Raw genomic sequence first — 68,441 nt, 5'->3', positions numbered from 1 at the left:
TGCCTGTGTCCTCTGACATAATCTCTCAGGGATGACATAGCAAAAAAAAGGTAAAAATCAGGGGTCAATCACTCAATCCGGTAAAGCTAAAAGTTAAGAACCAAGCAGCAATTCATTAAAGGATCACGAACCCGCACATTTGACCCCTTCATTTTGTCAAGTGAATAAGTAAACTCAAATGATCATGCTTCTCTCTTCATGCATAAAGTGTCTGTTCAATCCTTAAAAATCATAACTGAACTACTATACCTGACGACTTTGCAAACTGAGGCAGTAAACTATGTTGAAATCTTTCAGGTAAATCAAAATGATCTCCCCATTTCAACACCATCAACAGTGCGGCTCCACTGCATAAAAGCAATGCTAGAAAAGATGAGAGGATGACAATGGCTATTAAGCTGCCGTTGGCTTTTCTTTTTGGCTTCCTCACATCAACCCCAAGAGGCTTCATGGCCCTTGCATTTCTGTTATTACCAAATTGCCCATCTTCGACGTTAACATTTGCCGGTGCCTTAGGTGGAGAAGAAGGAAGCCCTGCATAAATTAGCAAACAGAAGAAGAGTAAGCAAACTAGAATGATTTAGAAAATTACTATACACCAAGAAAGCAAACATTGAATTAAAGCGCTATTTCATCGGTAGCCTGTAAAATGATTCATATATGAAGAGATTCCTGCAATGTTATTTCTTAACACACTTAAAACCATTTAGGCGTTTTGTGGCCTAAGTTCACCGAGAATCTAAGACAGGTACTCCTTCGTAAGCTCCAGTTGGGTCAAACAGATCCCAAATTGATGGTTCATATAATCAACTTGTGATACAAAAAGGTGTGCTCCAAAATTTAAACTGCATTCAACAGTATACTGAAAGGAAATAAAATCAACCACAAGCAAATGATGCAAGCATTCCAAACCTGGATAAAGAACGTATAAAACTTCGTAGTCCCCAAAAAGTGAAGCTTTTATTGCCACTTGTTTATGCCAGAACTTTTCAAAGGTTTGAAATGCTGTAGAGTTATCAAACTTCTCTTCAAGTGGTACAAGATCCACAAGAATGGCTGTTTTCTCAGGCTGTTCGCTAGCAACATTTGCCCCCATAACACGAACCTGCCTTTGCTTCATATCAACTCCCAATGCAATCTCTTCGGCAAAGTCAGAGACCAACGGAAAGAATGAGTATAATGCAACACTTAAACGAAGTCCAATTTTAATCGGTAGTACACAGACGCAAGGCGATCCTATAGGTGGATCGGTTAAAGGCTCTGTGCAGGATAATGAGTTGCAATCTGCAAAGAAATTATAGAATGGATAAAAATATGGTAATGTTTGAAAATGAAGAGCCCACTAGAAGGACGAAAGTAAGCACTTAGTTTATACCTAAATTAGGAGGTGGAGGTGGTAATGTCCAAACCGGTTGAGCCACTGGTGCCCTTGGCACTGTAGAGAGAGGCCCTGAAGGAGAAATGCTAGGATGATGATTGGATCCTGTTTTAAAAAAAAAAAGAAAAAAAGAAAAAAAAAAAAAGAGCATATTGAGAATAGGTTGAGATTGGAGGGGGAAAAAAAAGAAAGAAAGGCCCTGAGAACTACCTTTATTTGGGCTAGAAGGAATTGGTGACGACACAGAAGAAGATGGAGATTGAATGGGAGATTCAGAAGGGCCTGCAAAAGTATAACAATATCAAGTTGAGCAGTAAAATGAATCCTAACTCCAACTTGTGCCAAATTTATTACCTTGATACGATGGTGGAGGAGCATGATGTCTTGGCCTATTAGTTGAAACAACTTTCGGAGGTGGAGAGACTACTGGACCTTCAATCCAAACCATACAAAGGAATTTCAGCAATTGATGTAAAGTAGTAATTTTACTCAAAGGAGTTTGTTAATCCAACCTGGAATATATGGTGGTGGATAAGACGGAGCAAATACATGTTTCGGTACTCTTTTTCTATGCATGTGTCTGCGGGTCAGAACAGCAGGAGCTGATGCAGGACTAAGAGATATTACTACTTTAGGAGTTTGGGCATGTGAATTCAATGGAGCATTCTTCGTATTCAAGGGCGGTGCAGCTTTATGTGGAACTGGGCTTATCAAAGGGGAAGACCCTGAGAAATATATTAGTTGTTAAGTTACATCTTAGTTTCCAGTTGAGATAGTTGGGGAAAGAAAAACAACCTAAGTTACCTTTTAAAGGTGAATGAATTATTGGGGATATGTTAGTGTTTGTCGCTACTGGGGGAGGAGCAATTGGAATGTCATGACTCTTCCCATGATTAACAGGGGATATACTTGATGGGGAGATCGCGTGTCCTAAACATTATATGTAAAAGATAAAGAGCATTATAGCGCAAATAGAATAGAAGTTGAGCAAGATATGTTTTAAAAGATAATATGAAGCATGAAATAATCTTACGATTACCATGGAAATCTCCAGTACTTCCAGCAGGTGCAGCTGATGAAGTAATTCTCTCAGTATTTGGTGCGCTGGGTGGATTGACAGGTAAAATTCTTGGAGGAGCTGACATAGAAGTGAAAATATTAAAAGAGAAGTGCATTAGCCTATACAACTATTTACATAAACTATATAAGTAATCCAATTTCCCATTAACCATGTACCTGGAGTTTGCGGCAGTATGACTGGCGAATTGCTTATAGGTACACTTGAACTAACATCACTTTTTGGTGGAGGAGACACATAAGACGGAGAAAGATCATGCCCTGTGTTGGGGTCAAAACAGAAGTATCTGGTTAAAAAAAATGTGGGATATATTGCTCTCAGTTATTAATATGACAATATTAATGTGGTCTAATTGGGCTTTTTGCTGGACTATCTGTGGAGGGAGATATCACACTTGGCGAATTATGTCCGATTGCTGAATGAGCGGATGGAGCTGGAGGCTTCACTGTTGGTATCAATGGATTTATAGTGGGGCTGGTGGCCAGGAAGGAAGGCGGCGATGCAACTGGTGCATGCGAATCAGATCCTACAATATAGGCGAATTAAGGTGTTTAAAGAGTTTGAAAATATCAATTTGATAACCTATGGCTGTATTACAGCTACCTTTTGGAGGAGTTATTGGAGCAGGTGCATATGCAGTTTGTGATTTTGGAAGATCAGCAGGACTAGATGCTATCTCTCTTACGTGTGGAGGATCAGCAGATAAAGCAGGATAGGGAGCTACATCGAGCCCTGCAACAGAGTAAAGGACTAAGAACTATTGAAAGTAGACATAAGGAATAAATTGAATTATTCAGCCAACTGCCACCGAGTGAAGAAGTGCTAGGGAGTTAGTTTCTGCAATTAAAAGAATTTCAACTTCTGCAGAAGCTGTCGCTCAGCTAAGGGCCCTACTTGGACTGGCTGGGGTTTTTGCAGAAGTGCTGTTTGTGTATAGCTATCTATATTTTATATATAAAGAAGTAGCAGAGTTTCTATTGGAATCCCCCCAACATGTTATTTTCCGAATGCCTGGCTATTCCTTCTTAGTGTAGACAATTTGTCTTAGCAATCAAGTCAAGTAGGCAATAAGTCCTTTTCTTCCATTCTAGTGTGATCTTGAGTAGAGTTGTGAACAACGTCTATTTCCTCCGAAAAGAGTCCCCTGATAGGATTCTGAAACTTCCTGCAGTAAATTCTCTACCTAGTTTTATTGTTTACTCACCAAATCATTATTACCATTGTTGTAGCATCCATAGAATTTACTATTCTAAGCTATTTGATTGTAATGTAGGAAAATTTTCATGCGGCATAAGGTGAAGGTGAAATTAGAGAGGGCAACGAAGAACATAAATGTAGCTTAAATTGATTAATGAGATCACATGGAAACCGGTCAAGGAGCTATAATGCTGGAGAAAGTAATTACAGCTCATAAAAATAATAATATAGAGTAATGCCTTGTAATCGAAGGACGAAGCCTAATAAGCAACTACTGGACCCAAACTAGAACGAGTGCATCCGGCATGGCCTCGGGTACTAATTAGTAACTACGGTGCCTTGCAAAATCTTTTAAATGGGCATAAATGCAAAATTTCCTAAATTTCATGATCTTTCAGGCTTTGCATTCACAAAATGCAAAAAATGTGAATCAGATTTAGTAACCGGAAAAGGTGCAACACTAGAAAAGCCTGTAAGATCAACATAGGGCAAATAATTTGGAGGCAGTGAAATGATACTCTAATCAGTACACAATGATGAAAACAAACAACATAATGCAAGACTCTGAACACTCTTATGCAAACCATTAAAGCAATTATGTCTAAAGAGATCTGCAATAGAAACCATATGCAACAGCAGCTGTGAAGTACACCAAGATACAGAAGAGCAAAATTGCCCAGATTTTAATACCTCTACATCCATGAACAACAAAAAGAAGAACAATGAAGCAATGAACCAACTCTGGAATGATCTTCTCTTGCCAACCCATTTTGCTCCTCCTTCATAAGCAGAAATCTGAGATCTAAAAGCTTTAGAGAACACTAGCATCTTCCCTCACACACCAAAACCCTCACTCCACATAACATTCCAAAAGAGCAAGAGAACCAAAGAAGGAAGGGCAAAACAGGGCTACCCATTTTGGAATAAGAGGTGGGTGGAGCCAAAGGAGACAAAGTTAAGCAAACCCATGTTGTGAGACTATGATTCCTGCACCATAAAACACCATGAGAGAGAGAGAGGGGGGGAGTAGGTAGAGAGCAAAGGATTATTAAATTTTAGGACAAAGGCTCAAAATGGGTCCTTTTTAATTTGAGGATAGAATCTAGCTTCTGGACAGAAATTGCAATTAGAATGATGGTTTTTTTCCTATCACTAAGGATTAAGTGAATGAGATGGGCAAAGAAAGCTCTCATTCAATGCAGAGAGAGAGAGAGAGAGAGAGAGAGAGAGAGAGAGAGAGAGAGAGCAGTGAGTTGAAGAGGCACAGAGGTAGTACATAAAGATTAATAATAAATTGGTCTACTGAGAGGTTGGAGAGCAACAATTAATTAACAAAGCTCCTCAGATTCTTTGTTTGCATCTGTAGGAGACTACTGTCCCTGGGAACTGAGTAAAAGAGGAGGTGTATTATACTATCATTATAAACTCATAATAGCTCCTCCTTTTTTTTTACCTTGGGGGGGTGGGGAGGGATTTGACAGACAGGCCATGAGAGGCCAATCTGCATATTACTGTAATTGTTAGGAATTGTTTGGCTGGGTTCACTTTGTTGGGGCCTTGTGGGAAACACATCAGCACCTCAGTTGGACCATCTGGTGCTGATTTGTTCGCTTACATTTGTTTCTTTCTGAATTGTTTGATCTCAGATATTTAAGAACCTGCTTAGTTTATTTGAAAACTTTTATTCAAGCAGAATACAAAAATAAGATTTCGAGTCTCAAAACTAGAAACTGCTATGGTTAGTACAGTGAAAACTCAAAGTTGTGGAGTCGCTATCGCATTAATATTCACTGATAACTGTGAGGCTTAACCCTCAGACTTAACATCAACTATATTTGGCTTGGGACAGATCAAGCAAGTATTAATTAGCAATTAGCAAAGTATGATGAGTTTTCCTCATGCCTTTGAAAGCCAGGTGTTTCAACTTGATTGGCTGGTGAGAAGTGTAGGATTTCCTAATTCAGAAGTAATGAATACAGTGATGGGCAGAGTGAAATCAAAGGCAAAGATGGAAAAGAGAATAGATTTTCCACCTATCAAGCTTGCATGATTAAATTTCCCTAAACTATGAGCCTCTTGGTCCCCCCCCACAAAGAGCAACTGAGTAGAGGGCAAGGGATCTACATAGTTTGCTTGATGTGCAATGTTGCTGCTGACATATGAATGCCTTGAATTTTCATCCACTACCCCCTCATGATGACGCAGACTAAGGGTATAGTACTGTTCGATAAAATGCTATTTAGAAAATACTTAAGAGAATCTCCGAATCGAAACTGAACCTTCTTATTTTGGATCGTAGAATCATATTTCTACTTTCTGTCGTAGTCGAAGCTATAAACTTTTAGATATGACAAAGTTTTAGCTAAAGATACTAAGGACTTACTAGGTATGATTGGAGCTATTCAGTGAATTACCGCAATAATAACTTTACGCTAAATAAAATCTTGTCAATACCTTTACAACGCGACTAAATTAAAACTTCAAATCAGATTTTCTATTTTAGCACACTAGAGAATTACATATTCAACTCTCTGCTACAGTAAAAGCAGTAACACTATGCACCAATCGCTACTTGACCCAGAGTACTAATTAGTCCTCAAACAGTTTCCTCTCAGTGCTTAGTATGCTAATAATGATTAACGAGTCATTTTCCGTGACTTGATAACGTGACAATGCAAGTAATCTCTCGCCTTGCGCATTTGGGCACGTTTTTGGAACGTGTGTTCTAATTACCCACGCATGCATGCATGCACGAATCTTAACTCCACATAGCTGTCATCTTTGATGCTTCGATTCGATCTCACCGACTGAGGGAAGTAAATGTTTTAAGACCTGGTCAACGTACTGCATTAATTTCACTTCACCAAGTGTTTAGTGCCATGATCATTTGCCATTTAAGCACATCATCACTTTCCCAATTTATCCAAATTTTATTTCCTTTTTACCATTTTCACTGAATTAAAATTACTATAACTAGCTAGGAAAAGCCATATATAGAAGTCTTAAATTGCATTTAGAATATCTATTTCAACAAGCCGCAAGTAGAAAAGTTTAAATTACAAATTCTACCACTTTTAGAGTCCGGAAGCTCATCTCAGTAAAAATCTCGAGTCTTTTACTTCTCATATAGAGAAAAGGGCTGTAAACGTGGTTCAATTTTTCACCACCCACTCCCCTAACACATATATATCTATATGCCCAAGTGGAAGTGGTTTAATATATCCATAGCTTTAGCATGTGTCTTTGGGAATGAGATGCCCTAGTTGAGAAATATGACATACACCAACTGCATGGTTAGAATCTCCAGTGTTTTAGCTGATTCTTTTTGGGTCTCAAAGCATGGTAGTCCTCTGCTGTACTACCATAAAGTTAAAAGAGCCCCATTGCCATGTGGTGTGACCCATTTCTCATTGCATTAATAATACACACTATCTTTACCAACTCAATGGCTTCTTCTATCCCTTTATTTTCAACAGCATTGTTTAATATTTATACAAATAAATGTACTTGATTTAACTGCTTTATTAGCTAGCAAAAGGCCAGTAGATTCTAAGGTTCATGCAGTTAAAGGAGCAACTGGACCACCTAAAGGGGAACTCTTTGCAACCTGGCAACCATGTGCATGTCCATCTCTTTGGTTTAATCCATTACACCAAAGCAAAATTCTTCTCTACCTTTAATTTGCCCCCACTAAGAAGTTAAAACAAAAAAAAAAAAGAAAAGAAAAGAAAAAAAAGAAGAGATCCTCATGTGCTTTTGCCTCCTAAATTCTAATACAATTAAGACCAAACAAATGGCTACAATTTACACGAAACAAATGGCTAATTAGTTATTTTGAACTTGTGATTGATTGCACTATTCTAACCACTATATATATATATATATATATATCTAAATCAATGGCTTCTTAATTGAGGGTATTAATGAATGAATGGCCCCTTTCAGGAAAGGGAAGTGAAGAAAACAAACAACAAAATTTAAAGGGAGAGGACACACTCATCATTTAACCTTTCTTTCAGTGACAGTGAGGGTGAAAAGACCTTGTGTCTTGATCCTATGTGTTAGGATTTAGTTAGATGTTTTTCTGCAACAGTATGAGATGTTTTTTTCTTTTTGCAAATTTATGGTAAAGAGGAGTGATTAAAACTTTCACTTTGTACTGAAACTACAATGCATGGAATTTTGAGCAAAAAGCAAAAAGCAAAAAGAAGCATTAATTGGACTATGTTGGTCCAGGTCCACTTGGTTCATTATCCAGATATATTGGTCATTTATTAACTAAATTAACCAAACTGGTCCGGTACCTTGGGTTGCAATGTGAAGGACCACGCCAACTATTAGGGCCATTTTGGATGGTGAAGTTTAGTTATCCAGTGGTACCTTATGCGCTATAAAATTCTTCTCTCATAATAGCAACCCAAGAACTAGATTTTAGTCCATTACACGGCTGCTATTTACAAATTTTCAATCACGAAGACACCGAAAAAGATCCCGAAGGTGGCTCGTTCGTAGAAAGATTCAAAATCTAACTTATGATTAGACGATAAATCTCTCAAATGTTATACTAGGTAATAGTTTTTGCTCGTGTCGAACTTGATTTTTAACCGAATTATTACTGCGTCAATCCAAACAAACTCGCAGACAAGTTCAACACCTGGGCTGAAATAAAACTGCTGGGCCTAGCAATGTGATCCATGGGCTGGAGCCCAATCCCTCGACCGTTCCCCTCGGGCTTTTTTTAAAACTCGGCATTTTTCATGAAACATTTTTCCTACTTAAGGAGCATTCCATTTATCATATTCGAGTTGCCGAAACACCTGCTGACACGCCCTAAACCTAGTCATTCAGGTTCAAAGTGTAACAACTGACCACGTATTTGAGGGATGTATAGAACCCTCGAAACACGAAAGATCTCGAAGTCAAATATCGCATACTCACATTACACTTACTTTTTTTTCTTTTCCTTTAGTTACTGTTTTTTCTTAAATAATTGCTAATTCGTTTTAGCTCATGATTAACTTCCAAATTATAACTCCGCTGTTAGGAATTGTTTATTAGTAATTGTTCCTTACGTGTACGAAGTTACTTTCGCGAGACTATCACTTCCCTTTTTGGCAAATAAGATCTTCCACATAAAATACTAGATGAGTTTTAACGTGGCAAAGTTCTAAGTAAAACAAAGGTCTTGTTGAAACGAAAGTTCCAATTCGGATTCTTATCTTATTTTCATTTTATTAAGAAATGATAGGTATTGGTAAAGTGTCTGATAAAAGAGAAATTGAAATTAATTGTTAGAATAATCTTTATGTTGTGAAAATAAAGAAAAATTAAAGTTAAATCATAGGAAAATGCTAGTTATTGTAAATCCGAAAAAATAGTGTACATCTTACACTTCTAATCCTAAAATTTAATAATTTATTTAAAATAAAATTTTAACTATGAGATCTTGGATGGATGAATATAAAATTTGTTACTTTTGAAGTGTGCAGCTAGTATTAGTGTATAAAAAAATATAATTAGATACAACATGTTTGTTTTACTTATACTGTTACACATAAATAATATTCTAAATCATAAAGAATTATTTAATAAATTATTTTTTTTTTATTTTAGTCCCAGTTCTTCTACAATAGTTTTGACCATGCGCACGTGCACGTGTAAATCACTTCGCCACAATGTCGACATCACCAACACATTGTACGCCGCGTGGCACACGGTAACGGGTCGGAAATCAGGCCATAACGCGTAACGCACCAGCCCGACCCTAGAATGAACGCCGGTTCGTCAATCTCAAAGCACTTACGCCTCCCTTCGACCGTCCGATCCTGCACAGTGATACTGTTCCCGAGCCCTATTGGGCCACGTTGGGCTGGGCTTTAGTCTCGTCAATTCGATGTCCTCATCTTCTTCGAACTATACGACATGCCACCGCCACCAACCCCTTTTCTCTCTCCCCCCCCCCCCCCCCCCCCCNTTTCTCTCTCCCCCCCCATTAATTCCCCCATCTCTTTCCCCTGAATTCAGTAATGAGAGAAGTAGGGTTTCGAGCTTCGTACGATTGTGGACATATAATAATTTTAATCTAGGGTTTTTCCTGAGATCCTGCATGGAGGTATATATAATGATCATGATCATAAGCCACAGATTTTTTTTAAATTTTTTTTTTTCTTCAATTATTCTTGTCCTAAAACGTAGTATATCGCTATTCATTTATCAGGAATTCGACTCGCTATTCCTCTTCACCCGCCTCCGCGATCATCTGCGTCTTTTCTCCGGTAATTATTCTTTTTCTTAAAAAATAAATCCAATTTGATTTACTTTGTACCATTCGCGCGACTCATTCTACTGTTTTATTGTCGCAATTCGATTTCAGCTTCGTCGGCGGTGGCGGCGAGTTGCGCGGGGGGCGAAGATGCGGCGGACGAGTGCCGCGACGATGCCGCGGCGCTGCCGCTGAAAATGGCGGCGATCGCGTCGATCCTGATCGCCGGACTGGCTGGCGTGGCGATCCCCCTCGTGGGGCGAAGGCGGCGGCTCGTTCGGGCGGACGGGGGGATCTTCGTCTCCGCGAAGGCGTTCGCCGCCGGCGTGGTACTCGCCACCGGCTTCGTCCACATGCTACACGGCGCCGACTCCGCGCTCTCCGATCCTTGCCTTCCGGAATCTCCCTGGCGCCAATTCCCCTTCCCCGGCTTCGTCGCCATGTTGGCCGCGCTCGGAACCTTACTGGTCGACATTTTGGCCACGAAGTTCTATGAGCGGAAGCACCGCCGAAATAACACGAAAAAAACGGCGGCGGCGGCGGCGGACGATGTTCCGGATGGAATCGCCGTCATCGCCGTGGCGCCGGAGCCGGACGACTCGGCGGCGGAGGGAAAGGAATTCGGCGGCGCGCACGTGCACGGCGGCGGCGACTGCGAGGAAGGTGGCGGGGTGGCTTCGCACGTGCGGCACGTAGTCGTGTCACAGGTACGCAAGTAGCTAGCCTTCTAAAATTTGTGTCTGTACTGTACTGTACTGTACCGTACTGTAATTTATTATTTATTATTGTTATTGTTTAATTATTATGGTTATTATTATCTTGGGTGTCGGATCACATTAGATACTGGAGCTGGGGATAGTGTCGCACTCGGTGATCATCGGGCTCTCATTAGGCGTGTCGCAGAGCCCCTGCACGATACGGCCCCTAATCGCGGCTCTCTCTTTCCACCAGTTGTTCGAGGGCTTCGCATTGGGTGGATGCATCGCTCAGGTTACTAACTAACATATATCCGTAGCTAAAATTAGAGTCGCTCCTAATTCAGTATTGTTCTCTTTTTTCTTATTGAGTTTGGGTTTGATTTTAAACTTTCAGGCACAATTCAACAATGTGTCGGCAGTTCTGATGGCGGGGTTCTTTGCGGTCACGACGCCTGCAGGTATAGCTGCCGGGGCGGCTGCGGCATCGTTCTACAATGCCGATAGCCCGAGAGCGCTGGTGGTGGAGGGGTTACTGGATTCGGCATCGGCCGGGATCCTAATCTACATGGCGTTGGTTGATCTCATCGCAGCGGATTTCCTTAAGCAGCAGCAGCAGCAGATGAGCAGCAACGGCCGCCTACGGGCGGCGTCCTACCTCGCCCTCTTCCTTGGGGCACTGGCTATGTCGTCCCTCGCCATATGGGCTTAACTATGTTATTATTTGCGGCGGCAGCGACGGTGGCAGTTGCAACTTGGCCAATATTTTGTACAAAATAAGTTATTTTTTTCTTTTTTAGTTGATCAAAAGAAAAAATTTGAAAATATCGTTGGATACTGTTTGTAATTGTTTGGGAGTTGGCTATGAGGATTGTGCTGCTACCAATTATAGCAATTGAAATCGGAGCAGGCTTGAATCCGTTTTAGATTTCGGACCCGCCACCTTCCCCTCTCCTCTCCTCTCCTCTCCACCTGAGTTGGGCCTTTTGATGGGCCAAATCAAATATGGTTATTATATGGGAACTAAAATACATTAAATTAATCATTGTACAAAGAAGACATTATTATTAATAATTACGTAAAAAAATTGTGTACAGTGTTATACATGACACGACCATAAGATACTGTGCGGATAAAAAGGAAAGGATAGGAGGAAGCAGTTGGGATTCTCTGCAGCAGCGCATCGGAAAAGCGCGGGGCGAGGGAGAGCCGTAAACAAACAAAAATCGCGGCATCCACCTCGGTGGCATCGCCGTGAATACCTGCAAATCTCGCTGTCCTTTTCCGAGTCAATATCCACGCAGCAGTAGTACACTGTCCTTATTCCGAACTGCCCCCCTGCCACCGCAGCGCTGCGGCTTTTGCTTCATCTCGCCCTGCTTAATTAAGCTACCATTTTTTTTTAATTTATTTACTTTTCCTTTTCTCTTACACTTTGCGATCGCATTTAAACAGCACCGGCTTTTGTGTAGGCACTAAATGACACCGACCTGTCACTTTGCACTGCCAATCGGGGCCCGCGAAAGGAATCAAACATATATGTAAGCAGCTTTTGTACTAAATTTAGCTTCATCAAAAACGACTAATATATGTATCTAATTAATCACGTGTGTTGGCTTTTCCTCTTGCGCGAGATAGTGTTAATTTTCACCATTAATTACCAATGCTATGTTTAGCAGATATTTAAATTATAATCAGAATTAAAAGTAAAGTATATTAATTAGCCTTTGCATGATATAGAAAAGTAACGCAGAAGTCAAAATATATGTAACTTTTGTATTTAGAAGTATAGCTTTTCCAGTTGCTTCCTCCAAAGACTCTCTCACTCCTTCTCCATCACACATTCAAAAGAGGAAAACAATTCCACCAGAAAAAGAGAAAAAGACAGAAAAAAAATATGTATACGACAAAACCCTAACCCCAACCCCTCCTACCTCCTCGGCTTAATTTTCTACATCAGTATCCCCAATTCCAACCAGGCCCCACCGAGCACACGCGCCAACCACCCCTCGTCGTCGCCGTCGTCTTCGTCCTCGGCGATCGCCCCCGCCGTCGCCGCGGCCCAGGGCCAGATCGTCGGCGGCGGAGCAGGCCACGCCGCGGCGGCGCGGGTGTCGATGGAGGCCATGACGGTGGAGGCGGAGTCGGAGAAGGAGGGGCCGCAGCTCTCCTCGTTGCCATTGATGGTGACGAACGCGGCGTCGTGGCGATGGTGCGACGAGGGATTCGGCGACGAGGACGACGAAGGTGAGGGCGAGGTGATCTCCCTTTCCAACCACTTCATCACCTCGGCCACCATGCCCTCCTCGATCCCGAGCTTATCCTCGTCGTCGTCTTCGTCGTCGTCGTCGTCGTCTTCTTCCTCGGAGATCCCCGCTATTCTCGCGAGCTTGCGCATACCATCGTCCTCTTCGTTGAGGTAACCCTTCCTCTTCCGAACGTCCTCTCCTTCCATGGATCTACTACTATTCTTGCGAACGTTCGATAGAGCACGCGAGAGGGGAGAGGAGCGAGTGAACGAGTCGAGTTGGGGGGGAGGGTTTTATATAGGGGGAGGGGGAAGGGCAAAACAGAACGTACGGAAATGCCACGTAGGACGCGCGCGGGGCGAGGAGAGGAGAAGGTGAGCTGGAACAGTGACGTGGCAGCAAAGTCGGGTACGCACCCGCGCACCTGCTCTCAAATGCCCGGCCGTTGATCCGCGTGCAGCGCGAATCGCGACGTGATTTGGACGTCTAGGAGCGCGAGGTCGCATGCGGAGGCCCCGCAGGGATGGCCTTTCGAGATTTTCTTTTTTCTGAGCGTATCGAGGCAAAAGAGTTTAATGCCGGAATTACCTTTATAGCCCTGGGGCTGTAGCGCGCCTACCGTGTAGGGTCACGCTCTCCACGCCGTTTAATTGGGTAATTTTGTAATTTCGCGAAAGCGTTTGGCCTTTTCCTTTTTTTGGAAAATTTGGCCCGTTTCATGTCGCCCCACAATAGAATGACTTGCAACCCAAGTATCCCCACACCAACTTTTTCCTATTTTTCTCAATGGTCCTCTAACATTAATTAAAAATAAAAAATATTAATTTAACCTTAAATTTACCCCCCTATAATTTAAAGTATTTTTATTTAATTAATTTTTAATTAAAAGTTCTGTTTAATATAATTTGATTTAGTATATTTTGAATTTAGCATCTTGCTGTTCAAAAAATAATATTTGACTATTTTCTAGTTTTATATTTATTTTATTATAAAAATTTATTGTTAAACAGAATATTATCGTGTTGTTTTAAAAAAAATATCACTTTACTACTTTATTTATCAGTAGATTACTCAACGAAACAATAAAATATAATAATTAAATATAAATTTTTGAAGAGTTGCAAGGTAAAAAAATGTGCTACATTATAAGGGAACAATTTAAAGTTTATTCTTAATTTATTTTAGCATAGATCCTCAAATTACAGTGGACCTTTCAATTTAATGAGAAAAATAATCTTGATGACAATTATATAGAATATATCACAAATTAATACTATTTTCTTCTTTTTTAATTATCACTAATGTGGGTTCTTTAATATCTTTTATAGTAGTAAATATTTTATTTTCTATTTTTTTACGTAAAAATATATAATATTTATCTGAATTAGAGATTGTTTGGATTTGACTATTCAATCTTTTAAAATTTTAATTTTACTTTCCAATCTTATAATTTGTTAGATCTTAGTCGATAAATAATATTTTAATTTTAAAAATTAAATATGTAATTTATCTTTATAGGTTTAGTTACCATATTTTTTATATAATTTTTACAACTATAAATTGTTGGAACAATAATCCAAACTTAATTAAAATATAGTTACAGATAAGTTTAATTCTTTTATTTGATTATGATTAGAATTTATAATTATCCAAAGTAAAATTGGATTTATCATGTGTTATGATTTGATGGCTATATATAGTTAGGTATGAGTTAATTAAAAAAAAAAGCCATAATAGACATGATTGCATAGGTGTTGCCAAGAATGTAACTAATTGCTTTTTATTGATAAAGTATTAGTTTAGTTATGTTTTTTTCTCCTCCAATATTTCTTCTCTATATTATTTTGTTCGATTTTAGATCTTGAGTTATATAATCGGTATCACTATATCAGTATAAATACCAGTTCCAACAATTAGTATCAGAGCAAATCACGCTTCCTACATAAATTTATTGAAATAAATAATTAGTTTAAATAAATTAATATATTAGATAATAAAAATTTAATTCAAATAAGTTCCATACTTCTTTTTAAATATACTTTTCACATAAAAAAAAGGAAAAACATCAAAAACTCCCCTTGTGGTTTCGCACTTCTTTATTTTAGTACCCTATGGTTTAAAGTGTATCAAGTTAGTACCCAGTGATTTTCCATTTTTCTCACTTTAGTATCCTGCGGTTTCAAGTGTATCAAGTTAGTACTCTGTGATTTTATTTTTGTATCAAGTTAGTACCTTATGGTTTTATTTTTTTCCGAATGAAATGTTAAACGACGAGGTATTAAAGTGAGAAAGTGCGAAATCACATGATACTATATTTAAATCATAAATACTAAAGTGAAAAAAAGTGAAACTACGTGAAAGTTTCAAAAATTTTTCCTTAAAAAAAAAAAAAAAAAAAAAAAAAAAAAAAAAAAAAAAAAAAAAACAAACACACACACACACACACGAGGACAAAAATTTAAAAGAGACCTGCGTTTCGGGTCTTACCCTTCTCGGTGGGTTCTGCTGGGATGATTTGACTCGACGTGAACTGTAGTTCGAGGGCATTTTCGGAAATAAACAAAAAAAAATAAAAAACGGGGTAAAATAGTAGTGTGTCGCGGGGCAGGGCATCAAAGCAGTGGGGAATTAAAGGGCGTTGTCAGGCGGGGTAGGGCTGTGAACAGAGTCAGAGTCACGGACAGACAGGGACCGGCTCCGGTTAAGTTTATTTCTATATTCTATATTATTATATTAACAAAATTAAAATAAAAAAAAAAAAAGAATCCGTCTCGGAGAATGGGCCCATATCCCGTCTCTTTCTGCTGACGTGGCCGTCCCCTTCTTCCACGTGGCATTGCGAGCTGAGTCTCGTACGGCGCGTGGGGCAAATCAGACCCGACCGGGCAGGTTTGGAAAAAGAACGGTCTTATAAGTTGACGTCGATTGAGATCAATTGAGATGCATATATATATATATATAATTAATTTATATATTTCTCGAGTATTAGCTAAAAGGTGATTAGATTTAGTGGATATTAATTATAATTATATTGTGGAGTGTGATAGGCCAGAGTAAATATAGATTTGTTAATGTCATTGGTCGACACAAAAACGAAAAGTCATGTAGAGGTGAAGTGATAATAATATGATTGTGTTGGTGATCAGGCTGAATGAATTAACTAAAAATGTTACACAAGCAGGGGTTTAATAAATTTAAACGTAAATATTAAAATCAAAACAGTCACTAGCACCATTTGTTAGTAGTTGAACATGTATGTTACCAGCTTCATCTATTTTTTTAATGAGAAAACTTCAAATATCCCTTCTGTGATTTTACACTTTTTATACTTTTTTCTTTTAGTATTTTGTGATTTAAAGTATATTAATTTAGTGTCCTGTGGTTTTATTTTTATATTTTTATTATCGATTCCACTCATTTTACATTTTCTCCTTTTAGTATTCTGTGATTTAAAGTGTATCAATTTAGTGTCATGTAGTTTTATTTTTATCTTTTTATTATCGATTTCACTAATTTTTTTTGTTAAATCAATTAAAAAGTTAAAACTAAAGGATATTAAAGTGAATATTCGATAAACCTACGTGGAGTATCTGAAATTTTTTGTATATAATTTAATAGAATATTAACAAAAAAGCTGATGAAAAGATAAAAATGAAACCAAGGAATACTAACTTGCTACACTTTAAACCACGGGGTATTAGAGTGAGAAAATGTGAAACCACGGAGATGGTATTTAAAGTTTATCTTTTTTTTAATTGTGCAGGACTGTTTCGCCGCTCATCAGAATTCGTGAGAGCCATCATGATAATTAATTAGGCTTGAGAAGGGCAAGCAAATTTTTTATTATTGAAGAGCCTTTCATTTTTCTTTTATTTTTCAATTTCTGTTTTTGCTCGAGCTTATCCCGGTTTAAATGGGCCTTTATCTGATCGCAAACCCAAACAGCTTCGACCCGATTTGCACTAGGCCATTGGTGGGTTCGGGTTTGCATATCAGCGGCCCGATCGAGCCCGACCCATCTATTTCTTCGTCGACCTTTTCTCGTGTAGTTTCCATTCGCAAACCCTAATCGCGGAAGCGGAGGAGAGATCGGAGGATCGAGCTCTCTCGTCGGCTTCTTCTTCTCCCTCTCCTTACTCAGATGGTAAGAGAAACGAATCCCTCTCGATCTACGTATCTGATTCGTCTCATGCGCTTAAATTAGGGATTTTGAGGCCTTGTAGAGTTGAGAAGATTTAGATCTGTAGGGTTTATGAATGGATCGCCTCTCATTTGCCTGAATTAGGGGTTTTGAGGTCTTTTAGAATTGAGGAGTGTAGATTTCAAGGGATTATGATGAGATCGCCATCCATTGTCGTATCGTTTGTATTTTTTTTGTCTTCTCGAGTTCACGACATGGAGAGAAATGGGGTTTATGATTTGATCAGCTGTTATGTGCTTAAATTAGGGTTTTGGGATCTTACAGAGTCGAGGAGATGTAGATCTTTGTAGGGTTTAATGTGATTAATTGCCCCGTTTATTACTAATCTGTGAACTTTGCAGGCGCCGAAGCCGATCACGAGCCCAGTCCCCGTCGAGTGGTATCCGTCTCTGGCCGTTGTGATGCTCTCCGTCGGTCTCATGGTCACAGCTTCCTTTTTCATGTAAGCAATTGGCTATTCTCTTCATCTTGTTCCCTCTCAATCTCTTCCTNNTTTTTTGTTGATAAATTTTTTTTTTCTGATAATTCTAGTTCCAATTCTATTAATTTGACATCAGAGTGTTCTATCTGGGGCAATGAGGGACAATTATAAGAAGATTACTTTTAACCTCATTCATCTGGTTGATTACTTTTTCTAGCTATGCTCTTCGTTTGGTACTTGTAGAATTTGCATTGTGATGCCATTACGCTGACAAATGTTACTTTATACTGTTGTTTATACTTGATTCTATCTAAATTGTAGCATTAGCAGTTTTTCACTTCAAGCTATTGTCTAGGAGCTTTTAACCTGGTAGTTTGCTTATATATCTCTCCTGATCCGGTTTTGCTGAAATACTTGCTAACCTACTACTTGTTTGCCATGTGGCTTCTTTCTCAATTTCATTTTTTTAGCTTATTAAAATGGTTTGCATTTAACTATCTTTACCCAAATTATTCTTTGCTGATAAGTTTAGAAGCAACCCTTCTCCCTGATTTTCCAATGTTTTGATTGTGCTGTTCTTGACCCTTAGAATTTCTTTCGATAGAAAAAGTTAGTCACTTATAGCAAGTGCTTTAGCATGTGAGTGCTACTCGTCACGACCACGATGCACTGAAAATGCTCTACAAGTGTTTTCTCTATTGGATCAAAACATGTTCAAGTACATTGCCTTCATACGTTAGGTCATGTTTAATTTGATCTGAACTTGAATTTTGCTCTTCAGTTAACTCATCAGCACTAATTGTGTTTTGAATGTGGATATCTGTATCCCTCATTCTTATAGAGGCTCTAACACAGTGAATTATGAACACGCTAAAAAGTATTTATGTATTATCTATTGATTGCCAGCTGATGGAAACACTATACACAATTTTGGTGAGAGTATTATCAATTTTCAAAGTTACCCAATTAACAGTTGTTGCGCCTTTTTTCCTCTCTCTTGCTGATCAACCTACTACACTTGAAGACTGTTGGTTTAGCAATGTTCTTAGCTCCTCTTTGTTAGATATCCCGACATTGCATATCTAGGAACAGTTTGCAGAGACTGCTGTCATATTACTCAGTAGTAACCTGGACGTTAAACAACCTATGCCCATTACAAGGGACTTGCAAAAACATATCTAGCTAAAAGTAAGGGGTATGTATTGCAGCTATGAAGCCACTTCATCCAGAAAAAGCCGCAGCTTACCGAGGGAGATCGCCACTGCAGCTGTGGCATCTGTTTTCCTGGTAATAAATGGCAGCTGTGTTATTTATTTCTTTGTGCTTTCTTGTTAAGGAAATAAATCTTCGGGATGTATAAGATTTTCGCTGGTGGCATAACTAACAATATGGTTTTTCTGGCTCGTCGCAGGGTTTCGGATCTCTCTTTGTGCTCCTGGCTACTGGCGTTTACGTTTGATTTTGGAGCTAAACTGGCCCTTCAATTCCCGGTGTTTCCCAATAAGATAATTTTTGCGATAATTGATTTTTTTTTTTTAATATGCCTAGTTGTTGGGATATATATAATAGCTTGCATTTGGAACCTATGTTAGAAGAGTGAGAATTGCTATCTGGTTATTAGTTTAAGCTAAAGATTTTATAATATTGATAATTTTGAATTTGTGCTCGTGTTGTTGAGCCCTTCTTTCTTGTTTTCTTGTCCCATGCATGAGTCAGCTGTAGATTATTATCATTGTTATTAGCTTTTTATAAGTAGTTGTGAGGATTGAAAGTGAGGTTCAGGTGAAGCGCGAACACCATCATTTAGGTGAGACCACAGTTTTTGTAGTCGGTTTTGATCAGTTCAATAATCTCTAGACGCAGCTGATCGATTGTTATTTTCACCGATGCTTTCTCCGATACCTCAAGCTTGATAGTAGGCGTATGAAAATTGCTTTGTTTTTGCGATAGTATAGTCATAACCGTAATAATTAGAATTATATTTAATATATTTCATGGGAAATTACTCAACTACGCAACGCTCGGTGGTTGAGGTGTTTTAAGTACCAACACGGCACCACCAAAATTTTTATTAGTACTATGGTAGGTGGCAAATAAACTTCAAAATCATATTGCAATTGAGACCACCCACCCATCTACCAATTCGCATAACTATAATCACTCCGCTAACACCAATATAGGTATAACAAAAAGTTTGGATTGTTTCGAATTACACTATGTTACATGTGTCCTCAATTTTTTGCCGAACATTGTCTCTCCATCTACAAAATGATACACAATCTTTAGATCAAAACACAACACAGTTTACAATGTTTAACAAATCACAAGAAATGGTTACATGAGTGTGAAGAGGATGCAAACCCAGATATGGCTCCCCAAAAAAGCGAGAATGCTGCATTCCACGACAAAATATACTGGCTGAATAACAAATCTGGATATAACATTACTCGTCTGCTTCTTCTTCAGGTGGTAATGTTGGACTCTTTGAGCACATGGTGTTATTGTGAAGCTCCTTCATTTTCTCGACTGGGTTGCACAAACCTGTGAAAAATTTTATCCCACTTTTGATCAGCAGAAATTACTAGCCACGGTCGTTTAGTTAGATAACCAATAGCTGATCTTTAAATATTACAGAGGGATTTACCAACTCATTCATCAGATGGGCAAATGTTACTTCCATTTTCATGATTTTGTTAATTAAAAGCTAGAAGAAAGAGTCAGACGCGACTAACACTAGCAAGGGAAAAGTACGAGTGGATGCAACAGTAAAAAGAAAATAAATAAAATAGTTATATATGCAGTATCAGTTCAAACACACGCATACAAATATATGTTTAAAAATTTCACTGGTACTCAAATTAACTATTTATAGCAATTGATGGACCTCGCTTTCTGTAAAACTGATGGTTCATGTGTAGCTGTTCCTGTGTATTCAGTTTTTTAGTAGTCTTATTTCTTAATGTGATTTTGGTGAGAAAGATCATGCAAGGCTCTCAGAAGAGGCAATTAATTTTGTTAATTTTGTCAAAGACGGGAAACTAAGATGTTTTAATGAATGGTCATGTTGTCATGGTGATCAGTAGTATTGAAATAATTATATTGTGATGTGGCACCTTCGACCAGAAAACAACACCACAGATCCATTTTTTTAGCGAGATCAATGGGTAGTGAGTTATGATGTTTAATTTGATCTTTAAAGATGTTTTCTGCAAAATTTCTTAGAGAATATATCACACAAGAAATTTTGACAATCTCTTCTACCTGAACATTTTGGAATGTCCCAAACAGCAATAGATGTTGGTGTGCATGTTGGATCACATATGGCCCGGTTATCTTCATGATAGACATTCATAGCTAGCATCCACGAGCCAATGGTAACATCCTCATTGTTAAACATTCTTAGACTGGAAATTGCACATAGGAAACATGATAAATTAGGATGAGCATGAAGAAGAGCATTGCAATAACTAATTGCATATTGACCTTCGCATTTCATAGAAAATGTTATAAGAATGAAGCACATGTAGCAATCAAACTAAAAGGGCTCTTCCAGCAAAGAAAACTGTGGGCAGTGGAGAAAGCGTCATAACTTTTGCCGTCTATAAGCACGTAGAAAAGGTAAAGATAAACATCAAGAGAAAATCTAATGATATCTTTTTGATACAAAAATTTTCTGGTGGAGTGTAATTTTGATACACATTTTCTGGTGAAGTGTATTGGAATCCTTGATGAGACAGAATAAGAAAACACATGATTACATTTGTAATTTGATACTTCTAAGCGAGTGATAAGTATATGACCAGAACAGTAATAAGCATATAAATATATGACTAACCTATCATTTCTTGCAATGGCTAGAGCAGCTACCACATCAGCAGAAAGAGCATATATTGGACCATACGCGTGTAGGAAGTATTCGTTACCGATCAACTGACCTGAACTTTCATACCTGTTATATAGATGGAGAAAAGCTTCAGAAAAGTGTTCTGTAACTTCCCTATAAAATTTGTTAAAGCAGAAAGAAAAAAAAAAACTAGCAAGGAATGACAGCAACCATTTCATCTTTGGATCAGTTATGACTGGGCCTTTCTTCATGCAACCAATGTAGGTCATACGATGGGATCGATCCTTGGCAAGAAGAGTAGCAAGTCTGTCTGTTAAAATCACTATTCTGAGTGTCACATTACAGAAGCTGTTTCAGCGATAGCTCAACCAATCAAGTTTACCTGGCCGTAGGTAAATGTCATCATCGGCTTTGACATAGTACTCTGCATCAAAAAGGTCGAAAGCTGCTTTGAAAAATGCTAACCTATACAAAAAAGAAAAGTGCACTTACTCTTTAATGTATGATAGCAGAAATAACTAGTGACCATACAAATGCACTGCTTACGTCTTTTGAGGGAGCTTTAAGTACTCTTCTTCGACATCTGTGAACATGAAATCATGGTACATATCCACTTCTTTCTGGAGTTCGGCCATTTTTTTGCGGTGCTTTGTCCGCCCAATCACAAATCTAAAGGCTAAACCAGTCGCATGTTCTAAGCTGTCAAAAGCAGCAGATAGTCACTGATGGGAAAACTAGGTCAAAAAGGTACGCAAGAGCGACATTAAGCATGATACAAATAATTCAAATACCATCCGCGACAGGTTCAAGATCCACTGCATTTTCCAGTTGCCAAAGAATTTAACATAGACCCAAGTTTACCTTTTCTATCTCCTTGAGCTGATTTTACGAATAATTTAAGAAAAAGCAGGACGCGAAGTTTATGTCATTTGAGCAAACACAACTGAATCTAATTTAAAATGCTTTACAGAGATTGAAGAACCTCCTTGTATTTTCTATGTTTGCTGCTACGCTGATTCCCTTAAAATAAAAAAAAAACAAGTCAAATTCTCATATTCGAAGATGCATTACTTGTCGGTTCCTTTTTTTTCCTTTTTCTTTTTGCTGTCCTAATATTCGTGCTTATGATCCAGCAATAAGAATCGAATTATCATCATCTTCCTCCTCAAACTCATCAAAGACACTACCCTAAGATCACAAGGATCGAGCCTTGTAGGAGAACCCGAGGAGCAGATCTTACCTAACCAATCCATCGGGATTAGGCGGGAACCACGTGCTCCGGAGAGCGTTCCGGCGATCGGCCGATCCGAACCCCGTTTGGACGCCGACGAACCCGAGCACCTTGGGCCGCGCCGCGGCGGCGTCGCCGGCCGCGGAGCGGAACGTTCGGAGCGCGTCCTCGGCGCGGCCGCAGCGGAAGACGGTGACGGTGCGCGGGGGGCGGCGGAGGGCTGCGGCGGAGAGGGCGATCGCCGCTGCGCCGACGAGGAGGCACGCGGCGGAGAGGAGGAGGAGGAGGGGGAGGGAGAGGGGGAGGCGCCGCGCCGCGAAGGAGGAGGGGTAGGGTTTGGGGCGCTTGGACTTGTCGTCTTTGGAGTAGGAGGCGGAGGAGGAGAGGGGGAGGGGGGTGGGATGCGGCGGCATTGGACGGGTTGGGAGTGTGGGGGGCGGTTGAAGAGGGGGTTATTTATAGGCGCCGGATCTCGGGAGCCATTAGAGGGGGGAGGGATATTTTCGGAGGAAATTTTGGGGAACGACTCACTTTTAGCAGAGGGGGGAAGTAAATGAGCAGCAGCGCAGGAGAGCTGGAGTAGAGTTCACGTCAAATTCCCGGGGTACAAAAAACTACATTGAAAGCGGACCCGATTCGTTTGTTTGTTTTTTTTTTTTTTTTCAAAATAATAAAATTAATTAAAGATAAAAATAATTAAAATTTTAAATTTAAAATTTTGAATATTAATTATCAAATTTTTTATCACTTACGCTAGAGAAAATTGGTGTGACCCATCTAAATTTTGCTAGAGAAAATTGGTGTGACCCATCTAAATTTTGATAGAATACCGTTTCCTGCAAGACGCAAAATGGTGCAGCGTTACAGTCATTTTAAATGCTTCATCATTGCTATCTAAGTTTTAACAATGCCACTATTTTAATCTCTGTTCTAAATAGTAAAGAACAATATCGCCCTTCCATTTATTACATCAAGAACAAAGAGCACAAAGGCCCAAAATTCAAGTACCCCTTCCCACTACAAAGAGCACGAAGACACAACTGAGAAGTCAAGCCAAGCAGTTACAGAATTTGGAAATGTAAATAAACCAATATACGTTTGAGTCACCACAATCGCGAACGAATGCAGTAAATTTCCACTCAAAAATACTATATTTCTAGTCCGCATCGCCACATACCCAGACCCAAAGTTTGACAAAATTATTAAATACCTAATACTACCATATAAAATTACAAGCCAAATGGTACTGAGACAAGAGATACCACTTAGAGGAGGTCAGCAACATTTGCGGGCAACTCCTCGACCACCACGTTGTAAAACCTCTGAATATCAAACAGCATTCTCTCATCGTCACGCGTGACAAAGTTGATCGCCACGCCCTTCCTTCCGAACCGCCCACTTCGCCCTATACGATGCAAGTAGTTCTCCGGCTGGGTCGGCAGATCATAATTTATCACGAGCGAAACCTGCTGCACATCAATGCCGCGAGCAAGAAGGTCGGTGGTGATTAGCACGCGAGAGGAACCCGACCTAAACTCCCGCATTATAATGTCTCTCGTGTTCTGGTCCATGTCGCCGTGGGTGGCCGAGACTGTGTGGTCTCTGCTCCTCATTTTGTCGGTCAACCAGTCAACCTTGCGGCGTGTGTTGACGAAGATGACGCTCTGTGTGATAGCAAGGGTTTCGTAGAGGTCACAGAGGGTTTCAAGTTTCCACTCTTCTTTCTCGACATTGACGTAGAATTGCTTTATACCTTCCAAAGTAAGCTCATCTCGCTTCACTAGAATTCTCACGGGTTTGTTCATGAACTTGCGGGTGATCTCGAGGGCCTCAGGAGGCATTGTAGCAGAGAAGACCCCGACCTGGATTTTGGGTGGAAGGAGCTGGAAGATGTCGTAGATCTGTTTAAATAAAACAAGCAGAAAAAGCAGATTAAGATTCATGATAACAAGATGCCCAATATCAAAACCCAAAAGCATTAAAGTGTATGGACCATACTTCAATTTCGTTGCCTAAACTTCTAAAATTTTGTTTTTTAAGACCTAATCTTACAGCATGTTTACCTCTCCATGATAAGCTTGCAACGTTTTTAATTTTTTTTATAAGCATTCTGTAACTGTGACAAATTAATTCTATTAATTACGGAATAATCCATAGCGTTTTTCAATGAGAACTGTCGTCAAGTCCTAACAGAAAATTTTGAAAATTTCTGAAATCAAAAGGAATGGAAGTGAGGTAATGAAGTCAAAATTTCTAGACTTCATATACCCATTTCAGAACACTATATATTTCAGGTAATGCCTGCAGATTTGTACCTACCATGAGAAGAAAAGCCGTGATAGAAAGAGGTAATCGCACATTGTCAGCTATAATCGCTATGAAATTATGCACTGGCTGAGTTTATCTATTAGCAGTGTCTAAGCCCGTAACACCAATTACAGAATACCACCTATCAAGAAGATATTCTTGATTTTGTTACAAACCGTTATCCGACGTAACTCATTCTCAAGCATGTCATAATAAGCTCAGTACATTCAAACAAGATCAGGAACAAATTCAATAAGCACACAGCAGCAACCGTTACTCTTTTGCAGCAACGTGTTTCAACCAAAGAAGTTTAGGAGTATCAAAATTTGACAGCATCAGAAAACACATATAATGTATCTAGGACCACAAATCTTATGTTAACAAGTATAAAATTGAATTTTGTAATGGAAAAGTTAAATATTCTATGTAAACTAGCAATTGCAATATATCATAGTATTGATAAAACACAAATTTTAAAATGATTGGTCAAACTGCAGCATAAAAATGAAAATTAAATGATTGTGTGAAACATAACGGATGGGAAAAATACCAAACCTGATCCTTGAAGCCACGCGAAAGCATTTCATCTGCTTCATCCAACACAAACATCTTAATGTAGTCAGGGCGGAGGGATTGCCTTCGTAGCATGTCAAACACACGACCAGGTGTGCCCACAACAACGTGAACCCCACTCGAAAGAATACGTTGATCCTCCCGTACAATAGTTCCTCCCACACAAGCATGAACTTTCACACCAAGATAGTCACCAAGTGCTCGCATAACCTTCTCTATTTGCTGTGCTAATTCTCTTGTTGGAGCAAGCACCAGAGCTTGGCACTGCACCAACCCGTAGTCGAGTTGCTGCAGAATTCCAGAACAGAATGTTGCGGTCTTTCCCGTCCCAGATTGCGCTTGCTGGATAACATCGAGTCCTTTGCAGAAAGGGACAATTCCTCTTTGCTGGATTGCCGAAGGCTTTTCAAAACCTGAAAAAGAAAATAAAAAACATTTTATATACAGATATAAATTCTAAGAACTGCTTAAACAAATTCCATTATCTGCATCAGAGCGATAACAAAAAGAAAGATGGATCATATACCATATGCATATATGCCCCTCAAGAGGTTCTCTTGGAGGCCCATAACATCAAAAGTTTCATGGACTTCGTCGTATGATGTAAAGAAATCTTGCCCATCTTGTGTAAGCCTACCATCGGAGAAACAAGGAACATGGAAGGTTAAAAAAATTGCCGTGAGAAAAAGGATAAAGACAAAGTAAAGGGAAACGGTTGATATATACAGCTCATTCATTCTGGTGTCATATTGCCGTGCATCAAATTGAGATCCTTCTGGTGCCATTCCTGCCATGTCTGCAAACAAAAGATAAAAAATTGTTAGCCTAACAAATCAGATACGAATTGTATATCTACACAAATCAAAAAAAGCAAGTTGGGATTTTGAATCTACCGCTTTTTGGAAGATTGCCTCTTTTATTCTGACTCTCTTTTCATGTCCTTAACTGACAAAAACCTACTTATAGCTATTAAAAACTAAACCTCGCGCTCACGTCTCTCTTCTATTTAAGTTCATAATACCTCCCATGCACGTTCTTTTATTCCACAGGCCACAAAAATTCCCATTGTTTTAATATCTTTTTTTTGAGAAAACCCGTTATTTTAATATCTTAAAATACACCAAATGTGAATCAAGCACACCTTGGCCACTAGAAACAAATAACACATTACAAAATATGAAAGCCATATACTCACAGTTTAACAAGTAGTTTAGTATTTTAGTTAAGTCATTAGCACCTTTGCTAAGGAGAAAAAGAGTATCTATGATTTTTTTTGACCTTTGTATTTATCTTGCAATATAAATACACAGTATAGATGGAGATGGATCAATTCAACTTAAAGTAATAGAGTTATAATTATGCGATGGTCCGTAGCTGTACATATAAAATTCTCATAATTCAAACACAAAAAGGGGAGAGAGAGAGAGAGAGAGAGAGAGAGAAAGAGAGATCCAGGATCCTACAATAAAACCTACCAACTTATATATTTTAACAAATAAGCTCTTTAAATAAACTTCTCTAGTCATTTACATATAAATCTACTACAAATTTACAATCCTGAATTAGTGGATGAGATAGTAGATGCGAAATAAATTGATTTAGTTCACCTAAAAGATCAGATCGAAATTGGACCATAAAACCATCAAAATCAAAATTCCCAAATTAACAGTAAGATCCCGAGCTAGACCAACAAAGGGACACTTCCGATTGGCTCGAAAACCCTAATTTCCTCAAATCGCCATTAGAGATGAATCAATCAAAAAGACGAGAAGAGATCGGATGATTACCTCGACTTCTTCAAAGAGCGATCGATCGATGCGAATTCGAAAACCGTGGTAGTCGCAGAGAGATCGAGGGAGAGAGAGAGATTGAGAGATCGAGAGAGAGGAATAAAGATGATGGTGGAGAGAGGAGAGGTCATTATATATGGAGGGGAAAGGAAAAGGCGAGTAATAGTTGGACTCGGATTTGTTTCGCGAGAGGAGAGAGAAAAAAAACATTAATTAATAACAAATAAAAAAGGAACATTCGGAATATCTAATAAACGGATATAATCAATTATATTTATTAATGTAATTAAATAAGATTAGATAAAAGCTAAGAGCCTACGTAGGATTTCACGGAGCGTTACGCTCCCACTACCAATCGGAATATGAGGATTTTGCTTCTTCTTTTTTTTTTTAATTCCCTTATCTTTTTTACTTTTTATTGCACGAAATTGAAGCAGCAGTAGATTTACCATGTCATCGTTGGACCTCTAATTATTTAAATAAAATAATAAATTGAAATTTCTAAAAGAGACTGCAACAAGTGAACGAACGGTGGTGATTAAAGGAAGCGATTAGGTGAAAAATAATGCTTGTGCGGTCCATGGATGATTGGGTGGACTTCTTTTTTTTACAAAGGATGTGACCCGTCGAACATCCTGATCATAGTTAGTTAATTCGAATTCGACAAAAATTCGGTACGAATATAATTTTTATAAAATTCATTTTTTAATTTTTAAATTTGTTAAAAAATATGACTAAAAAGCGAATTCGGTAATTATTTGGATACGTGATTTATACGAATATTATACGTTTATCAAATAAAAATTCGAGATCAAAAATTCAGCTATATAATAAATACATAATTAATTAATATACTATATATATTATTATTATTATAATTTTTATTTATAAATTAAATATATTTAAAATTATAATAAATATATATTAATAATATTATTTAAAAATATTAATAAATAAAATTATATATATATATATATATATATATATAATGAGATATATATATATATATATATAATGAGATCCGGTCCACAAGGCTGACTTGCCTCGTGGACCGCGCATCTTTTTGCTTGCGGAGCACGTATAATGAGATCCGGTCCACAAGGCTGACTTGCCTCGTGGACCGCGCATCTCTTTGCTTGTGGAGCACGCAACAACTTTCTCACTTTCTCACACTTTCTCTACACTGCTCCCTCTCCTCTCGACGACCCAGACCACTAGCGGCGGCCCTCTTACTCCAGGCGCCGGCCAGGGCGGCGGCGGAGGAGGACGACGAGCGTCGCCGACTCGCGGGCCCTTTTTTTGGGCGAAAACAGACGGCGTCGGGCGAGGCGGGAACCGTAGCCGCGGCCCTCTTGCTCCCGGCGCCGGCCAGGGCGGCGGCGGAGAAGGACGAGAACGCTCGTCGTCGCCGACTCGCGGGCCATTTTTTCGGCGAATTATTCGCGAATAATTCGCGGATAATTACTTTTAGAGAAAAAAACGTATTTTTTATCGCACTTTTGGAAAGAATACGTTTCGTGCCGTTTAATTCGGCTAATAAAAAATTTACGAATAATTCGCGTATTATACGCGAATTTACTAACTATGATCCTGATTCGATTTTTGGATTAAAAAAATACTTTGTGCGCCCTATAACAGACTAACAGATTATATATTTTACGCCGGCAAAATTTAAGAATTTATGGAGTTTTTTTTTTTTTTTTTTTTTTTTTTTTTTTTTTTTTTTCTGATGACGAGAAATCGTATTAGACTGAATCACGTTTGAAATGGTAAAAGTCAGATTGAATCGAATCATATTTAAAATGGCAGAAGATCGGTTAGACTAATCAAAATAGCATTATATATGTATATTTTAAATGAATTAGTTATATCTTCCAAATATCTCGATCTTTTGAAACAAACTAATAATTAGAGCCATCGATCCAACAAATCCAAGCCACTGAATAGTTAGTATGTATATCTCATAGTATATGTAGGCACCTAAAAAATAAAATTATCTGGAAAATTTTATACTGTGTGGCTAGCATTCTCCTTTTTGGACACGTTAGTGTACTTTCGATTATTCAGTTTAAATATTATTTAAAAAAAATATTGTAAAAAATATAAATATAATAAATTTTATCTGAAACTTTTTAATTTAACGATAAACGTAATCAAACACTCTAATTATTTCTTTATAATTTAAGTTTGTTATTATATTAAATTATTAGAACTTGACTAAATCAGTTAATTCAGTTTTTCAATTTTTCTATACCGAACAGAACCAGATTATATACAAAATCCAAACCCGAACAAATAGATGGACCCGTCAAATTTTCGAATCCTACTTTTATTGGACAAAGGGTTCAAATATTCTTATGCGATAGAGAGATCCAATATCAAATTTGGATTCAGATTTTTCGTCTACATCTTAAAATTAGTATCAATGTACTGCTAAACACGATATAATCGTTTGCTAATCTCTTATTGATGCTCTAAAAAGTCTATAATTCATTTGTCCTATATTTGTTTCCATTATATGATGTACATACAATCGCTAACTATATGTGTGCTAAAAACAAATAATAGTACTAAGCATGTCTTATAATTTTCAATATGAGCATCACTTATAAGGGGCATGGCCGAAAAAAAAGAGAGAAAAAAATAATACATGTCACTATACTTGAAGTTATGATTTTGGATCTTCTCCGATGCAAAAGAGTGTAGCTAACTTTGTGATCCCCACGTAGTTGAAATGGTTGGTCCAGCATTGTTACCACGTCAAACAACTGCATATACCAGTACGACAAAATTATATAAAATAAAACTACAAAATAGTATAGTATATATATATATTGTTAAAAGATCAGGGGCTTGCTGAAATTTGCTGAAAAATGTACCATAATTTAAAAGGAATCAAGTGTAAAAATCCATGTGCATAGCAGGTGCAAAAGTTGGGAGTTACACATGTATCGAAAGAAATTATAGATGATTTAGTTCATGTGATTGCTTTCGAACTCAAAAAAGAAGGGGCTCACTAGCAAGTAAATGCAAATCATCTTTTCAAATGTACACAGTGCACTTACCAGAAATCAGTTCTTGACCTGATTGACGGGTCTCATCGATCCCGCAGAAGCTGTTGCAGAAGTGATGTTCTGGTATTACCATTCAACATAGTAGCATAGTTTTCACGTTGAATACCTCTCAATAGCTCTCCTTCTTTTGCAGAAGCCTCGAATCAATTCTTCTACTTTGAGGGTCCACGATCATTTTTAGCTATCTACTATAGTAAGGAAAGATTAGATTTCTTTTTGTTTGGCAAACGTATAGCACCAGTTTGCAGTCATTTGTTGTAACAGGTGAGTTCCACCAGAAGCCAGGGCAAATAGGCACTAAGCTGATTCATCAAGAAGCTGCAATTTGTCTACTTCAGCTGAATTGAAAAATAGAACTCAACGAATATGATCTTTGAGTTGCTTCCAGCTTGTCCAAACACTTGATGTCCATGGGTTATATCTCAAGGAGTCAAATATATGAACCCTCATATAGAGGCATTTGCCATTATGTCAAATTCTATCAGCAGACAATAGAGAGTTGCTTCTTCATCTTGACATCAAGAAAGGGAAAGGTACCCGTTGAGCTCCTTGATAACATCTTCAAGTGCCTCGCAGCCATCAAAATCATCCCCTCCTTGTTGCTTCCATTTCACCAATCTCATGTGAAGATCAACCATCACATCTCTTACTTTCACTCCAAAAGCATAATTGAAATCCTCCCCTTTAGGCAACATATGCACACATCTAAGCAAGTATCGACAGGTATTGCCTTTAAACTGGCTAATAAAAGTAAGACGAGAGTCCTCGCAATCAAAGAACATCCTAGACAGATCCTCAATATCATCGAGTAAGTTAAGCACGAGATGGGCTCCCTCCATAGCACATTTCTCTACTTTATTTGGCAGCTCTTTCAACAGTACAGCTTCACCAGTGGCTGCATAATGAAGCAAAACCTCACAACCATTCTCATTCAGAAAGTTAGGGCACATAATCAGTATTCCAAGTGGAATCTTTGAAAATACTAAATTCCATTGCAAATTGGCAGTGTGTTCTGATTCTCCTTCACCCAGTGTTCTAATCCTACTGCAAAACTTAATACGATGGCTATTGAATTCCCGTAGCCAGGGAATGACGTTTGAGCCACTGTCAAATTCTGTAGAAATATGAAGTTTCCCATTGTCATCATTCTTGGGGATTTGGAGTCTTTTACTGTGGCTAATTGTATTCTTGTAATTGATCTTCGAGAATGACCTGCCTTCAAAGCTTGAGTGTGCCATACTTTTCCTAACCCAAGATCTTGATGATTGAAATATATGGTCAGCTAGCATATTTTGCTGGGCCTCATTTATTGGGCTCAAAATCCATGATATGTAAAAAGCAGCATCCAGGGCTAGCTTATCACTCTTTGTTTCCTCGGTTGTTACTTCATTATGTACTAGTTTGGATAGATAATCATGTGAATGTTCTCCATGAAACAGTAAAGAGATTGCAAAGTAGAACCAAACAGGGAAATTCATCGCCAATGACCTGCAGCACCACCATTATGGATGATGTATTTAGTTTTCTTAGAAAGCTAATAGAGAAAATATCAGGGCAATTTAAAAACCACTCTGATTGTTTTTGCATCTTCAGTCCCATTTTCACAATTTCTGGCCAAAGTATTCATCCATATACCAAAATGCCCCTGATGTTAAATCTCTAGCACACATTCACTGCAAGTGGGCCAGGTCCATTTCGTTTGATAAAAAGATAGTTTGGCCCGACAGACATTGCAAACGAAAAAAATGCAGATAGAAACCGCAAAATCATAAGAACAAACAGATTACTCTTGCAAAAACCGCAACAATCGGATTTTAATATGAATGTCAACTATACTTACCAGAAAGAATCAAAATCTACCACATCCATTGAAGCTTCAAGTTCACAGACCCCAAGTGATAGATGAGAAGTACTGTTCTGAGAAAGTTTTGCGCATGAAGGAATTGAATCTTTTATATAACAAACTAGTCCCATAAATGCTTTGCATGATATGCTTGCATTTAATATAGCGAGAAGCTCGCGATGTTTGTTGGGGAAGTAAGCATATGAAAATGGAATTTGCAATCCCAGCTCCATTGATATGCCCCACCGCATTGGCCTGGAAAGAATATCTAACACTGACGACACTATTCCAACTTGAAGATCCAATACAGAAGCCAGACCCCTGTTCAACACGATCACGATCAAGATACAAAAAGAGATGATGCAGAAACCTACATGCTAATATGATAGGAGAATTCTTTTCTCAGACAAACAAAAACATTCAACAATAAAAATGTATTCTGGAGGAAATTCCATATTTAATTTGCTTTGAAAATATGTGAGCAGAAAAGATGTGAAATGATGCTGCTACTAAAGAGACTTCTACCTTCCTCTTATCACGCAAGAAGTGTAATAGGTTATGTATGAAAAGTAGAACTCATGCCACAAGAAATCATATACAACTTACGTCATAAGAAACCATCTGTGCAACAGTGCTCTTGTCTCCATAAAGATGGTTGGAGAAGTTACCAAGCATATGATTATAGAACGCCAAGCCATTTGATCATACAATTCCTTCTTCAAGCAAAGGAAGGGTCTTTGAATAGCTTCCCGCAGTATTTCTGAAATGTCATGCTTTAGAGTTGATGGATCAAGATACCAAAAAAGCATCCTATTAGAAAATCGAAACAGAAACATAGATCAGTGCTAAAGTAACCGGAAGAAAGTAAAAGGCCCAAAGAACCTTTAAATGGGTGAAAAGAAACAAAAAAGAGGCAAATAGAAAAGAAAAGGATGAATCTACTATCTTACATAAAACTAGCCTAATGCTCAAAATATCGGAAAGTTAAATCTTTAAATCTCTAGCCTTCTAGATATTCTACTATCCCAGAGAATCTAGAGTTCAAGAAGAAACTAACAACTATACTAAGGGAAAAAAAAAAAAGTATGTATAGATAGAGAAAAACTAACAGAAGACTCTTTTTTGTTTCTTTAGCCTTATATAAAGCCAAGAATACCTGAATGGAATTTCATTGTCGTTAAAAGGCATTTCTTCAGGTAAAAAACATTTTAACCTTAGTATAGTTGTNTATCCCAGAGAATCTAGAGTTCAAGAAGAAACTAACAACTATACTAAGGGAAAAAAAAAAAAGTATGTATAGATAGAGAAAAACTAACAGAAGACTCTGAAGAAATTAAAAAGCCTTATATAAAGCCAAGAATACCTGAATGGAATTTCATTGTCGTTAAAAGGCATTTCTTCAGGTAAAAAACATTTTAACCTTGAAATCATTATCCTCTTTTCACGGCTGTTTCCTTCGTCGTCTTCATAGTGCATCAGTGGCAAAGGGAAAAAGCTTTGATAAGGAGATGATGATATTGCGGCTTTTAGAAGAGCATATAATAGAGAATTTGAAAGCTCTGCAACTGTAGGAGGAGCATATAAGATGTAGAGAGGCAACATAAGTAAAGAAAAGAAGCATCATAACATAAGAGGAAAACTACTTGATCATAGATGCATATCCACAAATCAAAGTGGCACTTTGGAAATGGATGCTAACTATAATTTGCAAAGCAGAGAGATCCTCTTCTTCTTCTTCTTCTTCTTCTTCTTCCTTTTTTTCCTCCCTTTTTTTTGCATGAAAGCAGAATGATGACAATATCATGAGAATGATTGAGTCATTGATTCAAAGAGAACAGCTATAGTGTTGGTTCATCAAAATAGCAAAAACGAATCCATTAAACAAAAAAGAAAGTGACAAGCTCTAATTTTTTAGTACTAGGAAAACAAAACGGAAAGATAAAAAAAGAAAAGTCTCACCATCATGACCCTTCAATCTCTCGAGAACATCCGCGCACACTGGAATGAGCTCATCGCAATCCCTCGACGAGATCGAGCTCCCAACGCTCAGGAGCTCGCCACCGTCTCCGCCCTCAGATCGCACGACGCGGCACGAGATCGAGGAGGAGAGCACCGAGGTGATGGTGCGAACCAAACACTCGATCCGAGCTCTGCGTACCTGAAATGCGGAGCGATCAGAGAGAGGTATAGATCGATAAAGATAGGAAGGGGAAGAGGGAAAAGGAGGAGGAGCGGAACCTCGGGGGTTTTGAAGCACATAAGGGAGAGCGCGGCGTCCAAAACCCTAACCCTACGATTGAGCTTCTCCTCCTCCTCGTCGTCGCCGTCGTCGTTGAGGGAGGCGGCGACGGAGTGGATGGCCCTCGCGACGGAGGCGGGGGCGGAGTTTGGTGGCCGGAGGTCGGAGGCTAGTTTGGTAAATAAGTGGGTGATTTCGGGCAAACTGTTCATCGCGGGAGAGGAAGGGCGGGAGCGCGCCACAGATCCCGAAGAATGCCGCCACTATCGCGTACAAATCCGAAACTAACAGACCCTACTTTATAGTTGGCTCTTATTAATGGGCCGTGGGCGCTATGCCCATTGTTGAACTGGGCCTTGGGCCTTGGTCTTTGGGCCTTGTGTCTTGTGCCCGTTATCCCATAGGCTTGGCCCACTTGATGGGTGTTTGTACTAATCTCTTCAATGCAATTTGTCTACGAAACTTTCCTTCACCAGATGCTGTAAACTAGTGCCATTTTGGTCATCGAGCGATAGCGTGCTTTAATTAGGACACTGAAGTGAGTTTTTTTTTCTTTTAATATTGTTTGTAGACCTCTCGAACCCCATATAATCCTACTAAGCCCATAATATTTTCATATGCCCCGGAAATGAAACCACTAGATTAGGCATTGAATAATAATATTATTTATTTATTTCAACAGGATTATTTGTTAGATATTTTGCTCGTAAATGGAAGTTGCTCCAAAAATCAGCGGTGTGTATACAGTGAAACCCACTCTACGTAGTTGCCCCATCAAAATGCTCCCTAAATTTTATTCTAAAAAAGACTTAAAAGTAGAATAATTATGCAGCTATGAAACAAGATGCCTACGATTCATGCGGCTCCACAGCAAAGATTTTCCTATTTAACCTTTGCTAGCCACTGATAAAACTTAGGAACAATGAAAATTTGGAGACGTTACAACACAGAAAAGAGAAACAAGAGAAAACATGTTTTAGTTATAATAACTACCAGAAATTACCACATTATCTTGCCTCCAACCAAAATTACTAATCTCTAAGTACTCAAATTTTGCGAACCTTCCTATGAAACTTCTCTCCCAATCCTCCCATCTCTGTAGAAAACCCTCAACTATGTCCAGATGCTTTTAGAACCATCCAAAAGCACACCTCTGCCCCCATCATCCTCATCAATCGATCTTCACAGAGGAATAGATTTTCCGCACAAACCAGAAGCACGAGTAGAAGCCAATAGTCCCTGTGAGAACGAAGAAAGCATAGGACCCGATCAACATGTACCCAAAGTAGAGAATGCCCGAAACGACCTTTGTGATCTCCAGCTTCGTGAAGAAATAGAAGATTGAGTAGGCAAAGAGGTAAATTGCGGAGGAACCTGCAGTCAAATACGCCCTCCACCACCAGTGGTAGTCCTCGCTGCACAGTTGGAAGTAGCAAAGAACGATCGTGATCTCCGCACACGTCACAAGAAGAATAAGGAATACTATAAAGAGGAACCCGAAGATGTAGTAGAATTGGTTCAGCCAGATGGATGTGAGGATAAAGAAGAGCTCGATGAAAACAGCGCCGAAGGGGAGAATACCGCCAACCAGGATGGAGAACAATGGCTGCATGTACCATGCCTGCTCAGGGATTTGCCTAGGGATTTTGTTGGTTTTCACAGGATCCTCAATTGCCGGTTTCTTGTATCCGAGGAAGCTTCCAGCAAAGACTAATGGCACAGAAATACCAAACCATAGTAGAACTAGGGCAAACATGGTCCCAAAAGGAACTGCACCCGATGACTTCTCCCCCCAGATTAAAGCATTTAAAAAGAAGAATATGGTGAAGATGATGCCGGGGAACATGAACGCAGTTTTAAGTGTTATTTTCTTCCAGTCAGTGCCTTTGAACATTTTATAGAGACGGGCTGACGCATATCCAGCAAACAGGCCCATAAAGACCCAGAGAAGAACCATGGCAGTCATTAGGCCCCCGCGGTTGGAGGGAGAGAGGAAACCTAGTAGGGCAAATATCATAGTGACTAGTGTCATCCCGAAAAACTGAACGCCCGACCCAACATATACACAGAGAAGGCCGGAGTGGACAGGCGGCCTGAATACGTCACCATGAAGTAGTTTCCACCCAGTCTCCTCCTGGGCTTCATCTTGACTATCGAGCTGATTGTAGTTTGCAATATCTTTATAAAGAGTTCTTAACATGATCATGGCAACCATGCCGGAGAGGAATAGGACGATCATTAATGAGTTGATGATCGAGAACCAGTGAATCTGATCATCGTTCATGAGGAGGTACGTGTCCCAACGAGACGCCCATTTGATTTCGCTGGGCTGTAAATAGGTGAAGTGGGATGTGAGAGATGAAATTAAGAATAAGTTTTAGCTTAAGAATAAAAAAAAAAAAAGAAAACCATACCTGAAAGGTGACATCGTACGAGAATACGATGTGCGTGTCAGCAGCTACTTCCTGCAGGTTATTGCTGCCAGGAGTTATCTTCGTGTTGGGGTTGCACGTTACCAATCTAGGATTCTTATCGTCCCAGTCGTTGTATTCATGCTTTACACTGTACATGAACAGAAAATGGTAAATAAAGTAATGAATGGTTAAGGCAATTAAAAAATTCCCTTATGATTGCCTGGTGCGATAGTTAGAACTTAAGCATGCAAGGAATTAACTCCTAGCAACTAGCTTGTTTTGCTACTACTTACAAACTGTAGTATGAAAACATAACTAATCTGAAAATGGAAAAGCAAATTTGAACACGAAACATACCTATGACAAAAAAAAAAAAAAACCAAGAAGTTCATAGATCTAGAACAAAGTCAGACCTGATTGGAATCACCTCAAAACCAACAATACGAGCATCCTCAGATTCTTGGTCCTTATGGTACCTGACCTTGAAACTCAGGTGGTTATTTATGTAATACTTGCCATCCTTACTCTGGTTTAAAAATAAAAAAATAAAAAATAAAAAAATAAAAAAAAATAATTAGAGTCGGAAAAAGTACTTAGCTGTAGATAAGAAGCATTAATTGTTGGTACATAAAACAGCAGCTAGCTTGCCTTAAGACCAACTCTAAAACCATGTTCATAGCTTGTTGCTTGGCTTGCATCTGTCCTTTGTCGAGGAACTGCAACAGGAAGGTTATCCAAGATCCTACAAAGAGAAAATAATAAAAAATCCCATTAGTACACCCTTGAAAGCTAACTAACTAAATAAGCAAAATATAGATCAATTTAAAAAAGCAAAATCTCCAAGCAGCAGCAATGGTAATGTAAAAAGGGTGATTGCATAACACAATTATAACTATATCATATACCAAAAGAAGGGAGGGAAGTTACGGTGCTTTTTCCCCTTTTTTCTCTTTCAGAGGATCATAAGCCAGAGATGGTGTTAGAATCTACATTTAATACTGTAAATGATTAAAGGCCAGCATAGTCATGCACTAATTACTTACATGTTCACACGATATTCATCATCAATCTTTTCTTTGAAATTCTTTGCAGCTTCTTGATTGAGCTTCACCCGACAAGCTACTTTGCAGTTCTCATCCCTTCCCATTTTGAACTATACCGTTTGAATCATACATTCAAGAGAGAAAAAACATGGTTAATAAAGCCATGAATACTAAATACTAGCATTCTTTCTTCTTTACTTAGCCCTAGAAAATACTCAAAAGTCTAATTGGTGTATGTTTTATGATTTTCCAGCCACTAAAAATTTGTTTAGAACAGTAAAATATATTCAATCATTATGTGCAAAGCTGGTGTACTTACTGCATATACAGAATTCTCAATCCGGTCACCACGAAGGACCTCTCCCAAATTCTCAGCACTGTTCACTATCTTTAGAGGCTTACAATACTCCAAGAAATAGTAATCATATGGAAGTTGTGTCTTTGTTGATGAAAGTTTATTCACTTTAACCTGCAGTTCATCATCCTGAACAGAAAAGGAAGAGAATCATTGAGCCAGAAAAATGATCCAAATGAAAGAGCAATTTGTCTACCAAAATAAATTCTATTATACAGCAAAAGTAGCCAGCATAGCAGAAAAGAAAGTTTCAGCACAACAAAATAATTCATTATATGTTAAGCTTGAGAAACTAACTATTGCTCCACAGTCTAATTTATACAAAAATTAACAAATACAAATATAATTGTGTCATATATTTTCGAAGCAATCCTGCTTCAAATCATTTCATAGCACTAGCACTTAACTGCTTGAGATTAATTGAACAGATGGAACATTAAACTACAGTTATCAAAGAAGTGAAACAATATACATTCCCTACCAAAAGAAAACTAAGAATGAAGAAAACATCCAATGATATTTCCAATCGTATCAGCGTAAGATTATGCCATGTGCTTTTCAATTTTATTCTGCCCTGGCTTTTGGACTCCCAGCTTCAACAATCTAGACACTAAATGGTCCACAAATTTCGGTTTTGGATTGTGATATCAATAGCAGAACTCCAAAAATATATATGAAACATGAAAAGTAGGAAAATTTACTAACTAAGAGAGAAGATCTCCATCTAATATTTCTTTGGATTAATTTCATACAGGTCCCTACAAACATGGTAAACGGCAAATATATCCCTACAAAGTTCAACTTTCATATGTTATCCCTACAAAAGTCCTAATGTTTTCAAATATGTCCCTCTGATTTGTTACCGTTAAAGAACTGTTAGACATCTGTTAATATTTTCAATTTTGCCATCGCAAATATATCTCTCCAAAAGCCATAACAGTATAATATAAGAGGGGCAAAAATAACAAAAACTAATCAGAGTTATGTATTTAACCTATAGTTAACTAAATTTTTCTAATGGATTCTAACGGCAGGAATATATTTGAAAACATAAAGATTTTTACAGGGACAACATATGAAAGTTGAACTTTGTAGGGATATATTTGCCATTCACTATGTTTGTAGAGGTCTGTATGAAATTAACCCTATTTCTAAATATCTCGATCCAAGGCAAGGAAATTGAAATTTTTTTCCCTAACAAATATGAAACATATTTGGTCCTACAACTTAAAGCAAGATCCTAAACCACCCCATTTTTTAGATTACAAAAGGAAATTACCATACTCCAAGGTGGAAGATCTAAGTCGTTCTCCGAATCCCACATAGAAATGCACAGCCTATTAGGTTAGCAAGAAACTAAATTTCCAGTTAAATATACTTCAATCACGGAAATAGAAGCTTTAGGTAGAATTAAGCACCAAAAACTACAAGGGATCGTGCAAAATTAGGGTTTTCAGGAACATTTGTACCGACATAAACAGTAGCAGATGGAGCAAACCAAATAGAATATCCTAATAGAAAACTAACAGCAACAACTTCGATTCTGCCTTCAACCACCTTCACCAAACTCTTTTATAAGTAAAACCAGAACTAAACCCTATCCTTTCAACTAAAGGAGATTTCCTACTCACAGGTTCCAGATCCATTAGTGACACGAAAAAATAAGGAACAAATGATCCAAAAATCGGCAACTGATGAAACACTAGATTATGGAAAAAGATAAGAATTACGAATCAACGTAATCCGAGCACAGATCCAACGAATTTACGGCGAAAACAGAACAAATTGAATCCCGATCTCAAAATAAGCACAAATTGAGCTGAAACCCTAGCTTAGATCCACAAAAACTTCGATCGAACCGCCAAAAACTATTACCAGCTGGAAATCGCGAGGAGCGACTCCGGGGAGATAGAAGGCGCGCGTCGGAGCAACCGCGACGAGGAGGACGATGAGGAGCCCCGCGATCTCACGAGCGTTCCCCATGGCGAACGCCCTAAGAGAGAGAGAGAGAGAGAGAGAGAGAGAGAGAGAGAGAGAGGGGTATTTTACAGCGAAGTGAGAGAGGAAGGAGAAAGAGTGCGAAGAACGGAACGAGTGCGAAGAACGGAACGAGCTATTATTACCTTTGTTTTTTTGTATTTCTTTTAAGGGTTAAATGCATACATATCCCCACAAACATAAAAAAATTATAAATATATTTACATAAAATTTAATTTTTATATATTTTTTTTAATAAAAATTTTAATATTTTTAAATATATTTGTCTAATTTATTATTATTATAAAATTATTTATTTTTAATGAAATGTCTATTTTGTCATCACAAATTTATCCCTTTAAAAATGACAATAGTATAATATAAGAGGAATAAAAATATCAAATTATATTATAAACTAATTAATGTTAAGTATTTAAACTATAGTTACTTAAAATTTTCTAACGGATTCTAACAGAAATGGTATATGTGAAAATATTAGAATTTTTGTTTGAACAATATATAAAAGTTAAACTTTGTGTAGATTATTTGCAATTCACTATATTTGTAAAAATCTGTACGAAATTAATCTTTTTTTTAAATACTACATTTCATTTAGTGTAATTATCCACGTATGAAGGGCTCCGAACCGTGGAATCGCCTATGAATTTGCCGCGAACGGACAGGATCGTTGTGGTGCACGGTACACGGATCTTGCTTGTATATCCTGGTCGTGAGCCCGGTGTATGGGATCTACATGCACGACCCCGTGTTAGTACTCAAAGCATCATAAGAGTAAGATGTAACATTTACTCAAAGCATAAGATGTAACAGTTAATTCTAAAAAAAAAAATGTAACGGTTGCGTCCAGGCACGTTTGTTTGATCGAAAATAAAGGGGTTTAAATTTTTTTTTCTATCATAAATATTTATTTTTATATAAAATTAATTTCCATATAAATTTGTATGTTTTATAGTAATATAATAAATTTTATTTGGATGAGACGGAGTTTAAATTTTTTTAATACAATGAGTAAAATAATTATTGTTTTAAAGTTCTTATCTTTTTTGTCAAATAAGCAGCAGTAAAATAAAATTTTTACTTAAACTTCAGCCTAATTAAATGTCATTTTCAATCGAAAAGTTTGTCACGAGAGAAGAAACAAGCCTTTGGTGATGTAGCAGCCCCAGTTCACGTAATCACGCCATAATCATAATTTGTGGCCCACGTTGGAAAAATTATTGAGTGAACTTAGTTCACCAAAGACATTTTTAAAAACACAATGTAAAGGTTTCCAAATAAAACTTATAAAATATGATATATAATATTTAAGGGTTCGGAGTGTTAAAAATAATATTACATTGCAAACAATGTCTTTTTTAGCAGTAACTTTCAAAACTAATAATCATTTATGTGTAAATTATTTTAGATGTTATAGATTACATCCCATAATTTATGTATTAGTTTACATTTTGGATCAACTTAATTTTATATATAAACACCTTGCTCAGCACATCCTTTTAATATACTGAAAAATACAGTTTTATTAGTAAATAGGAGTATAATTGTATGTCCTAAACAGTGAACTATATTCGAGAAGAAAATTTTTTAAAATAAGATGATATACTTTGTACGTAATCACAAAACTTGATAGCCGAGTTTCGATAAAGAATACAAAAAGCAGATTCTTGAAGAATGGCCAAAAAATAAACAAAAACATAGCACATAATATTTTTGAGTGAATAATTTATTTTGACGTCCAAATAAAGTAATATTAATTCTCAAGGGTTGTATACCAGTTTATGGTGGACCGGGTGCAGGGTATGATTTCTTTACTGGTTGGGGGATTAGGCGGGGCGGGCACTCGGTCGTATTTTCGTTGGTTGTGCGAGGACTGCCGATGGAAATGCTGAGGAAGAAGTGGGAAGAACCAAAAAAAAAAAAAAAAAAAAAACGTGCACGAGTAATGCTTTTGTTTAAATATTTGGAGCGTGTGAGAGCAACGCTCCACCAACTTAAGAATCAATGTAATAGATGTTCAACACAAATAAAATACTATTACCGATTGTTGCTAACGCAGGTTCAAAATTTAGATACGTAATATTTCTAATTGCAATTATTTTTAGATAAAATAAATGTAACGAATAATGTATTATTATTATTTTTTCATATCCAATGATCCAATCTATCCAATAGTTTAAACAATTTTTTTTTAATTTGTAAGGCTGGCTAAAAAAAAAAAAGGTCGGTGACTCGAAGGATGTAAGATCTGTACTTATTTATGAGTATAATTTATTGATCGAAAAGAATATAACTTTTATATTTATTTTTGAATGTACAAATAGCATAGCTCTTTATAACAGATAGAAAATTATAAATATCATGCATCCACACCTTAAAAAAAAAAAAAAATAATAATAATATATGGTTAGAAATTTAAAATCTTTCCTTCTCAAAATCAATTTATTACCATATATATAATATATGAATTTGATATAGCCAACAATACTTTGACTTGAAAATTTGAATTCGTTATTCATCTTTATAAACAGTTCGTATACTTCAAGTAATTTTATAATTATAATTTTATTAAAATAAATAAATAATTTAAAATTTAAAATTAAAATATTGTTGACGGACTTAAATAATAAAATTAAAAATTTGAATGATTGGAAAACTAATTAATTAAAATAGTTCACACTTAAAGACAATTTACCTATATTGTTTGTTACTATATTATGATACTCTTCTAGAAACGTCCATAAGGCGCCTTTCTCTACGTGAACGACGTGAGCCTGTTAACGCACCGCCACCGCCCCCACCCCCGCACACGAGGGAGAGCGCGAAAACGACGAACCCCCTTTTCCCTCTCTCTCTCTCTCTCTCTCTCTCTATATATATATATATATCACGCACACTACACGTAGGGCTTACGTCACCACCGGAAAGTCGCGTGCGAGCAACAGGGTCGAAAGGGGAGATAGAAGAGAACAACACCCCAAATCCACGCACTCTTCCTCTCCCCTCCTTAATTAAACCCTTACCAGATCCGATCCCTTCATCTTCGAATTCGCACATTAATTAGAGATCGAGGGGGCTAATTCGCAAAATTGGTGTGAATTCGCCGCCGCCGTCGTCGTCGTCGTCGTCGACGATGAGGGGGGGCCAGGCGTGCGCGGCGTGCAAGCACCAGCGGCGGCGGTGCTGGCCGGGGTGCGCGCTGGCGCGGCACTTCCCGGCGGAGCGCGCGGCGGAGTTCCGGAGCGTGCACCGGCTCTTCGGCGTGAGCAACCTCATGCGGATCCACGGCGCGGCGCCGCCGCACCTCCGCGACCACGCCGTGCGCGCCATGGTCTTCGAGGCCGAGGCGCGGCGCCGCGACCCCGTCCACGGCTGCCTCGGCCTCGTCCGCTCCCTCTCCGCCCGGATCAACGCCGTCGCCCGCGAGATCGCCGCCGTCCGCCGCCAGATCGACCGCCACCGCACCCGCGACGCCTTCGCAACGGTACCAATCTCTACATTTTTTTTTCCTTTTTTTTTTAACACTAATTTGTCGCTCTTTTGATTTCGTTTCCCTTAAAATTTGATGGCGTGTGCGGAATTAGGGTTTTCCCGAAGAGATCGGATGCAGTGGTGCGTTGATGAAGAGCATTGTGGTGGGATCTTCGGAGGCGGCGGAGCCGAGTTTGAGTTCGAGTCCGAGTACTAACTATTCGATGACCTTCAAACCGCATTGCACCGTGGAAGATGGAGTTGAAACTAGAAACTAGTGAGACTCATTTTGCAATTTCACAAATTATAAATTTTCCTTATACATACAGTACTGTAACTATATAATGTTTTCATGTTGTCGTTGAAACTTGAAACTAGTGAGAGATACTCAGAAGGTTCGGGAACGCGAAGGTGATGTCATGCTTGGTGAAGGAAGAAGCCTGCATGCATGGAGTTTTCCCTTTTCTAGTTGCTGTAAAAATCCATCATGTATATAATGCATTAAAATTCCTATAGCATTAGATGTAACACCAGATACCATGAAGGATTGGAAAAGAAAAATAGAGAAAGAGGTAAAAGCGGGGAAATAGCTACAATTATCATAATAAAAAGTTTCTGTTTTTAACTCTCTCTCTCTTTAGCTTTTTCAATCCTTGCTTCCTCTTTTACTGCATTTGGTTCGTGCAATCTTTTTAAGCTTCCTACTAATCCAATAGGAATAAAATAATATGACGGTATTTGGTTAAACGCACTAAATAATCTAGTTGGTAATATTGGATTTACTTGGGAATGAGATTCATTCCAAAATACTAATCTCATTCCTTTAAGAAAGGATGGGTATCTTCATATTAATGAATTGTGATAATCATAATATGTCTAACATTTTTCTTTCTCCCTACCCGATGGCTAGTTAGTATTATTTTTTTTTACACTCTAACCTTATATCTCTCTCTAAACTTAATTTTTTTATCTCTCTAAACTTCAATTCTTTTTCTCTCTCTAAACTAAACTCTCTCTCTCCTTCTCGTTTTCTAAAATCTCAACTCTCTCACGCCCTCTAATTTAGACTCTATTTCTCTTTCTATTTCTTTAATTATGCTCTCTCTCTAACCTATATTCTCTCTTTCTTTTTTTCTAAAAAGATGTTGAAATTTTTGATAGCATTATTTAAAATTAATTAAAAAAAATAAATTAATTGTATACTTTTTGTAATTTTAAATAACATGACTAAATAATATGACCGTGCGAATCAAACAAAGAAATGCTATATTCTTAGTAATAGAATAAATAGGAATGAGATTTCTGGACATCTTTTTATTCTTAGTAATCTTTTATAGTGCGAACCAAACGTACCCTTACTGAATTATGGATTGTATCTCGGTATATCTTTAGAGATGTTCCCCTGTATAAAGTTTGAATTTTGGAGTTCTTCTAGAAATAATGACAATATATCAGTATCACCAATATATTTTTTTTAAACTGGGGTGGCGAAATTAGTGTTTGCCCATTTATGAAAAAAAATGAAGCACATTTTATTTTTGCATTTGATAATACCTGTGGTGCTTGTTGGCAACGCTAACACTATGTCCCTAGATCATAATTTTTTTTACTCAAAATTAGTGAATTCTCTCGAATTTAACCAAATAATTTGACATGTTATTTGATTTTAAAACCTGATAGAACCGATATGTCAGTATCAATTCAATGCAAGGTACACACATATGTACCTGGTCCGTATCTAACAATTCAAGAGTCTTTGGCCTGTGGACCGAGTTAGATCGACCCACGAACCAGACTCCAACTTAAATCTAGTGAATGGACCTGGGACCAAAAGGCGCAGTTCCTACACACGAGGTTGCAGAAAATTTATCTCCGTCCGGATGATGGTGTTCAGACTAAAACAAAACTATGAAAATATTTATATCATACACAGACAAAACTACCTGATGTAGATTACCTTGCTTAGTCCGAAGCTAATTTGCCCTAACCCCATGAAACAAAGATTTCCTTTCTTTTTCTTTTTATGTCCTCATAAAATGTTAAACATCTACAACCAATGTACACAAGATTCCCCATAGCCTCCGCTCTTAGTGGGCATCGGCAATCCTAATTAATCCTTAAAACGGAATACTCAACAGAAGACACTGACATAAAAGCAAGACAAAGTAAACACTATATAAATCGCAACTTCAATAACCCTTCCTATCTTAGTCACGTTAGTTTCTTCCGTAGAAAACCAATGGCCTTAACGAGCTGCTGCTTCTCTGACAAGAAGAGGGGCGCGCACGTCAAGATCGTCTATCCCGGCGGCCGCGTCGAGCTCTACGACCATCCGATCCTGGCGTCCGAGATCATGTCGCAGAACCCTCGCTCCTGCGTCACCTCACCGGACGTGTTCCAGCGGCCGTGGGCGGCAGTGGTCTCTCCTGACACCGCCTTGCCCCCGGGCCGTAAGTTCTACGTCGTCCCGATGAGAACTATCCGAAAGCTCCGGCGTAATTCGCCGATGAATTCGAGCTCGCCCTACTGCGAAGACTCGAATTCTCATACTCTCTCCTCGAACCTTAACACTCCAAAGGGAGAAGAGAAGCGATCTCGCAACGGATGCTTCGTACTGACACTGAGAACAGCAAAGGGCAGGCCGGAAGGGATTGGTCGCAGAACTGGCGAGGCTATGAAGATTGACAAGAGAAGAGGCGAGGAGAACTTACGAAAGGAGACGCGAGGTTCGCCGAGGCGGTGGTTGAGGGGGAGCTCGGAGACGGAAAGTTCGGCGAGGCAGCAACCACGGGAGAGCTCGCTGGGAACTCCGTCATACCATTGGCAACCTAGCCTCACAAGCATAGTTGAAGAATAGACACATATTACCCACAAATAAATGCGCTTAATCTCGCAAATGCGTCATACTCACAATCGAAGAGCAGATAAAAAGTTATATATGCAAAATAACGAGGGTAATAACTCGAGTAATGTCACAACGTTCAGTGATTACTCGAATTTTATGACCATGTCTGCGACAGAATACACAAGTAAATACCATGATACTAATTACTGTGTGTAAATTGGTGTAAAGATAGTTTAGATTTCCATACACCAGGATGCTTGATTTCCTTACATATAATTCAAGGTATCATAAGGTTTCCCTCCTAACAAGAAAATATATAGATACAAGGAACACAAAAACCTCCTCTCCTGAGATTAAAATTCAAGGGGAAAAAGAACACTGTTCTCCAAATATTGTCGCAAAATCTAAAACTTCTTTTGAAAGGCAGAATGTCTAAGCGAAAGTGTTCTGCCATTCTTGACAATACTGAGCGAAATTAATACGACGGACCGCCAAAGTATATCATCTCACTTGACATCCTGTTTGGCATGATCCTTCTCTCCCCCTTTGGTTCCTGAGATTGCTGCGGTTGCCGCTGCTGTCATGGCAGCTGCGGCTGCACCCACCTTCACCCCTCCTGCGGCCTTCATCGCTCCGGCCACCTTCGCAAATGCAGCTATCCCACCGACTAGGAGGGCCCGTAGAGCCACAGTTGGTTTGAGCGCCATTAACTTCACCGAGAAAGTCATATACAGGAACGTTAATCGAAACTAGAGTAAGAAACAAGCCACAATGATATTGCATGCTGTTATTTGACTTAGAAGAACGAAAACAATAGCAAATTAAGGCTGCACCCAGAGCCCCACATACCCAAGATTCTTTTCGCTAGCAGATAAGTAATCTACATAGAAGAAATCACTCAAATAATAGTTGCCTTCATCTGGCCGCAGACTGAGGTCTGGTCCATGACAAATTCCAACATCACCAAGATTCCGCAAACTTCAGATAAATATAATAAATAATCAAATGAACGCCGGTTAGCTACCATATATTATTAAATGATAGCAGTAGTTGATGATTAATCCCCTCTCAAAGTAAATAGATGAAGATCAACTTGTCCAGGCGACCAAACCGAACACAATAAAACAAGGGCACTTGAGATTGTAAAAATTGCTTATCAAAACATGAAACTCGCCCTGTATGAATGGACGGATTCACGCCCACGCCTGATAACATTGTCTGGCAAATCAGTACTCTTAGCCACATACTGTGTTGAAGTCCGTAAAGTTCATCCTTTCAATTGCATTTTTTGGCTAGGTATTAAATGCTGCCAAATAGATATTCATTTACGAAATACAAAAAATGAAAACTTTATTTTACCCGGTTTTAATCACCGATGCAGATTATTTCACACCCTTTCTCTGCTGATTTTTCATATATAAGCCTTTCTCTTTGCATTTAAAACTAGGTGGCGGACAAAGTCCTAATCCACTCATATGCTCTCAAAGTCTCAGAATCTCACTCAGGCAACTCAAGACATTAGACATCTTGCTAGAGGCTAATTCGAGCAATCCTTTTCTAGTTTGTTTAGTTTTGCAAAAGAAAAAAAAAAAAGGGATCCTGTACCCCATTAAATTTCTCATGATCCAACATAAACTAGAGACATTTCCAGAGCATTTTAGATCTACACGGCGAAAACATAAAGGAATATAACTCTTCATCGACAATTACGCACAGCTACGGCAACAATATAACCAACATAATATTGCCTCAAGATCTCTAAGAAGGCATAGCTATAACTGAAAGATGATATTTCTATACCTACATGCCACAAAAAACACATTTTTCGCGCAGAATCTTGAGTTTTTTGGTGATTAATTGTTAGGTATTGGCATTATTCATTATGATGGGTATGACACTAGCATGCATCTAAAATGGACCCAAACAGTTAATTTCAGAGACAAAAACCTCAATCAATGGAATATAACGATGATATTTTTCAAATCCAAAACCTTAATCTAAGATACATGGAGTTACAACACATTAATCCTGATTCAAACCTGCATCCCCAAACAACAAACGATCAAAGCAACTTCAAGTCTTTTAGATCAACTAATTTAAACTAACGGTAGCAAAAAAACGAAAAGAGAGTAGAAATTGTATCAAATCGAGGAATAATAAGCAGATCATCAAAAACCTGGAATTGGAGTTTGGAGAATCGATTGATCCTTCTCTTGTGCGGAGATCGAGATGGAAACGAGAGAGAGGGAATAGGTCGAAGAGCGAACAAAAGCGAACAAAAAGGGAGGCGAGGATTCGCATTGGTAACCTTGGGCCTAGGCCCATTTACAATTTGGGCTCAATGCCCAAATATTTGAATCGGATTAGGCCCGAAATGGGCCTCAAGTACACGTTATTGTGAAACTATATATATATATATATTTTTAATTTAGTTTGAAGTAAAACGTGAGGTGGAGAAATAAAAAAAATCACTTTTTTTTCTTAATTACCTTCCATGTAAACAGATAATGTGGTGTGAAAAGTTCGGAACCAAAAAGTTTATATCAAAAATAAAATAATTAAATTAAAATATAGGGATTCGCCCTCTGCACATAGCAGGATTAATCAATGACAAGTCGGGACTAATTTCCAAATTAGTTGAAGTTGCCTAGACGCCCGACTGACCTCAAATCTTTATAGTTATTTTATGCTCACTTCTGCTCCGACGAAAACGAATCACGTCCGACGTAGTTGGTCAAATGAACAAAATCTCTTCGCCGCCGGGCAAAGTGTGAACTAAAAAAATAATGTATTAGACAACAAGTTTACTGTTTGTTTGTTTTTGTTTTTTTTTTTTTTTTTAATTGTCCACAGGAATAGTTCTCTTCCATTCTTACAGCTTTGCTTCCGCAAAGATTGGTTATTCTATCATTAGTCAAAAAGAANATATATATATATATATATATATATATATATATATATATATAGAGAGAGAAAAATGTTGCACGCTACCTGCTTCATTTATTAAATTGATTATTCTAATATATATTATTATATAATTAATGTGCCTTGTTCGTTTCTAGAACTGTTGACAACTTATCACCATAATTTAAAGTAACAAACATCAATCTTTCAAAGGGACTATTATATCACTTCAAGATGATAGGGTCCTGCTTATTAATAGCCCTGATGTAGACATCATCATTTAAATTACCTGGGATTAGAGATTAGTAAACACATAAGATGTGCAAGGATTCACACCATTTCCAAGTCAAAATTAGCTAATATCACAATTACCTCTTATTCACACCATTTCTGCTTCAACACACACACACACACACACACATATATATATATATATATATATATATATATATAGCTAGTTGGTCAGGTAGAAGTATAAATTAAAATTAATCCATAAGAATAAGAGGTGATTTGATCGAAGAATAATAGTTCCTGCATGCGAGCAAACCAAAACAAGTTACAAATTAAAATTGGTGTTGATTAACCGATCGTCCCTAGCGTAAATGGCAAAGGACTTGATGGTTGGTACCCGAGGTCCCAGTTCGAATCCTGGTTGATTCACATTTCCGGCTAAGTTTATTTCTAATGAAATAAGCGAAGCGGGTAAGCGCTTTTGATTATAAAGTTCCCTTTTGATGAGCCGTGCAGAGTAAAAGTTACATGCGATGATGAACCTAGAAATGAAGAACCCAAATGCAATTCAAGCACGTCAAGAAAAACAGCGATGTTAAGAAACAGAGACAAGAGTTTTCAAGTTTTTTTCTTTTTTTTTTTTTTTTTCTAATCCTAGGGTCATTAATTAATGGGTTAAATTAATCTTGGTCAAGTTCACAGTGGATCTAAATCAGAATCCAATTAATTATCATGTAGTAATACGTTGATTGAATAACGACTCAGACCGCAATATTCATGTGAACAAACTCTATTTTAGATACGTCGACTGTAAACTATAATATTGTTAGTTTGGTGTATCAATTTTAAGAAAGTACTATATTGAAATACTTTTAATAGTTGCTGTAGCAGAATCTAACGTCCTAAATTATAAAGTCTTTGTTTTTGAAATTTGGAATCTCATTTTTATTTTTCAAATGTTCTGCTGCTAAAGATTGTTTTAGCTATAGATAGAAACAAAATCGAAGCCAAACATTCCCTTAGTCCAACATTCTTACTTCTATGTATGGAATCCAACTTTAAGAACCCAAATCCGATAATTTAGTTTAGATTCGATTCGGATTGTCAAGCTATCTGCTCCACTAGCTAACCCTCTCCGACCGTACAATTGTTTCTGAACCTAGTCTACCATATTAGTCGTGAACCATCCAATAAATCTTCTGTCTATGCCCATCCATTTCTTCTTCCTTTTAAGAAAGGCAGTGTGCTATCCATTTTATTATTATTATTTTTTTCGATATAAATTTGGCTGAAAATGTGAAGCAATTAACCTTCAAACTTGAAATCGTCGTATCATTCATTAAGTCTTTTGTTATCTGCGTTAGGGACGACTGACAGTCAGCTTCTTTATAATCCCAATCATTCAGTAATTCATAATCTTTAAAATATTTTATTATCTCATGTTGGATTTAGGACTGTCTGCTCGTAGAAGGTCTCCGACGCTTAAACGGGTCTTGATTAAAAAAAAAAATAAAAAAATAAAAAATAAAGTGGTGCACCAGGCTGGCGGTCCACGAGTGATGTGGTGGGCCGGGTCTATGGAATAATTCCTAATCCCCCAGCTCCTTCCTGCCACCTTCTTTGACCCTTTTTCAAACTCCCCTCGCGAGCGAAGACTTTGAATGACTACTCTCTCCCACTACTTTTCCATTCCTTTCTCTCTCACCAACTCTCTCTCTCTCTCTCTCTCTCTCTCTCTCCTCAACTTGCACTAGGGTACAACAAATTAACAAAGCGCAACGCATAGAGTATGGATAGCAACCACTACACAGAGATATTATACTACCTCTCCCCCCACCCCCACATCGCACACATGGATTCCCTCTTTCTCCTCAGCACAGAAGCTCGAAAGCGCTTCCTACAAAGCGTGTCCCGCATCCTCGGTTGCTCCTATATTTGCCTCTGGTCTCCTCGCTCCACGTACGCATCTATATATCCATATCATCATCCTGTAAAATTAAGCACTTAATTTTTGCTTATTTTCTTTCTTTCTTTCTTTCTTTTTTTTTGGTCCTTTGGGGTCTTCGATCGAAGTTACTTGATATGCGTAGATTGCTGGTTCCACGAAGATGATAGCGCGCAGCCGAGTTCCCTATCGAAGATATTGTTCGACGCGTATCGGAGTTCGCCTTGTAGCATCGTAACTGGGTACGTTGCAACAATAATGAGCTTATTACTATTATTATTATCTTTTTTTTGCTTTTATTGATGGGTCATGTTGAGCGTTTTTTTTTTTTCCCCCCTTTTTTCAAGGTGTGTTCCTGGAATGGCATACAAGGATGGGTCACCATATATCGAGCTAATCGGTTCTAACCTCGTGAACTCGGCTTCGACGCAAGTGCAACAACAGTTCTATCAGGTAAGCGCTTCATGTTTAAACTAGCTTATGTTCATTGCCATGTAAGTCATTTTTTTAAAATTTGGAGCAGGTGCTAAATTTCTATTTGTTCTTATTGTTTCAGGAAGCAGGGATTAAGGTTTGTACTTAATTATCTTATAAGTGCAAACCTTCTATTCATAATTTCTTTAATTAAATTACCTTGACGAACAAAATTTGATGCAAAATGGATGATTTCTACAAACAGACGGCTATTTTTATGGGGTGCGAGAATGGAGAGATCGAATTAGGGATGACGACGACGACCACGAGCAATGTAATCAATCATATATACTCTCCACATTTTCTGTTAGTATTTTCATAATTACGTATATATAAATATTTGTTTTTATTATGCTTGCATTAATGTAATTTTTCTTTATAAATTGATAGAGCAACATGCAAATGAACATCCAGCAAGTTTTCTCCGAGGATTTCATCCAACAATCGTTGTTAGGAGACCAACCCCCCCCGCCGCCATCGTCCTCTTCGTTGCGGTCTCTCTCGATGGGAAGCCCACCCGAATTCTCCTCTTTCAAGGGAAGCACTTCTTCTTTCATGCCGCCCGAGGCCTACGCTCGGCTCCCATTCCCGACCCCTGCCGCCGACGATGCGGCGATGGCACAAGCCATGCTCGCAGTTATCTCTTCTTCACCTCCTCCTTCGTTGCTTTACCAACCCCCACAACGAGAGCAAGCACCCCGCCAAAGGGCGTTCAAGGCCTACAATGCGGCACTCCGGCCCAAGACTGACCCCGTTAAGCCGGGCGTTCCCGGGCAGAAGATGATTAAAATGGCGGTGTCGATGTTGAGAAGAGTGCATATGATGAGGTTCGAGGCTCGGATGCCGGAGCCACGGCCGACGAGCAACCAGTTGCACCATATGATATCGGAGCGCAGGAGGCGAGAGAAGATCAACGAGAGCTTTCATGCACTGAGGATGCTACTTCCACCAGGGTCTAAGGTACATATGATATATCGATCGATCATATGCATAAGAAAATAACTGGATTATGATCCTTAACGTAACTTAATTTCTCCACTAATAGCTAGCTTGATTTCATGCTTATTGAATTACCTTGGCTTTTATACAAGATGGACCAGTTAATTAATTAGAAGCCCAACATATGATCATAACATAAATAGCTGTGATTTTTTTTTTGCGTAAATTAACCTAAACTGCCACAAAATAACACTTGGAAATTAAGGAGAATTTTTTCTTTAGGTTTTAAATGCTGCATGTTTAATCAAAACTTAATAAATGGTTTTGCTTCTGTAATGGTTAAATATTACAGAAGGATAAAGCTTCAGTACTTGCCAAGACAAAGGAGTATGTGAACACTCTAAAAGCTCAGATATCCGAACTCGAGGAGAAGAACCGAATGCTCGAATCGCAACTCCCTCCGCCAACTGAGCAAATGAAACAAGTCGACAGCGGTGATTCCAGCAACAGAGTGGAAGTTCAGATCAGCAGTGGATCTGAATCAACGTCAGAAACTCGACAGATCAATTTGAATGTGATAGTCAGGGTAGAGTGCGACACGATCGACGTCCTGCTTCGTATACTTGAATTCCTAAAAGGGAATGGGAATATTAACTTGGTATCAATTAACGCAAGGAGCACTCAGCCACAATCAAATACATATGCATCGGCCAATCTAACATTCCAAGTGAAGGTACAAAGATTATCTACTGCATATCTACTCATTTCGTACTTTCGAATAATGTTTGTGCACATACAGTAGACGATAATATAAATATATATATATATATATATATAGCAGTTCCTTCGTTCGAGTATCCGTAACTCTATAAGAACAAATTTAAGGAGTTTTTGTTTCTTTGGCTAATGTTTTGTTTTTCAATCTAGAAAAAAAGGAAGAAACTAGTAGATGTGTTATTTTTGGGGGCACCAAATAAGTAGGAAATGTTTGAGTAGGTATTAATGATAATGAGCCTTGTTGTACTAAACTGCTCCTAGCTTAATTTGCAGGACAAAGTTAATCCTCCCACCAAATACAATAGCCAATGAAAAAAAAAAAAAGTTTCAATACTACACTAACTTGTTCTTGGATTAGACATCTTATGCTAACTAGATCTTAGTAAGAAAAAGTTAGAACTAATTAAAGGGCATATTGTGTGTGTGTGTGTGTGTGTGAGAGAGAGAGAGAGAGAGAGAGAGAGAGAGAGAGAGAGAGAGAGAGAGAAGAGCTAACTAGATCTTAGTAAGAAAATGTTAGAACTAATTAAAGGGCATATTTTGTGTGTGTGTGTGAGAGAGAGAGAGAGAGAGAGAGAGCACAAAAGGAAATTGAGTAAAATAAAACAAGAATAGAGTTAAGGAGAAAATAAGCGAATAAAAGAAGAATAGAATTAAGGAGAAAAATAAAAAATAAAATATATAGTGACATGCATGTGGCACAAACATGAGTTGATGATTCCTTATTGGTGTATTATACAAGAGTCCTCCGGCAGAATCAACTTGGAAAAGTCTCTACGAAATAATCTTTTTGATCTAAGAAAATGTTTTGAATTCCTATACTTTGATGACCAAATAACCATCTCCATGAGAGGGACAACTTTGTAGTCATCATTTTCTATAAACTTTATATGGCTGCGTTTGGTTCGGGTATAAGTAAGAACTGCTAGTTCTAGGGATAAGTATAAGTTCAGGTATAAGCAGGAACTAGACCAATTTTGTGTTTGGATGAAAATTGAATTGTTCCTAGGAATAAGGTAAATAGTATTTGGATAATTAGATTGGAACAAGAGGAATAAACGTTATAATTTGAAATTAAAATTATATTATGTAATTAATTAACATAAAAATATTACTTAAAAATAAATAAAAAATTAATTATTAATAATTAATTATAAATAATAATTAATAATAATAATTAATTATAAATAATAAATTATTAATAACGATTATCTAATTAATAATAATAATTATTATTATTAATTATTAATAAATAATAATAATTATTAATTATTCTTATTAATTAATTATAAATAATAAATTATTAATAATATTGATTATCTAATTATTAATAATAATTAATATTAATATTTATTAATAAATAATAATAATAATTATTAATAATTAATTATAAATAATAAATTAATAATAACATCGATTATCTAATTATTAAGAATAATAATTATTAATTAATTATTAATAAATAATAATATTAATTATTAATTATTAATTATAAATAATATATTAATAATAATATCGATTATCATTAAGAATAATAATTATTAATAAATATTAATAATTATTAATAAAAAATTAATAAATATTATTAATTATTAATAATTAATTATAAATAATAAATTATTTAATTATTAAAATAATAAATAATAAATAATAATTTAAATATATTAATTAGATTAATTAATAATTTACTGCCATTAAAATTAAATTTTGATTTTAATTAATCTTGTTCTCATCAAGGAACAAGCTTGTTTCAGGAAACGGGTGGAACAGCAGTTCCAGCTTTATACCTGCTAGTTCCAGATTTTCGAGAACTACTGTTTCCGGAAGCCAAACATAGCGTTTGGAAACAAAGGATGGAACAAGAGCTTATTCCCCTTTTGTTCCCCAACCAAACGCTACCTTAGGAATCACACACACACACACACATAGACAATTAATTTCAATTTGAAGCAGGGTGACTAGAAATTTCCTTTAGATCCATTAGCTACCAACAAATGAATGATCCTCAATCTTAATTAAAAGAGCTTATATTAATTAATTATTTTTTGTGTGTGATGTTTACAGGCTAGTGACTGGGACGAGGAGTCGTTCAAGGAAGCCGTGACCAAGGTTGTTGAGGGTGCGGTGGCGCGACAAAACGACTAAATCAATCGTGGCCGGGTCCGATCGATCGTCTGAGGGTTGGCCCATCAATTTTGACCAAAATTAATTTATGTAGATTAAGGGAGAGGTTATAGTACTCTATATATATATATATATATATAATAATTAGGAGGTAAAAGTTAGTTGATGAAGGGAAGTACATGGATTTCAAATCCATTCAAAGTTGGTGATCTAATCAGTTTGGGAGAGAAAAGAACCATTGGATGGAGATAGGATAGAATTGGGTGGTTGATTTTTATTTTTATTTTTTAGGATATTTGCTTTGGTTGGTAGATGAAGGAGCTAATAAAAGAGTAGAGAGAAAGATGGAAGGAAAACATTTACTTTTTAAAGGCCTTTGACAGGTCAAAATTTATGTACTTGATTCTCATGGACGATTTGGATGGAGTCAACTTTTGATTTTATGTATGTGCCTACAACATACAATATTTTTGCAAGTTTTGTTAGCACTAGATTCTACATTAACTTTTAAGATAGTTAATTTACTAACAAAATCTATATTTTTTTTAATGTCAAATAACAATTAAAGGCTTTAAAAAACGCCTACCTATCATTGACAACTTACTCAAAAGAGACTTGCTCAAAAATCAATAGTGTGTTGTGATGTTGGGTAACGATATAGTGACTGCTGATCATCTGCTTGTCGGATGCGTAAGCAGCAGATTGTTTTATGTACAACATTCTAGAAGATATTCCGGAGCTTGGGATAGAGGTCAGGATGTCTAGGAGCTTTTGGCTGGGGACGATCGTCTAGGGGCAGCAACGAAGGATCTCACCAGGATTGCAATCTATTAGTGGATGATTTGGTAGGAAAAAAAAGTAACATAATTTTTAGGAATCAATCATTTGACCATTTTTTGACTATTAGACAAATTCAGAACGTGAGCAGAAAATGAGCTGAATTTTGCACCTCCTGGTGACTTGATTTTGAATGAGAAGTAGAACTATCAAATTTTCTATTATTTTTTTATTATTTTTATTTGTCTTTTTGGTTCAGTTGCTTTGAATGTTTTTTGAGATCTTGTTGTTTTAATTTCTGTAGTTGAATTTATTTGTTAAATAAATAAAAAAATGTATAACATCTTTTTTTTTTTTTTGAAAAAAATTAGAGACTTGAGACGGCGGATTTGACTGGTTTCTCTGACAGTGGTACTTACCAATTATTTTGTATTATCATTATTATATATATATTATATTTCTCCCTAAAGTGCACACAAAGTTAACACCCGTACCCATTGCTTTATGGCCTTTCACTTTCCAAGTGTCACTATATATATGAGAAGTTGCACAAGATTCTTGTGGAGAATTGGATAAGAAATTTGCCCTATACGGTTGAAAGTTGAAACTTCTATTTTGAAATGGATTTATATGCCAGCAATGTTGAATGATGGAGAATCACACATTATAGAAGGTAGTCTACTAATTAAGCAGCTACATTATATTATATCAATAATTAATCAGTCACGTTTTATTTTTTTTTAAAATATTGTTGGTATTCGGTTAAATCGAATCGGGTACGTCCATAAGCGGGTTCGATCCGACGGATATTATGTTATCTAATTGGATTAGGATTAATCTCGCTTTCAAATTGAAAAATTAGTTAGAGATAAATCTAATCATATTAGGATAACAATTAATAACCAATTTGGCCTTATCTTTAACGCTATTAGGATTTTGGAATCCCTTATAAATAGATGGACGATCCCACGTAAAACGGAAGAACGAAAAAAGAGAGAGAATAAGAAAATAATAGAGAGAAACCACATCCTCCATTGACCTATTATTCTAAGAGGAACTTGAACGGTGGATTTGTGATCGTGCTCGTTTGTAGTTCGATTCATCGCGAGTTCGGAACGTGAGAAGATCTAAACAAGGACGATCAAAGGATACGTGAATCAACCTCGACGATCCGGGCGTTATAACGTGAATCGCTTCCACAAAAGGTACGAACGAATACTTTCGCTGTGTTCTACAAATATAATAAAAAATAATTTTTTATATAAATTATAATAGGATAGGTGAACAATAAAAAAATAATTTGATTGGTTGTAAATACTATATCAGCAATATTAGTGCTGCATTGTAGGGAACTGCTTTGTTTGTTTGTGAAGGGTATGTCTATTGTAGATGAAGCAACATTAATTTCAAAATCAAATCAACAATATACATAATACCTACATTTTAGAAAGAAGTTTCCTGAAAAAAAAAAAGTTTTATATGATTTTCTTTTTCAGTTTCTTTGTCCGTTAGGATCTAAGAAAAACTATTTTTTTTGATTTTTTTTATACTTTATGAAAAATTAGTGTTTTCATTTTTGAGAAAAAAGTTGAAGAACGAATTTAGAAAATTGTTTAAAAAAAAAACTAATTTTTCTTAAAACCAAATGGGCAAAAAATTTAAAAAAGAATTTTTTATGATTTTTTTTTCTATATTTTTTCATACTTTTCCTAAAAACCAAATAACATTTTCATTGTTACGTACTTTTAAGGCCATGTTTGGATATCTCTCAAAACGTAGCATAGTTAAACTATCCTACACCGGTAGGAAAATAATTCTATGAATCATTTGGAAGAAAAAAAAAATAACGTAATTTTTGGAGTATAGTTATACTATATTCCAAAAAATAGAGTAAACTTATAATCCACTTTAACCAAAGAAAAAAAATTCCACCATTTTGGGCTCCTAAAGATGTATCAATTTCTAAATTTTAAATTTCAACATAAAATTTAAATTTCAAAATTTAAATTTTAAAATTCAATTTTAATTTTGATTTTAACTTTTAAATTTCAAATTTCAAATTTCAAAAAAGTTCAAATTTCAAATTTCAAATTTCAAATTCCAAATTTCAACTTTCAAATTTCAACTTTCAAATTTCAAATTTCAAATTTCAAATTTCAAAAAGTTCAATTTCAAATTTCAAATTTTAAATTTCAAATTTGAATTTTGAATTTTGAATTTCAAATTTCGAATTTCAAAAGTTCGAATTTGAATTTCAAATTTCAAATTTCAAATTTCAAATTTCAAAAATTTCAAATTTCAAATTTCAAATTTCAAATTTCACCTTTCAAATTTCAACTTTCAAATTTTAAATTTCAAATTTCAAAATTCAAAAAGTTCAAATTTCAAATTTCAAATTTCAAATTTCAAAAGTTCAAATTTCAAATTTTTAATTTTTAATTTTCAATCTTCAAAATTTAAATTTAAACTTAAATTTAAAATTTTAAATTTATAAATATGTAAATTTATAAATTATTAAATTTGAAATTTAAAATTTTAATTATAGATTTTTTAAATTTCAAAATTTAAAGTTTAAATGGTATACTTTAAGTTTTAAATTTTAAAGTTTCAAATTTAAAATTTGAAATTTCAAATTCCAAATTTCAAATTTCAATTTTAAAACATAAAATCTAATTTACTTTTTAAATTTTAAATTTTAAATTTTAATTTTATATTTTGAATTTTAATTTTTCAAATTTTATTTTTAAATTTTGAATTTTGAATTTTGAATTTTAAAATTTTAAAAATTTAATTGTTATAAATACTATGAAATTGTATGATATGTATCCAAACAGCTTAAAATGAAGCTGTGGAATTTTTTTATAGTTACAGAATTTCGTATTTTATTTAGACCAAAACCATATAAAAAAAATTCTATGGAGTTTTTTAACTATCCATCTAAACAGGGCTTTATAGGGTATGAGTGGAGGAGAAAAATAAGGTGTTTCGTTGCCTACAAAATATCTCAAGACATAATTTTTAGGTTGAAAAAATATTTTCATCTTCTCAAAGAAAATAGCTTTTGTAGAAATATCTTTTCGGATTTTATGAAAAATATATTTCTTTTGTTTTTATATTTTTTAATTAAAAACTATTGAAAGGAGATTTTTTTTATGGAAAGCTTATTGTAGAAAAATATTTTTTTATGATCTTTCGAGAAACCAAACACCTCCTAAAGAGTAGGATTATTTATTTTGATGAGAATGATAAAAAATAACATGATTGTAGTTTTAGAGTAAGGTAGTATATACTACCGCTTCATTTATAAGATGAATAAATTTAGCTACAAAAAGTTGAGACAGCTAGGCCTCTTGAGAGAGAGAGAGAGAGAGAGAGAGAGAGAGAGAGAGAGAGAGAGAGAGAGAGGTGACCAGAGGTTCTTGAGAGATCTAATCTTGCAAAGGAGTCCATCTACATCCGCTTTCTTATTTTGAAAAATTCTCTTATTACATTGTAGCCAAATTACCCACTAAGTAACGGTAATTGTCGTAAGCTCTTGTTTTCTTAAGGATGCAGCCTTCCTACTACTCTCTTTTCAAAGCTGGCCAACAATGGTGTTTCTACGAATACAACTTTTATTTAGTAAGAGGCATTCTAATATAAGGTTAGAGGTCTCGCATTCGACAAAGAGAGGATCAACAGATATAGCTTAACTTTGGTGTTGTAGACAACAAAAAATTGAAATTGATCACTTAATTCTGAGTGTTGGTGACCTTCATCAATCCAAACAAGTGATACAAAATTGAGCGGAAAGTAAATGATCAAACGCCTATGCACTTCATTTTTGTCTACAAAACTCTTCCTTAATTTGTACAAAACATAAATATATATTGTTCTATGATTTGTTGACGGGACGGTCTATTATTCTTACATTATATACAGATTAATTTGTATAGTACATATTAACGCATTAATAAAATAAAAAAATACATGCAATAAAGGGTCCGTAAAGCATTTCTGTTCCAAGTGCACATGTTTTGCTGTGAACTTTCAAAAGTTGCATGCATTGCCCAGGTCTCTTTCCGTAATTTGGAGCCATTTCTGGGTGTGCCTTGTAATTTTCCTAAGAATAGATGAATCGTAATTATATGCTCAATTTATCAAACTAAATACCCTTGACCGACGTAATTGATGGAAAGGGATATTTTTTAAGACATCTAAGTGTGGTTTTAGTGTTTTAAAGAGAATTTATAGCGGAAATCACAAGGATTAGTGAAAAACAACTAAGTAAATGAATTGAGTTGGTCCTACTTAATTTGATGTTGCGAATTGCACTAGCCATCCGTAGTAGTAAGTATACCTAACAAATGACCGTACAATAGACTTTTTAAATCCCATAAATGCTTGAAATCAGGCATCTTATGCGTCTATGATAAGGTGGATTGGTAATTCCTTCAGAAGTTCTTTTGAAAAAAAGATAATATATTAATATTTCATTTATTTAGAAGGTGAATTAAGCAATAGAATGAGACACTCAAGCTTCAGGGTAAAAAAAAAAAGAAATTCAAGCACAGTACAGACTTTAGGTTTTTGAAAGAGCGAATATCTGCAACCATTTGTCTCGAAGTGAGCTTCTTATTCTCCAAGACCCTTCTATTCTGCTCCAGTACAATGCTAGTTTCCGTCCCCCTAATTAAGGCACCATCTTTTTTTCTGCTAGATCACTCCAAATTTTATCTACTTTAAAAAATAATTAAAAAAAAAAAGGTGGTCTCCTACTTCGCACTTCTCTTGCTTGTGTATGATTAGAAGGGATTAAAACAGATGGGATTTGTATGGGCTAGTTTGTGGTTAGCCAAGCTTAGTACAATTCAAATTGTGGTTAGGTCGAGATTAATTGCTTAATTAATTAACACTAACTCAATTCAGATATCAAATTGAGCTATCCATTCCTACTAAATTACAAGATATGTCTATATGTTTTAAAAATTAATTAAAAATTTATAGACTATCAAAGAACTATAAAGTAAATATTGAAAAGTTAAATATTCTCGTATCTTTTTTTCTTACACACTCATGCACAATTTTTTTTTTTTAAAAAAAAACTCCTTAATTAAACCTTTGACCAATTATGACCATAAGCTATATTAATAGATTAAAGAAAATTAGAAAACAGAAATAAAGGACAACCAAGAGGAGTTGGAAATGTTTATCACTGGTGTATAGTCACCAAAATAAAAGGCTGCTTGCTAGTCAAGATGTCAATAGGAAAAATCAAAGCTAAACTGGAAATCTTTCTGTCCTCTTTTAAGCCATTATAGAAAATTTCGCAAGTCTTGTAGATTTACTATAGAAGATTCAATGCACCGAAAATTTTTGCACACTGTTGATCAAATCTTCTGTCTTTAGTTCAAGAATATTTTTATATTGGCTATAAACTGATGGTCGGCTGATCTGATGATTTAGATATAAACTATGTCTTCAGATGGGCCTCTCTATTGTGAAAGGTATAGATTCTTTCAGAACTTTATTTGTAGAAAATTCTCTCTCACTCTAAATTTTTCTCGCTATACGAAATACAAATACCGAGTGAGGTAAGCGCGGAGCTCTTCGTGCTTTCAAGTCGTTTTCGATGTTGGGACTTTCGAATCAACGCTATGCTCCGTTAGATTTGATCCAGAGTATTTGAAATATCTAAAAATAAATTTTGTGATTTTTCGATATCATTTGTCTAGTGATCGAAGGGCCTCAAAATCAATAATTTTGATAGGAAATTTTTTATACTATATAAAACAAGATTAATATTTTTGATCTAAAATTTTAATATCATACCATCACATTTTGTAAGATTTTTATTTTCAGCCGTTGATTTTGAGCTCCTTCGATCACTAGGCAAATGATATCAAAAAATCGCAAAATTTATTTCTTAGATACTTCAAATACTCTAGATCAGGTCTAACGGAGCCGATCGTCAATTTAAAAATTTTAATATAAAAAATAATTTACAAATACGGAAAACTCAGTACTTTGAGAAGCATACGAGTTTTACTGTACAAATACGTACCATCTCGCTCATTAGTCTGAGTCCTGTTTGGCTGAAGCAGCAGTTGAGGTGAACTTCATCGACTTTACATAGACGTCAAATCAAACTGTGCAGGAGAAGTTTTTGCTCATCAGATCTGCAGAAAATAATGTGCACTTGCTGGGAAGTGCGAGAACTTTATTTTGGCACGTTGGCGAAATGAGATTCGATTCCCAAAATCACGAATAAATACGGTACAAAAAGAAGACGACCCATTTAAGGGATTGAAAATTATATGGGAAGGAGAGAGTACCATTTGTGTCTCCATACGCCCAACAACTTGTACTCACTCTTACTTTTCTTTTAGCATTTTTTTGTAGAAAAATTTCTAACATCACCCCTGTAGTTTTAACTTTTCTTACTTTAGTATCTTATGATTTAGAGTGTATCAATTTAGTATTCTGTGATTTTATTTTTATTTTTTTATTATCAATTTTACTAATTTTTTTCGTTAAATCAGTGACAAAGTTAAAACTAAATGGCATTAAAGTGAATATTCGATAAACCTAAGTAAAGTATCTGAAGTTTTTTCGTATATAATTTAACAAAATATTATTAACGAAAAAGCAGACGAAAAGATAAAAATGAAACCACATGACACTAACTTGATACACTTTAAATCATAAAATAGTAAAGTGAAAAAATGCGAAATCACATAAATGTTATTTGGAGTTTACCCCTTTTTTTTGTAATGCCACTACATGAAAAAGAGAGGAAAAACAAAGGAAATAAAAACAGATAACTTAGTCCACCATATTATCCGTAGACCCCCCAAATATCTAATGATACAATAGCTTCTTGGAACTTCATATTTGAGCATACATCAGAGGTATTATTCGCCAAAATATTCATACTAGCGTGTTATTATGGCCAAAACTTAACTTAAAATTTCTTAATCATGCAACATATTTACTTGTTCAGAAATTGGAGAATCCAAGGATACAACAGCATTTTCTATTTTTTTAATGGCCACCAAATACTGCGTTTCATGCTTTGATTGGTGCTGTTACTGTTAATAGACCAGGTCCATGAAATGACTTATAACTTTTCATGCATCAGTAGTACAGTACTGCTAATGAACAAGTTGATGAGTTAATTTGAACTCCACAATTGAACAAAATTGACTCAATAACACATGAATTTGAAAGCAAAGTGTGAATGTTTCTATTCCATTTCCAACATTCCTAGTGGACTGACGAATTTTCTAGGCTGTAGAAAATTTTGCGCTCCCTATCACTATAGGGTCTATTCATGAATAGAGAGGGAAACAAACATGACCTAAGATTTGGGGTCACTTTTCATATAAGCTCGTGTTCATAATTTTTCAGTACATAATATAAATGCGTTGGCGAATTGATAGCGATCGTGGTATGACCAGAACTCAAAGATTAGGATGTGCAAATTCTATGCATATGGTGGTCTTTTTGTCTAATCGATGGTAGCATCGAAATTGCCTGGTACCCAGAAAATACTCGCACAAGAAATTATAGGCATGCGCTGTCTTAATTATTGTACGAAGAAGAATGAGTATGCTCTCATAAATAACTAATTAAGAATAAAAAAATTAGTATCTCTCATGAAGCTTTTATAAGAATCATTAATGTGTTGGTAAATCTATTCTACTATATTAAATGAGGGTTTGGGGGACCAAAGGGTAACACTTGTCCCCGCAAAACCCTCCTTTACTCTCTCTCTCCCTCTCTCTCTCTCTCTCTATATATATATATATATATATATATATATAATATAAAATTTTAAATTTTGATACTTTCAAATTTTTAAGTTTTAAATTTTAAATTTTAAATTTTAAATTTTAAACCAAAGGGTGACACTTGTCCCCCCAAAATCCTCCTTTACTCTCTCTCTCTCTCTCCCTCTCTGTCTCTCTCTCTCTCTCTATATATATATATAATTTTAAATTTTGATACTTTCAAATTTTTAAATTTTAAATTCTAAATTTTAATTTTAACTTATAATATTTATTTTCAAATTTTAAACTTCAAAATTTAAAATTTTAAATCTCTAAACTCTATGAAATTAATTAATTAATTTTATTAATAATTAATTAAATATATTATACTTTAATTAATTTTATTATCATATGCGTAATAAAATCTAAACCTGATAGATGCAATTTAAATCACGCTAAAAATATCCCTGTATAAAAAAAATACAGAATTTAAATTTCAGACGTAAATTTTAGAAATATAATGTGTGTGTATATATATATATAATATATATATAGTATAATATATATATATTTTATATATATATATATATATATAAAATTAAATTTTACTAAACAATTTCTTCTACAATTTTATTTTTCTTCTATTTATTAATTTTTTTTAAATTATTTTGATAGATTTATCTCAAATCTTTTTCATATAAATCTTTATAAAATAAATTGTTGTATAAATTTACTTTGCACATATACTAATTTCAATAAATTTTATTTAAATAGATTTAACTATTAAATTATTTTTATATAACTTTTATTTAATTAATAATTAGAGTTATAAAACTGTAATAAAAATATTAAAAAAAGTAAAACTTATTATAAAAATATTTTTATATCTGCAACATCATCGCGCGGGTATTTTACTAGTTTATATAATATTTGGGATCTCTACTAACGTATCAGCGATTCTCTCTACATAATGCGTTACACACCTGTTAACTTTATACTCTGAAATTAATGACAAAACTTGATCGATCAACTTAGTAAGACTGATTAAAGTAGAGCTAAATCTTTTTCTTTTTTTTTTTACCCTTTGGGAACAATATAAATAAATTTGAGCTAGAGTCCGTAGAGTTATTTTATAATTTATTCACTATCAAATCTAGCTTAAGTATCTTTGTGAAGCGTCAAACGATATTTCAAACATTGACTACTTAACATTAAATTTATCTTATTCAAATGGTGATGTTCACTTAACCAAGCAGCGGATCCCGTAGTTTTGGGGTATTACATTGTCCCAGTTAACTCAAAAACAAGTACTTAGAGATATTTTACAACAAAAGTCTTTGGTAGATCGACGTTGCAGGTAAAAACATTAAATTGTTTTTACCAAATCAACATGACTAGGGCAAACCATATGACCCGGTAATCACAAATAACAAGCACCATTTGAACCCCTCTGAAATTGCATTGTAATAATGCAACAAATTTTATAATTTTTGTTAAGCGAATGAGAATTGAGTCCGTTCAACGCCCAAAATTAAGAAAAAAAAAAAAATCAAATAAGACGAACAATATTTTTATCCTATTTAATCCTAAAAGCCAGACCCTGCGCTGAAACAAATAAGGAGAGTAATGATTTATATCTTGACTAGAGTTAAACAAGGCCTAAATGAAAAAAATGAAGCTATTAACTGTGCACAGTTGAAGTTTGATGAAAGGGTTTATAATAGATCATCATGGTTCTTTCAACTTAATGTAATCCTAATCTTGTTTCGAAATAATCAGCAGTAGTTCAAGAGCTATTCCCAACAATCTTTACAAAACGGAAACCATTATTGAACATTACTAGAACAACACAGCATGTGTATTCTTCAAGTCACATACAGATCAAGTAATTGTGACAAAAAAAAAAAAAGTGATAAATATAAATTATAATACATAAATTTGTAGTGCTACAAAATCAAAAGATGGTACAACAAGAGTTGGGTGTTTTGTTTCCTCCCTTTCCTAAAGAAAAAGGGGGCCTTTTCTCTTGACAAGCTCACAATGACGTACTGAAATCAGTGAGGCAAACAAAAAAAAAAGAAAAAAAAAAGGAGAGAGAGAGAGAGAGAGAAAGAGAGAGAGAGAAACAATAAAAAGACACGAAGAACTACCGGGAACCGGCTTCCGCTGGTTTCTCCGGCGGGCTTGGGTTCTCAAGGAGGCTCAGATCCCCAACTCCCGCAGGAGGGCCGATGCTACATCGAGCGGTGTTGTGTCTTGCTATAGCATCCTTTATTTTCTGGAACTGTAATTCACGGGTTGATGTTTAATCAAATGAACTAGGTAGTTTGGACACCCCAAAAGACAAAAAAGAAGCACAAAGATATCCACATGAAAATTCAAGGCAAATTCCAGCATCAAGGAATGATTCTTGGGAGTGACAGAATTATATATAAAAAATAATAATAATTTGGTAATATAGGTTCCCTATTTGCCCCCAGTTAGCAAAAACAAGATTGCATAGCCCCGTACTTAAGGAAGATACCCTCCCTCTCTATCAGACCATTTTATGAACTAGTAGTTAATTCTAGTCCAAAATTAAAATAGCATCTTAGATGCTCCAAGCACTACTATCACTATATATATATATTTTTTCTTTGTACTATCATAGCATGCAAAAAGAACTGAGCAATAAAAATTCAAAGGGAAACGGTCGTGAATGTTTTATCAATAGGCCTTGTGACAACTTAGATATTAAAAAGAAATGAGAAAAGCAAGAAAAAGAGACAATATTTAGAGATTTTTTTTCACAAATAAGAAGCAACTGATAACAACATTAGTTACAAATCAACAATTTATGGCTTATAGAACCAATATAACCGAAAATTCAAAGCTCACAAAAGAACTAAAAACCTAACAAGAAATACTTGCCTTGGCTAAGGAGCAGGAGAAGGACTCCAACAATCCATCAGCTCCACGGTAGAAATGAAAATATGGAAGGACTTTAACATTCAACCTTTTACACATAGGCTTGTTTTCGTCAAAATTCACCTTCAAGAATACGATATCAGGGTTTTCTTCAGCTGTCCTGCAGAGCTGAAAGATCATGCAAGAGAAAATTAGTCATCAGAAACTGACATTTTCATATACTTGTCTCGCTGCATTAACATGCATAAGGATGTAGGAAAGTATATTAATGACATGGATGCCTAGGAGGAAAAGGAAGGAAGAAAGAATATACAACTTGAAGAAACTAAACAAGAATAATAACTCGTTATTCCCAACTTTTACTGTGGTCGGCCAGCTACATTTTATGTAAGAACATTGTCAAGCCAACTAGTGCCTTTTCTTTACTAACTACTTCCTCCAAAAGTTACGTCAACCCTTCAAGACACCTTCATCATTACTGGTAAATTATGTGCTGACAAAACCAACTTAACCAGCTTTCGCAATAATGAAAGATTGTTCACAAATAGGGAAGTCAGATTTGACCTTTCTTGATCATTGTGCGAGTTGCAAATGCAATGATTAAAGAAAACGCACATAGAGGGGCGCTGCGAACTGCGCTTATCATGAGCAGGAGAAAACGCATTTGTAATTCAACTGACGATATGTGTCTTCCGATTAGGGAGGCCCATTACTTCAACTAGTCCCCATATTCTGAGGCATGCAGCAAAAGATGCATGCTATCTTGCTCCATAGGAGACGAAACATATGAACAAATATCTTCAAACATCATGGTCATTTTTATAAGGTGGCATGGGAGCAAAATATACAAAAAAAAAAAAAGAGAAAGATTACAAGATGAAAACATGGCAAATAAATATTTGGTAGTAAATTAGACTGCAGTATGGAACATAAAAGAGGTAGCCTAAGATTGAGTTAGTTTTAAGAAGGTAGGTCTACAGTACTGAGATGATTATCATCTAAAAATTCATTTCAAACCTCCTACTTAACATATAAAAAAGTAGGAAGGCGATGGTGATAGCTGCCCGCCAACTGACAAAAATGCATTCCCTTCGCTTGCCTTGTATG

At 36.3% G+C, this 68,441-nt stretch overlaps 11 protein-coding genes across 18 annotated transcripts in view; 4 read left to right on the top strand and 7 right to left on the bottom strand.

The window, feature by feature from the left end:
* Positions 1-5,027, bottom strand: part of LOC109716342 (receptor-like serine/threonine-protein kinase ALE2) — a 7,260-nt gene extending 2,233 nt beyond the window's left edge. Inside the window, exons 1-14 of one of the 4 annotated variants that reach the window (XM_020241723.1) lie at positions 4,930-5,027; positions 4,567-4,640; positions 4,344-4,448; positions 3,060-3,188; positions 2,851-2,982; positions 2,615-2,716; positions 2,418-2,516; positions 2,183-2,308; positions 1,891-2,103; positions 1,733-1,810; positions 1,589-1,660; positions 1,376-1,483; positions 913-1,284; positions 250-534 (exon numbers count right to left, since the gene is read on the bottom strand). In XM_020241723.1, coding sequence (XP_020097312.1) covers positions 250-534; positions 913-1,284; positions 1,376-1,483; positions 1,589-1,660; positions 1,733-1,810; positions 1,891-2,103; positions 2,183-2,308; positions 2,418-2,516; positions 2,615-2,716; positions 2,851-2,982; positions 3,060-3,188; positions 4,344-4,422 — 1,795 coding nt within the window. In that variant the 5' untranslated portion in view covers positions 4,423-4,448; positions 4,567-4,640; positions 4,930-5,027. Of the gene's footprint in view, positions 1-249; positions 535-912; positions 1,285-1,375; positions 1,484-1,588; positions 1,661-1,732; positions 1,811-1,890; positions 2,104-2,182; positions 2,309-2,417; positions 2,517-2,614; positions 2,717-2,850; positions 2,983-3,059; positions 3,189-3,264; positions 3,273-4,343; positions 4,902-4,929 lie in introns of those variants that run through there. The other 3 variants (XM_020241721.1, XM_020241722.1, XM_020241724.1) reach the window with 3 other exon arrangements.
* Positions 9,658-11,541, top strand: LOC109716140 (zinc transporter 10-like). The gene is made up of 5 exons (XM_020241461.1): positions 9,658-9,765; positions 9,871-9,928; positions 10,027-10,622; positions 10,756-10,905; positions 11,008-11,541. Exons 1-5 carry the CDS (start codon positions 9,760-9,762, stop codon positions 11,320-11,322), a joined length of 1,125 nt encoding a protein of 374 aa, XP_020097050.1. The 5' UTR covers positions 9,658-9,759; the 3' UTR covers positions 11,323-11,541.
* Positions 16,846-19,170, top strand: LOC109716533 (transmembrane protein 258). The gene is made up of 4 exons (XM_020242041.1): positions 16,846-17,003; positions 17,402-17,502; positions 18,690-18,768; positions 18,893-19,170. The coding sequence occupies exons 1-4, from the start codon at positions 17,001-17,003 to the stop codon at positions 18,938-18,940; spliced, it is 231 nt and encodes a 76-aa protein (XP_020097630.1). The 5' UTR covers positions 16,846-17,000; the 3' UTR covers positions 18,941-19,170.
* LOC109716532 (probable beta-1,3-galactosyltransferase 12) lies at positions 19,648-23,101 on the bottom strand. Its single transcript, XM_020242040.1, has 7 exons — positions 22,566-23,101; positions 21,872-22,024; positions 21,708-21,790; positions 21,536-21,635; positions 21,317-21,430; positions 20,743-20,885; positions 19,648-20,022 (listed from the first exon to the last, which is right to left on the bottom strand). Exons 1-7 carry the CDS (start codon positions 22,967-22,969, stop codon positions 19,925-19,927), a joined length of 1,095 nt encoding a protein of 364 aa, XP_020097629.1. The 5' UTR covers positions 22,970-23,101; the 3' UTR covers positions 19,648-19,924.
* On the bottom strand, positions 23,488-27,417 carry LOC109716468 (eukaryotic initiation factor 4A-15-like). Its single transcript, XM_020241936.1, has 5 exons — positions 27,224-27,417; positions 26,163-26,232; positions 25,963-26,069; positions 25,419-25,849; positions 23,488-24,457 (listed from the first exon to the last, which is right to left on the bottom strand). Exons 2-5 carry the CDS (start codon positions 26,228-26,230, stop codon positions 23,822-23,824), a joined length of 1,242 nt encoding a protein of 413 aa, XP_020097525.1. The 5' UTR covers positions 26,231-26,232; positions 27,224-27,417; the 3' UTR covers positions 23,488-23,821.
* On the bottom strand, positions 29,661-35,092 carry LOC109716323. Of its 5 annotated transcripts, none has more exons than XM_020241695.1 (8): positions 34,382-35,092; positions 34,103-34,301; positions 33,564-33,708; positions 33,300-33,356; positions 32,750-32,953; positions 32,141-32,464; positions 30,292-31,788; positions 29,661-29,994 (listed from the first exon to the last, which is right to left on the bottom strand). In XM_020241695.1, exons 1-7 carry the CDS (start codon positions 34,592-34,594, stop codon positions 30,819-30,821), a joined length of 2,112 nt encoding a protein of 703 aa, XP_020097284.1. In that variant the 5' UTR covers positions 34,595-35,092; the 3' UTR covers positions 29,661-29,994; positions 30,292-30,818. The 5 variants fall into 5 exon arrangements, with proteins under 5 accessions (XP_020097284.1, XP_020097285.1, XP_020097283.1 ...); XM_020241696.1 differs by having other exon boundaries at positions 33,564-33,606; XM_020241694.1 differs by lacking the exon at positions 33,300-33,356 and having other exon boundaries at positions 33,507-33,708.
* Positions 35,218-40,284, bottom strand: LOC109716324 (transmembrane 9 superfamily member 7-like). Its single transcript, XM_020241700.1, has 7 exons — positions 40,070-40,284; positions 38,159-38,323; positions 37,840-37,949; positions 37,445-37,538; positions 37,210-37,322; positions 36,797-36,944; positions 35,218-36,711 (listed from the first exon to the last, which is right to left on the bottom strand). Exons 1-7 carry the CDS (start codon positions 40,175-40,177, stop codon positions 35,554-35,556), a joined length of 1,896 nt encoding a protein of 631 aa, XP_020097289.1. The 5' UTR covers positions 40,178-40,284; the 3' UTR covers positions 35,218-35,553.
* Positions 42,966-44,285, top strand: LOC109716692 (LOB domain-containing protein 25-like). Its single transcript, XM_020242238.1, has 3 exons — positions 42,966-43,673; positions 43,774-43,937; positions 44,039-44,285. Exons 1-3 carry the CDS (start codon positions 43,323-43,325, stop codon positions 44,073-44,075), a joined length of 552 nt encoding a protein of 183 aa, XP_020097827.1. The 5' UTR covers positions 42,966-43,322; the 3' UTR covers positions 44,076-44,285.
* LOC109715967 lies at positions 46,685-48,790 on the bottom strand. Its single transcript, XM_020241226.1, has 2 exons — positions 48,682-48,790; positions 46,685-47,215 (listed from the first exon to the last, which is right to left on the bottom strand). The coding sequence occupies exon 2, from the start codon at positions 47,210-47,212 to the stop codon at positions 47,012-47,014; it is 201 nt and encodes a 66-aa protein (XP_020096815.1). The 5' UTR covers positions 47,213-47,215; positions 48,682-48,790; the 3' UTR covers positions 46,685-47,011.
* Positions 51,378-56,303, top strand: LOC109716601 (putative transcription factor bHLH041). Its single transcript, XM_020242133.1, has 8 exons — positions 51,378-51,599; positions 51,714-51,827; positions 51,933-52,038; positions 52,142-52,156; positions 52,265-52,333; positions 52,450-53,019; positions 53,351-53,731; positions 55,840-56,303. Exons 1-8 carry the CDS (start codon positions 51,430-51,432, stop codon positions 55,918-55,920), a joined length of 1,506 nt encoding a protein of 501 aa, XP_020097722.1. The 5' UTR covers positions 51,378-51,429; the 3' UTR covers positions 55,921-56,303.
* LOC109715939 (thioredoxin-like 2, chloroplastic) overlaps positions 66,287-68,441 on the bottom strand; it is a 3,840-nt gene continuing 1,685 nt past the window's right edge. The window contains exons 3-4 of the mRNA XM_020241173.1: positions 67,338-67,502; positions 66,287-66,711 (exon numbers count right to left, since the gene is read on the bottom strand). Of these exons, the coding sequence (XP_020096762.1) occupies positions 66,574-66,711; positions 67,338-67,502 (303 nt within the window). The 3' untranslated portion in view covers positions 66,287-66,573. The remainder of the gene's footprint in view (positions 66,712-67,337; positions 67,503-68,441) is intronic.

This window comes from Ananas comosus, linkage group 10 (assembly GCF_001540865.1).
Source record: "Ananas comosus cultivar F153 linkage group 10, ASM154086v1, whole genome shotgun sequence".
Taxonomy (NCBI): Eukaryota; Viridiplantae; Streptophyta; class Magnoliopsida; order Poales; family Bromeliaceae; genus Ananas; species Ananas comosus.
Note: the sequence above shows the minus strand (reverse complement) of the source record. Positions and strands in the feature narration are given on the sequence as shown.

What these genes read in the sequence shown, in the direction of transcription:
- LOC109716323 (XM_020241694.1), bottom strand. Translation starts at nt 34,594, where the DNA reads ATGAACAGTTTGCCCGAAATCACCCACTTATTTACCAAACTAGCCTCC. An exon ending in GACAATGAAATTCCATTCAG is followed by an intron (nt 32,954 to 33,506) that starts GTATTCTTGGCT and finishes ATTTTCTAATAG; the next exon opens with GATGCTTTTTTGGTATCTTG. An exon ending in GTAGATTTTGATTCTTTCTG is followed by an intron (nt 31,789 to 32,140) that starts GTAAGTATAGTT and finishes GTGGTGCTGCAG; the next exon opens with GTCATTGGCGATGAATTTCC.
- LOC109716324 (XM_020241700.1), bottom strand. Translation starts at nt 40,177, where the DNA reads ATGGGGAACGCTCGTGAGATCGCGGGGCTCCTCATCGTCCTCCTCGTC. An exon ending in GATGAATATCGTGTGAACAT is followed by an intron (nt 37,539 to 37,839) that starts GTAAGTAATTAG and finishes TTCTCTTTGTAG; the next exon opens with GATCTTGGATAACCTTCCTG. An exon ending in CGTACGATGTCACCTTTCAG is followed by an intron (nt 36,712 to 36,796) that starts GTATGGTTTTCT and finishes ACCTATTTACAG; the next exon opens with CCCAGCGAAATCAAATGGGC.
- LOC109716532 (XM_020242040.1), bottom strand. Translation starts at nt 22,969, where the DNA reads ATGCCGCCGCATCCCACCCCCCTCCCCCTCTCCTCCTCCGCCTCCTAC. An exon ending in TTAAAGCTCCCTCAAAAGAC is followed by an intron (nt 21,791 to 21,871) that starts GTAAGCAGTGCA and finishes TTTTTTGTATAG; the next exon opens with GTTAGCATTTTTCAAAGCAG. An exon ending in GGACATTCCAAAATGTTCAG is followed by an intron (nt 20,023 to 20,742) that starts GTAGAAGAGATT and finishes AATTTTTCACAG; the next exon opens with GTTTGTGCAACCCAGTCGAG.
- LOC109715967 (XM_020241226.1), bottom strand. Translation starts at nt 47,212, where the DNA reads ATGGCGCTCAAACCAACTGTGGCTCTACGGGCCCTCCTAGTCGGTGGG.
- LOC109716468 (XM_020241936.1), bottom strand. Translation starts at nt 26,230, where the DNA reads ATGGCAGGAATGGCACCAGAAGGATCTCAATTTGATGCACGGCAATAT. An exon ending in GACACCAGAATGAATGAGCT is followed by an intron (nt 26,070 to 26,162) that starts GTATATATCAAC and finishes CTCCGATGGTAG; the next exon opens with GCTTACACAAGATGGGCAAG. An exon ending in CGCGTGGCTTCAAGGATCAG is followed by an intron (nt 24,458 to 25,418) that starts GTTTGGTATTTT and finishes TTATTTAAACAG; the next exon opens with ATCTACGACATCTTCCAGCT.
- LOC109716533 (XM_020242041.1), top strand. An exon ending in GTCACAGCTTCCTTTTTCAT is followed by an intron (nt 17,503 to 18,689) that starts GTAAGCAATTGG and finishes TATGTATTGCAG; the next exon opens with CTATGAAGCCACTTCATCCA. An exon ending in CTGTGGCATCTGTTTTCCTG is followed by an intron (nt 18,769 to 18,892) that starts GTAATAAATGGC and finishes GGCTCGTCGCAG; the next exon opens with GGTTTCGGATCTCTCTTTGT.
- LOC109716601 (XM_020242133.1), top strand. Translation starts at nt 51,430, where the DNA reads ATGGATAGCAACCACTACACAGAGATATTATACTACCTCTCCCCCCAC. An exon ending in CCTTGTAGCATCGTAACTGG is followed by an intron (nt 51,828 to 51,932) that starts GTACGTTGCAAC and finishes CCTTTTTTCAAG; the next exon opens with GTGTGTTCCTGGAATGGCAT. An exon ending in ATCTAACATTCCAAGTGAAG is followed by an intron (nt 53,732 to 55,839) that starts GTACAAAGATTA and finishes TGATGTTTACAG; the next exon opens with GCTAGTGACTGGGACGAGGA.
- LOC109716692 (XM_020242238.1), top strand. Translation starts at nt 43,323, where the DNA reads ATGAGGGGGGGCCAGGCGTGCGCGGCGTGCAAGCACCAGCGGCGGCGG. An exon ending in CCCGCGACGCCTTCGCAACG is followed by an intron (nt 43,674 to 43,773) that starts GTACCAATCTCT and finishes GTGCGGAATTAG; the next exon opens with GGTTTTCCCGAAGAGATCGG. An exon ending in GGAGTTGAAACTAGAAACTA is followed by an intron (nt 43,938 to 44,038) that starts GTGAGACTCATT and finishes ACTTGAAACTAG; the next exon opens with TGAGAGATACTCAGAAGGTT.
- LOC109716140 (XM_020241461.1), top strand. An exon ending in TCATCTGCGTCTTTTCTCCG is followed by an intron (nt 9,929 to 10,026) that starts GTAATTATTCTT and finishes ATTCGATTTCAG; the next exon opens with CTTCGTCGGCGGTGGCGGCG. An exon ending in TGGGTGGATGCATCGCTCAG is followed by an intron (nt 10,906 to 11,007) that starts GTTACTAACTAA and finishes TTAAACTTTCAG; the next exon opens with GCACAATTCAACAATGTGTC.